Here is a 72089-nt window from a genome sequence, read left to right as displayed (position 1 = left end):
ATTATTTTTGTTAATTTTTCTTTCTGTTGTATTTTGTATTGCTATTTGGTGCCACCGATTTAAAGATGTAAATACAACTAAATAAACGTATAATAATGAACGGATATTAATTTATAAAATTAATATTCAGCATTAATAATAATAATAATAACGTACTTAATTTTATGAACGAGTAGTATTGTATTTTTTGTTTTATAATAAATAGTTATTTTTCTATACTGTTTATAATAGTGCCTCTTTTACTTTAAATTTGTATATTGATTGTAAACAAACGTTATCCGCCAATGGCTGCTGTTTTGTATATATGTTTTATACCTGAATAAATAAATAAATAAATAAATAAATAAATTACTATAATATGTAGTTGCTTCATTGTGTTTTCAAATTAAAGTTGAAATGGTTACCTACAGACAAACATTAACTTTGAAGATCTGAAATAAATACCAATACCAATCGATCAATAAATATTAATACGATTTTTTTTAAAGATTTGTTAAGCGCTTAAGACACTAATCCGTGAACTTAAAAGCTACAAAATCCGGTACGTTAACGCATTACGTTTACGTACCGTATCTAGGCCTATTTACTTTACTTTAAGAATGGAACTATATATTCATAGGTATATGGTGTTTGTAATTTACAAACTTGAGATGGATAACTAGTAGGCAAAACATTGAAGATAGTTTATTTAAATGAATACCAAAAATCCATTAAATCAATCAATAATAATAAGATTTTTTGTATTTTAAGCGTTTAGGCAACTATTCCGTGATCCTAAAAGCTACCAAAACCAGAAAAAATCGACATACATTAATTACGTCTTTTTTACTTTAAGACAAAGACATTTCCGTTAGAGATTCTAGTTAGCAGTGAGTGTGAAAACTTCAATATAATATGAATTACAAATCGCTTAACTATAAAAATCAATTGTGATTGGCCCAATCAGACGAAATTGTCCACAAGGAATTGAAAGAATACCGAAGCTTATATCGCTCAATTAGAGAGGTAATTAACGTTTTATTGTGCACAGCGTTGATAATGACATTATGTGGCGGATTAGGCGTCAAACAAACAAACCTAACGCCTTTGGAGATAGAATCAATGAAATGAGGATGATAATTATTTTCTCAAATCAGTCAAAGGTTAACATCTATTGAAATGAATACTTATCAAATTATTATAATCAATAATTTTATTCACAAAATTATAATTGTCATCAATCAAGTAATTCGTCAGTGAATTATAGAAGGTGTGCATGATTGGATGATGCACGATCACTTTATAGCTTTGAAAGGAATCCTCATCATCATCATTATCATTATTATTATCATGATCATCATCATCATCATCGTCGTCATCATTATCATCATCATCACCATCATCATCATCAACAACATCATCATCATCATATTCTCCATCAATGTATATCAAGTATGAGCATGGACGGTGGTCCTCAAACACAATATGACATATGAAATGTGACGCACATCATAATTATATCAAAAAGATCATTAAAATAAACTACTAATACAATGAAGATGTCATCACAAGAGACATAATAGTAAAACTTAAGAGTAAGACATGAATTGAAAACGGAATTGAATTCGTGTCATGCTAATGATTGTTTAGAGTTCTTCAAATATTCGAATATTTTCAGTTCTGAATAATTTATGGTTGTAATTTTATTAATTGTAAAAATGGTAGTAAAAGTCACCGTAATGCACGTCACGTGAGATGTCGACAGGAAATTGCTTGAATGAACATATTTTAAATTTTATAAGTAAACAGTTGTCCTGTTTCAATTGTGAAAATTGTTTTTTATAACATGACTGATTGAGCAGGCGCGGGAAACAGGAAAAGCATTGGCATTTTTACTGTTTAATAAATTAAATCTGTTAAATCAATCTATCAAAAAAGTCAAATGAATATTGTATCATTAAAAACAGTTAAAATTAATATCTAATGAAAACATACATGTGGTAGTATACTGGAATTTAGTACATTTCGTAGTTTAGTTACATTGTCTGCATATAAATAATTCAGGAATTTTGACCAGAGTTGATTGGTGACAGAAAATATTTCATTTGGTGGCAAACATTGTTAAAACATGGAAGTAATAGCGCAGTATCATGACTCACTTTACGTAATTTATCTGTTTTAAAAAAGAGACTTTTAAAACACTTACTTTTCATTTTAGGCCTCTATTAAATGATGGATCTCTTTCATAACATTTGTTGTTAAATGTTTATACTGATTATTTGTTCTTATTGTTATTTTGTTTTTCTTTGTTGTCATTGCTTCATTGCTCATTATAAAGGCAAATTACTGAATAATGACAATGCTATGTATCTGGATCTCAATGGAGATACAAAATATATTATCAAAACCTAAATTAAAACTATATAGAATAAAAGTGAGAGTGCTTATAGACCTGCAAACTGGAATTTAACGTATGCATACCTACACTTGCATTTGTTTTAAATACAATCAAATACTCAGTGCAGTGGTAATTCCTTAAACGTGTAACACGAAAAGCGAAAGAAAGAGTGTGCACAATTAATTTCAATCTATACCATTGCCTTTTTTCCAAAAATATCTGATTAAAATGTGAATTGAAAAAAAAATGAAAATATGTATTACAAAAAATCCTTATGCCTATAGTATTTGAAGGCACAAAGAACCCTTAGACAGGTTAGACCAGGTTAAGATCAATGATATTCAATCAAAATGTTGAAATCGTTATTAAAGAGTATAAAAGTCATCTAGTTCGTACACGTACACCACCTGCTTGCAATCAAATGTTTGTTTTATATTGATATTCATAGATTAGCATAACTTCTTTTAAATAATTCTACACGCTTTATATTTTCATTTTTTTGTAATGATGTACATTGTTAATAGGTGTTTATACATGCCTTTCGTCAAAATATAACTATTCGAATCCTGTTTTTATAATGGTAACTTTGATACCCTTAGGCCTACCTATGACTGGAAACTTTGTCTACAAGATCGAGTCGTGCAAGACAGAACACATTAGGTCGACGTTCATTTTCTGTTAACTTTTATAATATTAATTTAATATTCACGATAAAACTATTGATTGAAATGAACAAAAATAAATTAAACTATACAAATGGCACAATTTCACATATTTATTTTAGTGATTCTGTTTGTTTGTTTCTTTCTTTATTTCCACTCACAACAAAAAATAAACATATACAAATATTCATTACAAAAATGAAAGAATGGAAAGGAGGAATCTGTGAAGCAGAGCTGTATAAATGAGAAAACTAGAGATATAGATTGCAAATCGTTATTTGAGCAACTGGGACAGTGAGTAAGAGGTACTGTGCATGCATAATATATCGAAAAGGCCGGAAGTGTAAACATGGAAAAAAATAAACAAAAACATTAAGCCTATTATATGCCTACTGAGTCGCTCATGATCGGCATAGTGCTTCCGGGGGACAAACAGGCTTCATCTTGTCTTTTTGTCCTTTTATACCTCACCTGTGGTGGTCACCTTGAATGGTGATGGTCAATCTTAAAGTAGAAGGAAATTTTTTTCCCATTATCCCCAGAGGTGCTAACCGGTCGTGGGCGACATATGTTTTTAAATTTTTTTAGTACATAATATTTGTTGTATGTTATATGTATGTACATGTAGATGCATTTAAATAATAGTTACCGAACTGACAAGCACTCGCTTCTTGTTGGTGTACTGCTGGGTGTTGAAATTGTAAATTGTAATTGTGAATTGAATTGTGAATAAATGTAAGCGGGCCTAGAACTAGAGAGATATGCGGGTGTAACCAGTTCATTATTGATCAATTAGCTCTCGGTAACACGTCTACTATTAAATCATCATGATATCAATAGTTATTCATAACATTTTTAGTTTCAATTTATATGCAAGCCTGTCTATGCAGCAACATTTTAGGATGTTATGTGTGCATCCATTATTCATTGAATCGCTGAAGCATGACGAACATGGTTTTGAATGGAGAGGACCGTCTCTAATCTCCTTTATTATTACTGTTAACGCCTTTTTTTCATAATTGTTGATATGCTGATGATAAAATTCTGTGTTTGTCCTGATGTTTAATCAATCAAGAAATATATAGTTTTGTATAGATGACGATGATAATCTACACATCTGTTTAGAAAGGTGAGCACACATCCCAAGGCGAATTCACTGATATATCTAGATCACAACTGATCACACAATTTCCCTCAGTTCATTGTAATGGAGAAGAAGAAAAGATCAATATAGATTTTTTTTTCTATTTTGTCGTAATAATCTTAATTGTAAAATGAATTTGACTCTTTATTTCACACATTTTAACTTAAAAAAAAATACAACAATGTATTTTGTTGGTTCATCCCACTGCTATTTCCAATTAAGACGTATTTTGAAAACATTACATTTTAATAATATTGAAAAGTTAGAACAGATATCTAGCTGCACTATGGCATAACTCGACAATACATCATACTTTACTATATACTACGGTACTTTCCTTTAGGTTTATTTTTGAATAGAAATAGTGTATAATTGTTATGCCTGCGATTAGAATAGAAACATTTAAAACGTAGGTATAATATTTATACACATCAATATAATAAATATATAGAGGGAAAACATTTTTTGTATAAAATATGTGCATTCTGAATTATTCGTTAAGATATCACTATAAAATATTCTGAATAGTAGTTTGTATTTACATAAATTATTTCGATTGTAGTAATCGAGTTGAGTATCCACATTAAGGCAGGGGCGCCGCAAACCATCATTATTATAAGAACTTAAATCTGGAGGTTTAGTGTACACATCAGACTCGAGTGTATTTTAAAGAACCGAGTTCTTTTTTCAGAAGATTACATGTATTGCATGCACAAACGTGGCTGTTTACAAAGGTAATGTTACCATGTACGGTAATTTACTCTCAAACTCCCATTACACAGACAATGTATATATTATTTTTCTACCGTCAAACTATTGATTGAGTATCATTTCGACTTTTTTGAAGTTTGCAAATAGTGTCAGTGTCCCATTCGTGTTTTCATTTTCAATTAGGGTTTGGTACCAAACGATTATAATCAATAATAACTAAAAGCAAAATTATAATTAATGTAATGAAATCAACATTATAATAATTTCCAATGCATAAAACACGTTTTGTTTCGTATTGGTATTTTGTAACTGCTTTAAACAAATGGCAGAAAAATTGCAAAGAATGCTATAATAGGTTCTACAAGCATGTACGAGTAGAGAAAACACTCTCATTAGGACAACTGTTACCTAAATACCTAAATACATCCTAAAATATTAAATGTACTTTAAGCATTTGGTTTTGTTTGTCGATACATGCGACACAGTTATCATGCTATGTCAAATATAGAGCTCGTTACTTGCCACTTGTTTCTGTCAAAGGAAATTCGGTAATACATTAACATTATAATTTAAAAATTAACATTTTGGATGAAAAATCTTGCTAAAAGGTACAAAAAGCTTTTTTTACAGACTTACATTGTATGTTCAGTCATTATTGAGGCCTACTTGAAATGTCCTCAATATTTGCCATGCATTTTGTCTGAGTTTTGATCGTACTATGTTTCTACTTCTTCTTTTTTGTTACGTCCATTAATAATTTTGAAATAAGTGGAAGTGGAATTTCGACTTACATCTGTATTTTAATAAATATTTTGTATTTATTTTTCTGTCTCGACTATGACCTTTTAATATATTCATGATGAATACAAAGAGTGTTATTTTAGAATGTATTACTGTCATTAATTATCTATTTTGATGTGTATATATAGAATGTATTAATGATGTTGTTGTTTTGCAACTTAACCAAAAGGGCCTAATTAAACACGTGCACATGATGATTCTTTTTCTCTACACAGCTTTTCAACAATGTGTATTTTATACAGAAAGACTGGAAATAAATATAACATAAATAAGTTAAAAAAACGAAATTCAACAAGTCCTCGATAAAACGTAAATTACTATAAAATTGATCACATGCGATGCACTATAAGCTGAACACATACTGGTTAATACTCAAATCACCAATGTCCAGCCAACATTTCTAAAGATTGTAGATTGGTTTGTGCAACTAATGCCGGGTTTAAAGAGGAGGTATGTTTGCCATACTTTAATGGGAAAGAATCTCTAACTACAGCATATTGGATCAGTTAGTGACCATAATGACAACAATTATTGCTATTATAATGATACTTTTGTTTTGAAAGAATGCATGTCAATATTTTGCCTGAAAGGGATAATTGTTTATAATAGTAGTATTCATGGTCAGGATTAGGAATAATAGTACACGCTAAGAGTTTTGGGTAATTATAGATAAAAGGTCGAAATATTTACAGGAATTACAGATTTCAACATGTCCACGAGGCATGAATAAAATCAACAACTAAAGCCCCAAAAAGTTCATACACAAGATTTGTTTTTATTTTTATACGTTTGTTGTTAGTGTATCCTTTGTATACATGTTCGACTTGAATGATCAAGGGAGTAATTTATTTGCATAATACATCACGATCAAATGTATAAAAGTAATAACTACAAAATGATAACTAAGAAAGCAATTATAGAAACGATTCGATACAATTTGTTGTTCCGTGCCGTTTCTATCGGTTGAGATAAAGAAGATGTGCATTACCAGACAGAAGACGCCGTTAGTAGCTGTAATTTCTTTAAGAAAGTGAGTTATGTTAAAAGTCATACCTAAGGGGAGATTTCAGTTTGTTTCTAGAAAGTGGAAAATATATCCATATACGAATATATTTTCATATTTCAATAACAAAACAGTAATGCCTTATTTCCCATGGCCCATTTTGTTTATCGAGATCAATGCCTAAGGATAGATGTTACTTGGCATGATTAGTATTTTTTCGACATCGACATTTTGAAAGCGTCTGCTAGAAGTGTCCTTCTGGTAATTCCTTAACTGCTATAGGGGCTGTAATTAATTGTTCTAATGGATTTCAAAAATCCCATAGACGTTTGAGGCTGGCAATTTATTCTCTTTCTGTTAAGCTCACTTATGCAAAAAATTACATTATGTACATTAAGAAATACATCTTAAATGTTGTTACATAAATGAACTATACTTAGAATCTAAAGTATACATGCATTGTAGCAGTCTGTATGAATAATACCAAACCTAAACCAACCCTATAAAGTGGTACAAAATCACTTGATTCTGTAAAAGGAATGATACGCGTAACTGGAACACCAATATTATGGGAAGATAGAAAGTTTAGTGAGTGATCGAGCGGTTAAGAGGGTTCGAGGATCACTGGTCCATGGTAGAACAAGTTGGGATTCTCAGATAAACACGTGACTTTTATTACCGAGGTCCAGTGTACACGAAATGTTTGTATGCGTCTTTCGAACGCGTAGGAATGTGCTATAGTTCACATACTTTTAGGGGATCGTCTCCGGTGTGCTGATCATCCTATTCCTCACTCCAGGAGAACAGGTTCGACTGAGGAAATCACCCGTATAAAGAATAACAATAATAATAATAAAACATCGAGTGTATGTAACAACAGCATCATTATATTAGCAAGTTTCTTTAAACATTATAGGTTTTAAAGAAATGGATTTTAATTTTGAATTAAAATAATAACATTTCTAATTCATGTTAACAAATGAAACAAACATGAGCAGACGTTTGGGTTGAATCTTTTATAATGAAAGTTCATATTTTTCAAACCAGGCCTCCCATAATGATTTAGTTAATCTACGTGCTTATGTTACTAGAACACAATATGCATTGCATTTACTAAGCGTACTGCTTGCTTGGTGTGAATTGTTGAAAAATACTTTTAATTTCCTACTATATTAAACTACAGAATATCATACTTCTATTCTTGATTTATCGCTTCTGGAATTAGTAATATGATATTTGTAATTAACAATATTAGTATTTTATTGGCAATGCTTTTGGTTACAAACGTTTGTAAGAAACCTGTACTTTATTGCTAATTGGGTTTCTTTGTTGGTTAAAAAGAAACACAACCATTACTCTTTTCATTGTACGATTCCATTCTTCAACCTATTGACAGTTTATGAATACCTATCAACGTAATTAGAAAACAAGAAAAGTTATTGTTACACTACTACGTAGACAGATCTTGTTCATTTAGTTAATATAAGTGACACTAACAACATCTTTGTTCGAATTATATTACAGTTTAACTATTCTCATTTATCACTGTTCATCACAATTCCTTGTCCAATAAATTAAATACCATTGAAGAATAATTGCGTTTACTTCTCGACAGTTAGTTGTGTTCATCAGGCATCAATAAGTTGTATATTAACATACTTCCATAATATGAATAATATTGATATAAACTTCTTATTCTTATTCACAAAATATAGGCAGCAGTGACAGTGACGTAATTAAATTGGTACTGTTTTTTAGCTAACATAAAGCAACAGAAGCAAAACATATGTTCATGTATTGTATAAGTCTAGGCCTAACATTTTTTTTTTTCGATTTGAACGATTTTATAAAATGTTTTCCCAGGACGTTTACAACAAGTTGACGATTGAAAGATTCGATCTCACCTATTGATTGGTGTTTTGGCTGATTGACTCATCAATGATTATTTATTGATTGATCAAGTTTGGCGATGTGATCAAGTGATCGATTACTTTATTGTTTGGTTGGTTGTTCGATCACTTTTATTTTTCGGTGGCCCAGCCCGGATTTTAATTGTAATTGTTTTGTGATTTTATTTTCGTAATGTTTTAACATGGATTTGGCGAAATATGTCTTCTTTTGCAAATTGGTGAATGTAGTATACTTATAATTGTGTAACTGAATGACAGATAGGTTGTTTAATTTATTTATTGTATTTATGGTTACCAAAGTCGGTTTTCTTACGTAGTTTTGTAATCAATAATAAACGTCATAAAAAAATGAGTAAATATAGTTTAATTAACTTATTATAAATGTAGTTTAGTTAACTTATGTTAAATAATACTATTTCTATTTCCATTGATATTAATTGATACTAATTAGTAACCAATCGATGCTTCATTGCGCTCAGAAACAGAACAAAGAAAGAAAGAAAATATTTTATCTTCAATATTCATTAATTACACAGAGAAAACATATTATACTTTATTCATTCATGATTTCCTGATATGTTAGGAAGCTTGTACTTAGCTACAAATAATAAGATACAAAGATGGTATTATCAATGGAACTAGGTGGGCGGGGGGGGGGGGGGGATATGGAGATAAGGAGGCCTATAATTGTTTACGAGTTGTAGACCTAACATACGATGTAATCTTGTTGAGTTCTAATTATGCATTGTAACATTCCCAAGCCTTGCATGGCGATGACGTATGTATTTTGGATCCCGTTTTGGATTGAATGAAACTTGTAAATTTGCAATTATTTCTTTAACAGGATCAGGTGCACACTGGTGAATTCATTGCAATTTTATCAGCGATTTAATAACATATTGATTATTATAACTAATACACAGGAATCTTAATTTGTTATATCTTTGAATTTGAATTTTGATTCACTACCACTCCTTGGCTGTAAAACGTGTCTCAGAGGGAAAAACTGAATTAATAACTGTTTACAATTAGGAACACACTGCTTTATTAACTTTCAATACAAAGAAGACATAGCAAGAAAACCATTGTCTTGCATAATGATATATTTAATATAAATATAAACCAGGTTTTTTTGTATTGATAACTGTAGGTATATTAAACAATATGTCTGCTACTGTATGCAATAAGAATCATAATGTCAACTTCTGAATTTGCTTTACAGACTCTATATTGAATGTTCATACTTATCACTAAACATATAAGCCTACATTTTGGTTAAAGATGTATTGTCCCAAAAACATGAACAATAAAGATTAATAAAATCAGACTTTAAATAGGCCATTTTTCAGATAATCACTTCTGTAGAAAAAAAAATTGTCACTTTAAAAAATAACATAATAAATGATTAAATTTAACCAAAAATCCATTGACTGACAGCCAATTTGACCATTTTTTGCTTTCAATTACCGTACAAATTTTTCAGGTGAATAAATTTTGTTTAGATCCAATTTTTAGTCAAAGTGGATAACTATTATGTGACATTCAAATGGCATATTCAACAAAAAATATTTTTTTTCAGGGGGATAATACATCGTTGTATTGTAACAGCGTTTAATATTGTACTCGTATTTGACTAAGTATGTATCTGTTTGTTTTTAAAATTCTAGATGTACAAACCAACACCAAAGTGGCAACATAGTGTTTAAATACAATAATTTGCTAATTTAAGTTAAAGATAATGATATAAGTATGGTTAGAAAACATGAACCAATACAATGCATAAAAATTAGATTATTATATAAAATACATTCATAGAAAACTTACCAAAATGAATGATGATTGAGCTGTAGTAAAATTCCAATCGGATATCTCAGAAATTATAAGTATTGTGTTTCCTATAACATGTTGCCAGTCACAAACACGTGCTCGCTTCCTATTAACTACAGAGTGTATGACATCCTCACACTTCGTACATTTCAACTCAATGTCTAAAATTAGTTATCGTGCTCTAGAATTAAGATCTCTCTCGGCAAGTCGCGTATAGTTGGCTATTTGTATTTACTACTTACTTGTTTTGCATGTCCTCGATTTGCCTTTAATGTATAGAAAACCGCGGAGTAAACCATATATCTGACTACTTTGGCCGCTGGTTTGATGACTCTCATGGGCGTCCTTACATACTCGCAATCAATACTCAGTAATCCCTAGTGCGGATGGCAGCCTGAAAATCCCAAATGTCATTTAGCGTACTGATGAATTTTTCCCTTATATTATTTTCAAATGTCTTGATTGATTATCTTGGTTCTCCTTAACTGAACACACGAGTCAAATTACTGGCTAAAACAATACTTATATTCATTTACATAATTATCACGCCGTAAACACGTCACAATAACCGTCTGTCGTGCACTCGTCATATTCAAATGCTATTGCGTGTAGAATTCTTCAAGAAGAATATTAATTTACTAAATTATTCTAAACGTTTTCTGATTGGTCGCGCTGTCGATCAATGGTATACACTTTTAAATTCAACGGATTCACATATTCTGTATATTCAAGATTCCATATATTTGGATTGGGTTATGGTTTTTTACTACTAAAAAAGCATATAATTCATTTTTTTAATTATTAAGTGTACAACGCAGCGATTATTATTATTATTCATTACAAGTCAATATTTACTTATATATTTATTGATTTGACGTGCGTACTATCTATATTTTATTGCTAATAAAGTAACACCAGCTGCACGGTAACATTAATATATAAAGTACAAGAATACATAAAACAAGTAGATAAAGGAATCAAAGGTGAATGCATACAACAGTAGGCCTAGGATATATGTTATGGAGGAGCGCTAAAGTGCATCTGTATACTAGCGCAAGTCATCTGGACACAACTTGAAGTAACTTATATGCACACAAGGTATAGCCGGAAAGTATTCTTACTATTCCATCGATACTCAATGTACCAGTGGCGGTATACGCCATTCACTCTGTATTAATTTGGTAAGTACGACCACTGGAGAGTGGCATATTACTGTATCGTACAGTACGACATATCGTACATTACAGTCGTGTCGAATACAACCCGAGGGCGCTGGCTCCCTTGCTCTCAGTGACCACGTTGTGCCATATATTCTGTTTTTAAAGATTTCACAGTAGGCCTACCATACTCAGTTATAACTAAACATAATATTATTTTTACATAAACAAATAATGATAACACACAGAAATGCATATACAGCAATATTTTCCGTCGTTTCTGCTATTATTCAAACATATGCAAACTGTACTTCGAGACGCTTAATAAACATCAAATTAATATATACAAAAAAGTGTCGTTAAAGAAGGCAATAAGAGAAATTGCTGCAACGTATAATTATGAATTTAACTCATACTATCTGGTCCAGTTAATAGTATCTAGTTATAATATAGCATTCACGTTATCATGGCAATGCTAGGTTTCTGTGTTGCAGAGCAGGCCTGTATTTCTTTTGAACTGTAATTGCAATAAAACAGAAAACAAGCATAGTTATTTTTATTTTACGATTGCTTTCATTATCCCTCAGCCTTAAACCGTCTTGTGAATATAGTGTGTAATGTACACACGACTTTTATTACCAGTACATATATCAAAACCAATTATCTTTATAGTATATGGAGGAAACTTTAATGTCAGTATTTCAATATTTTCATTTTTTCCAATCATGTAAAAATCACTATAAATAAATATCACATTGTATTCATATTGTAAGTAAATGAGGAGTTAGCAGATCGAGAAGATATAATAATTACAAACATTATGTAACAATTGAATCTTTTGTAGATTTTAACAAATTTTCATATATACTAAACATCTTTGCTAATCATATTGTCAATGTATACGCTTAGCCTACTACTCCGAGTAAGATTGTTAAATAATTTTGAAGAAACAATATTATTTTTACTATTTTTCTTCGATTATATTCGATACATTTTAATTTCCGTTCAGATTTTGAATGTGGAGAAATGTAACTATAGATATCACTCTAAGTTGTTTTTTGTTTTATTGTTTTCGGCCTTTCGGTCACGTGGCACAAACTATTTACAAGCTGGCTGTTACTAAACTTGATGTTTCACAATTTAAGGTAATAATAACCAATTATATCCATAAGGATATACTAGGTGAATTATAAAAACGAAAGTATAATTTTACATAATACGGTACACATTTGGCAGTTAAATTTGACCTTTGAATCATTATGAGTATAACTGTTCTTAATACAGATAGACGGCCTACTATCACGGTTTTGCATTATTTGTTAGCCTTAAACCAGAGGCACGTTTCTGGTGTTGGTCAGACGTTTTTCACCGTGGTAGCCTATTTATTATGTTTTTTTAATCATGGATATAGGCCTACTGTACATACATTGTAAAATAAGAGTTTAAAAATGACAAAAAAAAAAGAAAAATAAAAAACTCACAAAAGTAAAATTGTTATTTCTGTGTAAAATATTTTAAAATGAGATATAATGATAATGATCATGTATAAGGAAATTATATATATAATTATATATGTTTTAACTTTGTTTGGAAACAAAAAAAGTTAATGATGAGTTATTTAAGCATATTGTCTTTGTGTTAACTTTTTAAACTCCTTTTGTAATTGGGGTATAGACAAATAAAAGAAAATTATTGAAAAATGGACGTGATATGAAATACAAAAGTGACATTAGAAATTCACAAACATGTGATAATAATGAAAATAAACTGTGAATAAAAGTGGTGTTTACGCAAGAAGAATTGAAAAAAAAAGTATTTTTTTTTCCACAAAAGTCACTGATACAAATAAAAAAAATACGAAGAAAATCTTTAAAAAACAATGCTAACAACACTTGATTTCAAAATTCTGAAAACATGGTAGCTCGGCAATCGGTTGATAACTGTATAGTTTAGGCAACAATTGCTGAAACGCTAACAAAAATCACCGACTTTTGTAAAAAATATGTAGGTTTATATTCCTTTTCCCAATTACAATAACATTTTAATGTTTATAATCTTAATGTAAGAAATTAAAAATATGTATCAAATAGCAATATTATTATTAGATATGCGATCGTCCTACTTTTACCTTTCATATCTAGGCCTATAAACTGATTCAACATTATCAACTCTTGACATGCGTTTTTTTCTTATTTCACGGCAGTATATAATAATGAATACTATTACTGCCTTGGTAAATAGGCCGATCTACATAACGGTGTTGATATTCTAATTTAATTTGTTCAGTTGATAGTGGGTGCGTAGGAAGGGAATTAGCAATAGTATGCGATTCAAAACTATATATACTATTACAAATTAAACGCGGAAAAAATGGCACACTTCACGAAAATATTAAACATTTTGGCCTCTTTACCAATACAAATAGACATTAGTTCACATATGTAACCAATGATGAATAATACAAAAATATTTATAATAGAAAGATAAAGATCATTTTTTTTTGTTACAAGAATCAAAAGAAATTAGAAAATTTTTCATTCTATAACTAGGACAGACATTTATGCTGCATTATAAATTTAAATATGCATTGTCCCTCAAAATCATGAAAATTTAAGATTTATAAAATCATAGAAAAAAAAAAATGAGTTCAATTATAAAAAGAAAAAATGAACAGTTACATTTAACCAACAACCCATTGACTTCCATTATTTTTCGCTTTAAATTAAAGTTTTTTGCAGGTAAATAATTTTTGTTTCGATCCATTTTTTTGTGACAAAAAACAATATATTTTTCAAGGGCAATAGCTTTAAAAGCATCAAAGTCAAAATCGAATCCTGCTGTCTACAACAGTCTACCTGAGAATCATACTTCCTCCCTAAACTCTGAGTCTACCACAGAATCACAGAAAAATAACTGATTCTCAGACATGATGACGTCAACATTGGAGAGAAGCCAAGATAATGACTGGTTTTCCAAAATGGTAACAATTGAATTTGGTTTTAAAATATTAAATGCATAATAATTTTCACTCTTCCCAAATAATTTGAAATTAATTTATGTGATCCTACAGCTGTAATAACATAAGCTGAATAATTCTAAAACATAAATTCTAACATAAAGAAAATAACACCTTTACATAACAGTGTAAATAAATGGATATAATGAGATTGGTTCGTTTAATTTATTTTAAAATATTAAATAAATAATAAAATAGTATTATACATATGATTATATTATAACAATAAGGCAACGAAACATTCACTAGTCGTTCGGTTAGTCAAGATTTGTCAATTCAAATTCAGATTTCTGTGTGTTGTGAGAATATGGTGTAGAAATAATGATTGAGTAGATACGGCATTAAGCTTGGAATTAGTTTAGATGATTAAGACAAAACAAATTGAAAGCTGAGTAAAAATCAATAACTACGGTACGATTCATGAATACGTGCCTTAAGATTTAGATTATGTTTATGCATGGAATGGACAAGGGTGAGTGTAGTGTCCTTATTATTGTCAATTCGTGGCCTGTATGTAAACTACAATATTATGTCGAGAATATGTTCCAACTACTAGTTTAATCAAACGCAAGTTGTACTGTCTAGATCAATTTTACCAATTACCCTCAGTTAACACGGCTAATAAATCAGAAAGGATTAGACAAAATTCGCTGTGGATGAAATTAATTGAGATACAAAGCCAAACACAAACATACATTCGTGTACAGTATGTTTGTTTTCAAATTAAACATGAAGAAACGAGAATATTTAATGTATTGTTATTTGCATAAAAAGGGAATTATATATATATATATATATATATACTTTTCTGGCTGTTTTACTTCTCGTTTTGATTTAGCTTTTCGATTTTATTTTGTATCTCCATTGAGATCCAGCCACTGATACCCACAGCATTGTAATTTTTTTCAGTAATTTGCCTTTGGATTTATATATATATATATATATAAATCCAAAGGCAAATTACTGAAAAAATTCCTTCACTTGCACTGATGAAGGGCTAGAGTGTTGCCCGAAAGCTCTGCTAACTTTTCTGGCTGTTTACTTTATCGTTTTGATTTAGCTTTTCGCTTTTTATTTTTGTATCTCCATTGAGATCCAGCCACTGATACCCACAGCATTGTCATTTTTTTCAGTAATTTGCCTTTGGATTATATATATATATATATATATATATATATATATATATATATATATATATATATATATATATATATATATATATATATATATATATAAAGTCAAATTACTGAAAAAAATGACAATGCTGTGGGTATCAGTGGCTGGATCTCAATGGAGATACAAAAATAAAAAGCGAAAGGCTAAATCAAAACGATAAAGTAAACAGCCAGAAAAGTTAGCTAAAGTTAAATTTATATATATATATATATATATATATATATATAAATCCAAAGGCAAGGCAAATGGAGATACAAAAAAAAAGCGAAAAGCTAAATTAAAACGATAAAGTAAACAGTATATATATATATATAAGTAGAACACGTCAACTGTTGAAAAACCTACTGTGTTTTCAATGATGGCATATGAATGTTGGTTTATAGGACCGGAAATTTGGCTATTGGCTAAATTGAACTGATAACGACACTGCATCTGTAAATCAGGTATATTATAAATCACTATATAAAAACATTTTAAAAACAGTAAAACGCAGTTTTAGGCTGAATTGCAGCTTATACAAATTACATTTGCTATCTATAATTAGAATAAACAGCATAAATAACGCCAAAACAGGACATTTTAATGCTAATTATCTGCAATTTATTTTGATTTTTTATTAAGAAGCATGATTTTGTTATCCATAATACAAATACATGAACAGTAGTAAGAAGAAAAAACATTCAAAGAAAGGTCTATTAGTTATTAAATCAACACCTGAATTGTTTAACAATACTGTTGTCTTATAAATGAAAAATGTATCCAACTCTCATTCTTTCCAAACTCTTATTTATCAGCATGTTGCCTCCTTTGATTCCAATCCAATGATGCAACTCATGAACTTATGTTTTTACTTGTCTCTATCTCTTGCACTGGGATTGTTGTTACCCACATTCTTTGCAATTTATATCTGGCTGTTTTTCTTGATTTTAGATTATTTTATTTTTTTTATATCTTCATTGAGATCTAGCCACTTTTCACCTTTTCATACATAATTTATAATGTACCATGTTTCTTTTGTTTACTCTTCTTCTTATCAAATTCAGATTTAAATATTTCGTTTCCTTAGGTTCTTTTCTGTCATTTATATTCTGTCTTGTATGACCGTGGTGAAGTAAAGTGAACCAATATCTACAAACTAATGATATTATAATTAGTAAAGTCAAGAAGTATCAACAAAATGAACAGCATATTGAGCTTGATCTAATCGAAATTAAATTGGCTATAATTAGATAAGTCGATCGATATTCATCTTTGTGACAGATTAGTTTAAATATGTTGTTATCTTGTGGGAAAAATGGGAAAAAATAGAATAATAGGCTAAAGACTAATCTCAATGGATATACTAATTATGGTTAAATTATAGTATGAAGTTATGAGAGTGAAGTCATGATTCAACGTTTCAAATATTATATACTATACTTTCATTGTTGTTATAAAAACCATTCCTGATGATGATCACATGTGTTAGGTCTATTATGGTTCTTGAAGTGTAAAGGTAGACCCATTGCACAGCCATCAATTATACTAAAATTACTGTTATAATATACCTACATTTTACTTTAGATTATTAGTTTTTCTTTTCTAAAATTGCAAATAAAAATATGTTGATTACTGTTGATCATTTAAACTATTACGCATCTGCATAGTCTATTGTTTACCATTACACAGACCGTAACTGTTATTGCAACTAGAAAGCCACCCCGAGATTGCATACCTCCGCCTACTGTAACATTCTCCTACATAAAATTATATTATTATATTATATATTTGTGTGGGTGTCTTAATAATGTGTGTGATGTAGGCTAATTTCACTACAACCATGTGTATGCGAGTTTGGTGTAAATGTTATGTAACCAACTAACAATAGTTTTAGTTGACTAACAATAGAACAGAAACGCCAAAAACAAACGGTTGAATTTGAAACGAAATAGGTTTTTAAAACTACTCGTATCAATTAAATCAAATGTTGTAAAATTACAAATCACACATTATAACGCTAGCCTCTTGATGTACAAAAATGAAGTTTTTTTGACAATCGCAATTTCAGTTTTAACACTAGCAGGTCTGAAAATTAAATTGAGACAATGGTCCGGGATTGCCTCCGAAATTTAATGAAGTGGTAAAGATCTTGCAATAATAACTTTTTTTAGAGTAATCCTTCTAAGAAACAAACAGACAAACAGACTTGGTGGAGGTAAATAACAATTCACAATGCGTTTATATTGACATATTAATAGACAGGTAAGGAGAGGAAGAGGGCAGCATAACTGTTGAATGTTGAACATGAATAAAGAAATCTACGGTTAGAGGGCGCAGTTGTTATATAATTCGGTATCAGAATATAGCCAACAAAAGAAAAACAAGTTTCATAGACATTATTGTAACAAGTACGCTTAAGCAACAGTTATGATCAGTGACTTTTTAGAGTATGCCTACTCCGGCATGATGTGACAGAGTTACAAGTGGTTAAAATTTTACTTGACCGTACATCTACAATGTTCTGTACTTTTTAAAAATCTCAACACTGTACAGTACTTTTAATCCGATATAACTGAAAATATTAATGTTAATATTGTTAGGTCATTGAAATTATATAGAAAGAGTACCATACGGCTGTAGATAGGCTGCACTTTACCGATGCTAAAATTGAATTGAATTTGTTTTTTTTTTCTTCACCTTGTTTTCTTTCAAAGTCAATCGTTGAAATGTGGTATTAAAAGGTAAATGAATTCTTTTTAAAAATAAAATATGTTCCTGTCCTCTCTTGAAAATTATTTGTATCTTAATTTTTGGGTTGCTTGTAGATATTCATACAGTTCCAAACACATCATATACTGAATAATACATATGTTCTCAGTTCACATAAGGAAAAAGTAATTTTACTCTTTTCTTGGTAGTCCATGCATGTCATATTTGTAAGGCTGTTTCGATTCCAATAGATTTTGTTTTGTATGTTTACCATGTCATCAAGAGAAAATATGTAAAATCTAAAACAATATTTTTCATAGGCACGATGAAAGATAAATGTATGCATGTTGGAATAGCGAGGGGCATCAAATTAGGTTACTCCCTTTGCATTTAGGGATAGCTTAGAGGCATCAACTTATGTTACTCCCTTTGCATGTTGGAATAGCGATGAGCATCACATCATGTTATTCCCTTTGCATGTTGGGATAGCGAGAGGCATCACATCATGATACTCCCTTTGCATGTTGGGATAGCGAGAGACATCAACTTATGTTACTCCCTTTGCATGTTGGGATAGCGAGAGGCATCACATTAGGTTACTCTCCCTTTGCATGTTTGGATAGCGAGGGGCATCAAATTAGGTTTCTCCCTTTGCATGTTGGGATAGCGAGGGTCATCATGTTATTCCCTTTGCATGTTGGGATAGCGGGGGGCATCAAATTAGGTTACTCTTTTTGCATGTTGGGATAGCGAGGGGCATCAAATTAGGTTACTCCCTTTACATGTTGGGATAGCGAGGGGCATTAAATTAGGTTACTCCCTTTGCATGTTGGGATAGCGAGGGGCATCAACTTAGGTTACTCCTTTTGCATGTTGGGATAGTGAGGGGCATCACATCATGATACTCCCTTTGCATGTTGGGATAGCGAGGGGCATACAGTTACTCCCTTTACATGTTTGGATAGCGAGGGGCATCAACTTAGGTTACTCATTTTACATGTTGGGATAGTGAGGGGCATCACATCATGATACTCCCTTTGCATGTTTGGCTAGCGAGGGGCATCAAATTAGGTTACTCTCCCTTTGCATGTTTGGATAGCGAGGAGCATCAAATTAGGTTACTCCCTTTGCATGTTAGGATAGCGAGGTGTATCACATCATGTTGTTCCCTTTACATGTTGGGATAGCAAGGAGCATCAAATTAGGTTACTCCGTTTGCATGTTGGGATAGCGAGGAGCATCAACTTAGGTTACTCCCATTGCGCGCTTTGATAGCAAGGGGCATCAATTTCAGTTTCAGATTTCCAATTCTGTCTTCTCCGGTCCGGAGTAGTCGGATTATTTTCATCCTACCTCCACCCCTACTATACATTTTTGGTTTTTCTGTCTGCGCGTTTTTTACTTTCTTATTCATTAAGATTCTAACTGTTTCGATTATATAGTTATGTGTTTTGGGCAGCCCAATTTAGCTTGTAATACAAATACTGTGTCTCAATTTGTAATGTGAATATGATGTTGCTGCCCCATTCGTTTTTATTCATAACCTTTTGCGTCATTCAATAAATTACATATTCCATCTAGTTTAGAGTTGTGTATTTTAATTCCATCCAGTTCAGCTTTTGGCGCTGCCCTCCAGTGACTTCTTTTGTCTTACGTTGGTTTGTCCCACTTTTTTCTTTACATATGTGCTATATATTTTCTCTAAACATCTCATTAATAACACATTTTTTCTATTAACATTGTCGTATCATACAGAATGAATTGATTTTGTTGTACCAATCAACATATTTCTACATTATACATTTCTTAATGCTATTTTCATCACCACCGATAGTCATCTCTCGGGAAACATTTAAAATCATATTCTTCTCAACATTACTAATAATGATAGATAATGGGTAACTGGTAAGGTCAAAGAATAATTACGCTGTTTACTATCTGCATTATCGGAGTATGTTGCCATACGTGTTTCATAAAAAACAAGGCCATATACATGGTAACATACGCATGCTCAAATTTGGGGTAATGTTTACCGACCAACAAACCGACCAACAAACCAACCAACCGACCGAAATATTGAGCTGTAGTGTCGCGTTTGCACGATTTTTGATCATCAATGTTCTTATTATTATAATTATAATATCTTTAACGCAAACATTAGATAGATTTCAAATCGAGGTGGTAAACAATATGGTATGTTTAGACTGTGAAATCACTTTGATTTTTCTAGTTCATAAAAAAATAAGCATCCTCGTAAGACTCTTTTGATATAGTCTATCCTTTTGAACGTTGCTAACCATAGCCTGGCTAACTCAGAAACCTCCAACCAAGCCTACGTGTACAGGGTATGTGATCTCTATGTTACTGAACATAATGCATTTCTGCAATTACATAACATTGTTGTTGTTAATTTGAAAACCTTTTTAATAAATGTCTAGTCACAGAACGAATTGATTTTGTTGTACGCCCTCTACGTTGCTGGTTAATAAAAACGCACAAATAAATATGAATCATTTATACTTTAACTAATATTTCAATTGTGTATTCTGTAACATTATGTTGCTCTCTGTATATGTACATTTTATTTTTGTCATCCTTTTAGGATTTTTGTGTTAAATTTCATATATGTATTAGTTAATAAATTATGTATTATGTGCATGATGGAGAACCTAAATGTACCTTGATGAAGACAAAGAACAAGTGTTTTGGCTGCATTTCGATAATCATTCATACTATTTCGAGGTAATAGTTTCAAGATTCAATTCGAGTTTGTTTGCATGAGAAATGTTCCATCTAAAGATGTAAAAATATAAATAAACAGTTTGACACATGTGAACCCGATAAAAAAACAGTAAATAATAAATACACCGATATTGGTAATAAACCTTTTTAATATGAATGGCAAGCCATCGTTGCCACATGCACGTAAACAGAGAACATAAAAAATGGAATGGGATGCTCTGTAAAGGGCCAGCAAAGTTGGCAACGAAGAGGCTAATGAACGTTTCACAAATTAGTAATCTGCTGACCAAGTAACAACGATCAAACTAAGCGGAGAAATAGATTCAAGACAACATAAAAAGAGAACATAACAAATGGAATGGGATGCTCTGTAAAGGGGGCCAGCAAAGTTGGCAACGAAGAGGCCAATGAACTTTTCACAAATTAGTAATCTTCTGACCAAGTAACAACGATCAAACTAAGCGGAGAAATAGATTCAAGACAACATAAAAAGAGAACATAACAAATGGAATGGGATGCTCTGTAAAGGGCCAGCAAAGTTGGCAACGAAGAGGCCAATGAACGTTTCACAAATTAGTAATCTGCTGATCAAGTAACAACGATCAAACTAAGCGGAGAAATCGAAGATTCAAGACAATGGGAGCAAAATTAGAATCTTTATAAAGTGAAGTTGTTCTGCAATGTGTCCTTCTTTGCATTCTTTTTTATTCCCTCGATTAGTTGGCACCAAGATTAGTATTGAATGAAATATTTTACTGTTGTGTATGAATCATCCAGAATAATGATATCATTCGATTGTCTACAAATATGCAGTACAGAATACTAATTACACGATAAGAAACAATTATTTTATTATTTGCTCATCTTTTTCTTTATTATTAAAAAAAGAATGTTGGCGCCATCTTTGACATACTTGTTTGATTTATTTTCGCATGTACATGCTAATTTACAAACATTGTCTCTAAAATAGAAATATATATACTCTTATAATATAAATCCTTCTTTAAACCATAAAGGAGACATAACTAGAATAAAATAAATTGTTACGGTTTAACAGCCTTTTGTTGTTTTTGATGTCTATACAAATCTACCCACGTGACTTATAGGCCTACCTGATTATGCTGAAATGAATGATGGTGGATAAAATGTTTGGTGAAAGTAAGGTAGCAAATAATAGCAAGCTTTCGATTTGCACGGACCGATGACCAACCTTGGTTAGATCAATCGCTGTATCGTCGGTCAATTGGACCTAGAAACAAACAAAATTGTGTCAAGGAGTATCGAGGACAAACGTCCCAATTTCCCCGCATGCGTAGAATGAACTAGCATGACGTATTTTGTCATCGGTCGTCGCAAATCGAAAACTCCCAATGGAAAATGTTCACAAATGAAATGCATTACTGAAATTTGTCAACCGTTGGCGGCGAACAACTCCTTCATTTTGTGTCAAACGGCTTCTAATCTTACAATGTCGTAATACTTATGTATGGCGCTGTCAAAACTATTGTATGTAGCTCGCCCTCTCTCGGAATTATAGTCTATTATTAGTGGCAAATTGTCAACTACAAATATCTTCTATTTAAATCTTTATCAAAAGGTTATAAAGTTTCGAGTTGCATAGTATAAAAACAATGTTTAATGCGATGATACGGTGACATGCAGAATGTCTCATTACAGACAGCACTTCTGTTGATAACATTATCATAATATAAGATAAACATGGTAGGCTAGTTAGACGATAGTTATATTTGGGGTTCCATTATGGAACTATAAAACTCAGATATCAATATCAAATCATCAGATGATTGGTTGGTAGGTCATTTGGATCATTTCATTATTAATCAGAAGGTAGGTCATTTGAAATATTAGAGTATTATAAAACTGATTACTGTGTACGTTTGCTTACTAATATTATTTTAACATGTAGAAGCAGCCTAGGTCTTAAATCATAAAGAAAAAAACAGTGCACGTTACAGTTATATGTAGGCTTAAAATTAGGTATGTATGAATTAGTGTGGGTACGAGTTGGTTGAGGTACGAGTTAGCCAAGTTGGAAATAGGTACGAGTTATATTTGGTACGAGTCAAGTTCTAGCCTAGTAGGGCCACGCCTACTCTTCGCAATACATCGCCATAACGTTGTTGAGCCTTGAATTGAGTCTGCTTAGCTAAGCTAGGCCTAAATGTTAAGCCTACATTTTAAAAGGTTTATATACTGTATTTCTTTATGATTTAAGTCGTAGACTGCTACTGCAAGTTACAATAATTACTATTAGTAAGAAAACATATAATAACTGTAGTAGGCCTATTTCAAACAAGCTACCCTTTGATAAATAGTGGAACGATCCAATTGACAGATGATCTCGGTTTTCTAGTTCCATTCTGGAACTAGAAAAGTCAGATCTTGATATTTGAGTTTTCTAGATCTAGAAAAGTCAGATATCTGAGTTTTCTAGATCTAGAAAAGTCAGATATCTGAGTTTTCTAGACACCCGTATATTTGTTGTTATTTTTAGAAAGCTGTTACTACATAAATAATTTTTTCAGAAATAGCGCGAGACAAATACGCATTTTGCCAAGTTATAGTCATTATATTTACGTGTCATGATACAGTCATTTTGCAACAATAGCAGTATTATTTAATAATATAATATAAACAAACCCAATAGATTATGCTGTCAGTGATGTAAATCGTAAGAATTTGCGTTCTTTGCACCCGAAAAATGATCATATTACTGTATACCTAATTAATTTCATATTGCTAGCTTGCAGGTAATCCAGTATAATAACGAACAGAATAGGAATGCAATACATCAATGCTCCGGGGTTCTTAACTGGAAAGTAAAACACTGAATAATGAATATTTGCAATCTGTCGACACCATTATTACAATTCGGTAATTTTGGCATTATTTCAATTTCAAAGCAAAATAACCTCACATTTTATTTTAATGTTTAAAACATTTTGGCATTATGCCATTTTTATTTTAACTTACAAAATGGTGATTACTATGGGTAGCATTTTGAATGGGTGTCATATTGATAGAATGTTATTCGTTAAAAAACGTTATTTCAAATTCATAACATAGCATAGAAAATATAATTCAGAATGTTATCTTAAATGTGTAGCACGTTATTTCAAATGGACAGTACGTTATTTAAATGTGTAGCACGTAATATCAAATATTTAGCACGTAATATAAAATGTGTAGAACGATATTTAAATGTGTAGCACGTAATATCAAATGTTTAGCACGTAATATCAAATGTGTAGAACGTTATTTAAATGTGTAGCACGTAATATCAAATGTGTAGAACGTTATTTAAATGTGTAGCACGTAATATCAAATGTGTAGCACGTAATATCAAATGTGTAGAACGTTATTTCAAACTAATAGCACGTTGTTTTAAATGTTCAGAACGTTATTTAAAATTGATTGTACGTTATTCGAAATGGATAGGAGGTTGATTAAATTAGATAGCAATTATTCAAATATGCAGAACGTTATTTAAAACGAATAGCACGCTATTAAGATATAGGCCTATGCATAACGTTATTTAATACGGTATGGATAGCCTGTTATTCAAATATATGTAGAACGTTATTTAATATGGATAGCCTGTTATTCAAATATATGTAGAACGTTACTTAATATGGATAGCCTGTTATTTAAATATATGTAGAACTGTAATAAATTACCATTCCTTAATGATATACAGTATCATATAATAGTGTCTACATGAACATTCTAGAATAAGAGTATGTTTATATTTATAAAAAAACCATGTTTAATTATTATAAGAACAATCAAGAATATTCCAGAAGTGCTATTAATAGAAACTGTAATCCAATATTATAAGAAGTATAAGGAATGATCTAGAAGGTTTTATGAACATATTGTATATAAGGGGAAGTATGACAATTGTAAGGAGGGAGAAGGATTTTTTCTATTGAGGCATTTATTTTGAAGAAGGTTGGATATTAGAGGTTGGATATTCGATTGTAAAAGTTATTGTGAAGCTGTTGTTTGAAGTGCTTACTGGATTGTTGAAAGTGCTTACTGGATTGTTGAAAGTTAAAGTTGATTGAAATTAAAGCTTTGTTTAGAGTTAATTTTACAACTTTGTGAATTTTTTGTGTACATTTTTATGTCACAAGGAAGTTCCTAAAGTATTTTCAACCGCTCGGAAACATACGTAAAGGGAGTTCGTGACAAAATATAGTATTATATAATATTTTTATTCTAGTTTATTTTAAAAACGACATTGCAGTACAACATTTAATTGCGTCCAATAACATCAATACAACAATCATAAACATAGAAAAACAAGGCCAACAGCCATAAGTCGCGTGGTCTCAGAAAAAAAAAGAACTTTCAAAAAGTAATGTACTTTAAAACTTTTCTGTACATCAAAACAGTTCAAAAAGTACAGAAAAGCGATAAAACGCATAGTGATACCTAGTCTGGGCTCCAGACGGAGTTTTGTAAAAATATAAATATTTTTGCACATATGGCGTTTCATACGTGTATTACTTGAGTTTGGATACTCCGTCTGGGGAAACACGCATAAGTCACGTGGTTTGACACCAAGAATTCTTGGTGCATAAATTATCCAGTTGACTAGTTTCAGCCGCATGCCATTGGCTACTCACTCGTACGTCGTTTTAATATTCATATTTCAGAATTTCAAAGACTCAACGTCTAAGACGATGCGCATGCGCTATGTTACGTTTAGACAATGTGTACTTGTTGGTGGGTACATTGATGAAAGTTTCTGAAGGCTAAAAATGATTTTATATGCCTAGTATAAGTCTGGTAAACATTTGATGAGATTTTTCCCAAGAACATGAAAACTCGTCGTGATATGACAGGCTAGCTTCTCCGCCAAATCAAACATTGAATGGATCATTTATTATGCGGAGAAAATTTGATTTAATTCCCACCCAGACCCTGTCCTGTTCTGTGTGGTGGTGTAGCCCTGTTGTGTGCCGGTCGGTTCGGTTGTGGTATGTACCTTATTGGCGTTTTATTTGGACGTACGAGTTGAGTAGCCCTACGAACCCGCCTACGAAGGAGGCCTAGGCCAGAACAATTAATAAACAAAACAACTTGGCAACACGATTTTATATTTCAACAGTTGTTCAGTCTCGATCGTACATTCAGCACACTGTACGTACGTACTCGATCTTTTTCATTTTGAAACAAAATGATCATTGGTTGATTCGAAATCCATATTTACATACCGCCCGCCCCATATAGCCAAATACGGTATGATAACCTACGTCATTCTTATCGGATGTTTGCGGTTTGCAAATCGATTTCTATACGTGTTTCACAAGTCTGTATTTTCAGACAAAAATCGCGGTCGAAATAAAAACAAATAAATAAAAAAAAGACAATAAATACAGATTTGGAGCAAGTCTAAGTGATACCGGACCGACAGACAGACCGACAGACCGACAGACCGACAGACCGACATAGTGAACTATTGAGTCGCGTCCACGCGACTAAAAACGTATACATATAATAGAATCAATGTGTAGCACGTTATTTCAAATGTGTAAGAGTATTATTTTAAATGGACAGTATGCTATTCAAATGAGTGAAACGTTATATAAAATGGCCAATTGACATTCTTTAAAATGTGTAGAATTTCAGTATGGTAAATGTTACGATGAATAGAATGTCGACTCTCTGTCAAAACTCGCTATTTTCTTCTCAATAACAGCAAACTAGTCGAAAATATATCACTGTGTGACACATAATATTATATTTTATGTTATTTATAAATATATATATATATAAATATTCACAAAATGTTGAAACGTTCATTCGAGAAACTACGATGGAAGCCATGCTTTTTCATCGTAAACAAAAACCATCCAAATTCGCCAATCAGAAAGCGTAATTTATCTCTATAGCCAATCACAGTCAAGGATTCACAAATTCTTGTTAAAATTGTCAGCAACCTAACACCTTAATACAACTAATTTCCATTGGCTAGATTAAAAAAAAACCTTAGGTTGGTAAAAAATAGGGTAGCTAATATACTTTTTGAACAGATAGGTACCAAACATGACGTGTTTGGGTTAGTGGTTTGTTTACAAAAGCGCCGTAAAGAAAGTTGATTTTTGAGTGAACAAAAATACAATTTCCTAATGATTTTCAATGGAAACGACTTAAATAATTGCAAAATACACATACTTGTAATATTTTTAGTCGCGTGGAAGCGACTCTATAGTTCACTATGTCGGTCGGTCTGTCGGTCTGTCGGTCCGGTATCACTATGCGTTTTATCGCTTTCTGACCTTATCTTGATATCAGTTTAATCTAGCTAAGTCAATTTTTCACAGTATATTCCTTATGGCCAGGAATCGATGTGGTTATGTTTTCACGGTGCGCAATAAAAATGTACGCGGTCTACGCACGATTTAACGAAATCACGTTTGTAATCATATCTTCACAACCATGAATCACAATTAAATAAAATTTGGTACTCATAAATTTCAGGGCATAAATCATATGGCAATAAAATTACGTGCGTAGCGCATGTAACGCATGCGTACGTTCGCTTACAATTTTCAAAATTTATTTTCGACGAAATAAGAGTACGTTTCAGGCAATTTTAAGCGTTTACAAAACTGCCATGAGTGCGCAGATTTTTGCGCGCGCACTGCGCGTTAAATGTTGCTGCGCACTCTTTTTGCCCGATTTCTGTTTTCTTGACTTACTTTTCAACTCGAAATTACGTTATACGAGCACGTCAAAAGTGACAGGTTACGCACGTGTAAATTAAAAAAATATAACTGTTTTTAAACATTTCAACATTTTTAAACATGTTCAGTAATTTCGGTCAGTTGGTAGGTTGGTCGGTCGGTCGGTAAACACTAAGCACGCGACTGCAGCCATTTTTTTGGCCTTGTTTTTTATGAAACAGATTTTGATATGTTAAATATAAGTGTTTATAATATCGTTTTTTATTGACATTTTAAAAAGGATAGGTTAGGCCGTTTTCACATTCTGAACTTCAAGGCTAACTATCTCAAAAGTTCGGGTTGCGACTCTGCGCCCCTTTTGTGATGCCAGCCTCAATTATTTTATAATAATTGTATTGAATTCATTTATTAATTGATTAACCATAAATCAGTAATGAATTGTTTTTAACATCATCGGGAAATGAAGATGTTAAAACAAAAGTACAAAGTGGAATAAACACAGAAATATTGTACACAAAAAGCCAAAAAAATAGTACTAATTATTTATGAGCTACTAATAATGATAATTAAAAAACAGACTTAATTTCTATAAAATAAAAATAATAATGAAACTGCGTTGTTTTCAATATAATGGCTAATTATGGCCTTTTTTGAATGATACATTATGACTAATTTTGCGCAGTATGTATTTGTAAGAAGACCAGACCATGTTTGGCAGCCAAAAACAGTGTTACTGCCCGGACCGATTTTATCCAGGCCGGACCAATTTTATCCAGGCCGGCTAAAAAATGTCCGGCCGGACAGGTTTTGGCAGCCATAAATAGTCCCTCGGACCAATTTTGACAACAAAAACTCCTACAATGGACCTATAAATTAGGTCCACATTACGTAGTTTAGTTTCTGATTATTTTGTTGTTCTGTACAGTAGGCCAGACTATATTTAAACGAAATGTTGACTACTGATTGTTAAACAAAAATAATTGATATAGTAAACCATTATATCTGAAGAAAGAACAATGATTAAAATTGTTAGTCAAAAAGTCAAGCGACGTTTTTTGTAAGAAATATTTCTTGTTTAAATTTATTATCGATGTCAATAAGTTTCTGCTACTGTATTTAGATCAATCAGAACTTCTCACAATGGTACTTTTGGATTATATAACTTATGATTTAAGGACCTACATTAAATTATGAAGTCATTTTTCATTACAATATACCATAACGAAATGATACGCTAATTGAAGCATACGTCAATCCTGTAATTGTATTCATGACACTTTACATTTCTATGGGGTGCTTCAACAACGTGTACAGCTGAATCTTAGTCGAGCGGAAGCATCACTGATCGATATTGGTCTTATTGCAGCTGGTCTTCTTGTGCCAGATCTGAAATAAGATTAAACTCAGACAACGACGATCAATCACTGAGATTATCAATACGACAGGCGACTCTGGCTAACACAGTATGACACTCTTAAGTATACATCAGTGAATAGCTCACATTTACTCATTAGCGCCTGTTTTGTTCTAAAGTATCAAACCCGAGGCTTATTATAACTACGCGGAGCAAACATTGTATATTCGTCTGCATTCTGGTAATGAACTATATCAAACTCAATATTGAATGGAAACTTAGTTATTCATTGTATACTGTGGTATTAGTTACACCCTTTAAGGCAGAAGGATGGACGAAGTGATACAATCTTCCTATAGGCAGTCAAATCATTCATTAACACAGTTCATTATTCCAACGTTGATAATGGTATCTCCTAAATTATAATGCATTGCATAGTAGTTGAACAATAATTATACATTAAAAAAAATAACTGAAACATTTTTAACCGCCGAGTAGCCTAATTTGAAAAAAACAAGGCCATATACATGGCTGCAGTCGCGTGCTTTAGTTAGTGTCTACCGACCCACTGGCCGACAGACCAACCGACCGGGCTGTAGAATCGCGTTGCACGCGACTGAAAATAACAACCTATAGAGGTTAGGGATATCTTCTAGCGAGAGTACAGTGCAAAACTGAGCTGCTTGATATGCGGACATCTTGTAAATAATACTTATTAATAATAGCATGGTAGATTTACAATTATACAGTTCCACTTATAATTTGTTTTAAGCCAAGGTTGTAAGCTACGTGTGAGCCATACGTATCTATATGGTAGTTGAAGGTACTGTATTTCAGGTGATTCAATATTGTATTAAACTACATTTAAAAAAACAAACAAGCAAACGAAAACAATAGGTTCAATTAATTGAGAAATTATTGTGTATACAAAAGTAATGCAATCTGAACAATTACGATATCGAAAAAAGAATACATTTTAAACATTTTATTCCTCTTGTTTTCTTGAATTATATGAAATTTGAGAATATTGCGCCCTCTATGATTGTATGACGGATCGGATAAAAGTGTGCTATTGATAATATTTCCTACCATGGTAATGTGTTAAATATTTGCAGTACTATCTGAATTGAAGTATTACAGCCCATATGGTCTAAGATGTCTGCGTATAATTCTGACGATTCCAAATTTGAATCTCAGTTGGAGTGATATTTTTTCAATAAATATGAAATGTTACAGTCACAAAATATCACTTGACTTTACCTATAACATTAGTAGATAACAAAAAAGCGCAGATCACAAACACCACACTCGTTCACCTATTCTTTAAAACAAGCGAATAAACCATAATAGTATCTAACAATATATTACGATTCAGAATCAATTGAAATGTTAATAACTATTATAATTAATGCACAACATACTGAATCAAAATTCATCAAAATAATCTGTTTTGATAATTTATTGGTTTTTTTTTCTTTACAATTTGCATATGACACACCATTATTAGGCATACATAAATTTTATAAAAAAAGAAAACAATGCGATACAAGTATATCATTATTGTTTATTCATTCAAAACAAAAATTAAATAAGTTAATACTTTTATTTCAAAATACATTGTAAATACAATTTCAAGGTTTATAGTTTATAGGCATATAAAATATACTATTTGCGTAAAAGGATTTCACAGCATTGTTAGATTTAAATCGGAATAATCATAATGATATATTTATACGGGTTAAACCATCAAATTGTACAGCTTTCTCGATCACACATACTAACTCAAATTAATCAGTATTGTTACACCCTACGGTGTAATGCAGCAGAATAGACAAATGGTGGCAAATCAGAATGAAACAACACAAACCAGAATGCAATCACATATTATATACGATTTATTAACAGAAATTGTTTCTGATCTAGCTGTGAATGAATCACACGTGTAACGGTTTACCATTGTTAACCTGTTTTCATCAAAGAGATTCAGTAATAAAATTAAATTATAACTTCGTGGATATTTGTGCGATAATCTAGATACTTGTCCCACTTAATTCAGATTACTATCACGGCCACAAAGCTCGAGCTAAGCCGCAAACGAAATTTAGCATCGATTAAAACACATTTTCGAAAGTTAATTTCCTGATAGCTGGACCAAATACTTCTCGTTTATTATAATTACCTTACACACCGTAGAGATCGAAAATTCAGGTAAAACACGACATGATAGGTTAAATTTAATTACATGATACATCTTTATCTTTTATTTCGAATTCATACGCCTACGGGAGGGAAGCGTACGATTTAGCGAGGAATAACAATTTGGCAAATTGTTGGCTTTGATTGAAATATTTGATTTATCGATAAACGAACGTCAGCGAATGTTATTTATTTTGATTATTATCATTATTATCTACTACATAAGTCTATATATAAGAATTAATCTACATCTTCTGAAATTTCAATATTATCGTACTAAGAATTTTTCAAATTTTGCTATTCTTAAACAAACTATCCAAATCGGGTAATAAAATTCACTACTTTAATTTAACATTTTTGAAAAATATGCCTAATGTACACAGTGTACTTTTTAGTCGGGTGTAACGCGACTCTAATAGCTTACAATGTCGCACGGTCGGTCGGTAAACACTAACTCAAATTTGCGCACGCGACTGCAGTTGTGTATATGGCCTTGTTTAAGCACAAAAAACGTCTTCAGTGACAAAGTATACAGTAATTTTTATTAATATTAATATATATATATAATTATATAAGTATTATATTTACTATTATAATAATAACTGAGATGGTACGAGTTATAAATTAACAGCCGATACTTAAATATAGGCTAAGACGCTATTGTTACATTTTATAACATTAATATATTCTTAATTTATTACGACAATACAAACAATTGCATGTAAATAAACTTGATCATTTTGTGTTTAGAAGAATGAAACCAACATTAGAGAGTTGTTATTAAAATACAATAGTAGGTAGCTATTTTAATATAAAATACATTACAGTATTTCGAATGACAAAGCGACTTCAATACAATTTATGCTAGAATGAAAAGTATGATATGGTTGCTTTGTATCTTGTATAACGAATGTTTGTTACAAAACTACTGTTTTAAAACCATCACTTTCATCTCTTAGGCTACTGCGTTTCTTTTTTTTTTAATTAATCGATGATATATTCAACTAGCTTAACCCGGTGGTCACCAAGAAAGTAGCATAATAAAAAAAACAACAGATGAGGATTAAATTTCCTCTGGCTTGGCAACATTTCGTGCCGTATCATGTCCAAATAATCAACTTTAGTGATGCCTTTCTTTGAGAGCCGGACAATCTATGCAGGTAGACTGGGGTTCATTGATTTATTTTGTAATTATTTCATTTGCACTATTTGTCTATAGTCTGCTTCCTTTATCGAATACTTTCCAGCATAGAATAAATACTACATTACTTTAAATCTGCTTCTATAAAAACAATTATTATTACCCAACGAACCAAACACTGTAAATGTTGTTGTTTTCATAATTGTTTTAAGAATAAAAAATACCCATTCTATCCATATATGGGTATAGGTTTAATATTGTTTTCTTTCAATTTTTTTTAGAATACGTTTTGTTAATATTTGAAATTGTTCACCAATAATTTTGAATTAAGTTTCAATTTTTTTTAAACGAAATAGTTAAATCAGGGTGATTAAACTTCTTGAAATATTACATTCTTATACTCGGTTATAGTTCAATGGTTAATATTAATTAGTACTCGTGGTATAATTATTATTTTTGCATTTACGGCGTCAACTTTGTGTTTTATTAGACCTCCCCATGGCATTAAGCTACGTTGTCTTATTCAACAACTCATACCTACCCTTTTGTTAAGTTATTTTAATTTTATTAGATTGCCACCTGTAACTTTTCCATCTTCAATTCTCAGTTGTATTTTGAAACTTGTTTATATTGGTGATTCACTGTACCATATAACTTAGGCATATCAATTAATATCTAAGGTTTGGAGTTTGTTAGTACTCTGCATCTGTCGTAAAACGTGTTGTTTGTTCACTGTAAGTATGCACTTTAAAACCGCAATTATGTACTCGTCACTCAATCCTTTCTGGTTTTTTACCAAATACAAAGTAAACATACATCTTCAGAAACCTTGTCTTTTTTAAATATACGGAATTATGCACTCAATACCAAATTATCATACAGAAACCTACTCTTACTAGCATACATTACAATATAGCAAGGCTAACCATAATTTAATATTTTCCTATTTAGTTTTTTAATTGTGCATTAAATGAAACAGTTTTTTTAATACATATCTGTAACCCAAATCTATAGTATAATATATATAATGGTCATATCATTCCTTCATGCTCAGACCAGGTCATACATCATGGTGAAACAATATATTGGTCATAATATAGCTCGATAGGGCTTAAAATGGACAATAAACACAGTTTAAATTTATTTGTTTTTACGCTGCTCCTCTAGCCCGCTACGTTCCATGAGGACTACTCATTCAGAAGCTAAAGCAAGCAGCAGTTATAGTATCTAAGACCGACAGTTTTGCGAATTTGTAAACTCGACTATAATTTATAGATCCCAGCTGCAGACCCAAAAAACGTCTGGGAGGTATGTTCTTACTTGTACCGCCGTGAAGTCACGTTGTCTCTAGAGGGTATTCAGTTGCATGCCTACAGGCTGAGGTCACACACACACAGAACATTAAAGTTAAAAATTGACCATTTTTAAATGGCCATGTGATTCATAATTAAAGAAATATCTTTGATTTGTATGTAATTTTGCGATTAAAGGACATCTTTTTAATAATTAATCATAAATATATCTGAAGAAAGAACAATGATTCATTTTAAAATGTCAAGCAGCGTTTTTTGTAAGAAATATTTCATGTTAATTTATTAGTTATATATAACTATAAATGCAACTTTACTTTTCGAATCTGGTAATCCATTTGAATTTTCTCTTTTATTCGCATTAAATACATAAGAAGTATACATTTCAGATAAACGAACCATTTTGATGATAATACTTTATTCCGGTACTGTATTTCATATATAAATATATATAAATATAAATAGGGTGTTTGTTATTTCAATTAAATTCCAATTCAATTTATATTTTTCAGCAATATATAGTTACATTGTTTCATAAAATACTACAGGGATCGTGCAGAGAAAAGTTTATTTTCTGGAACTCAACTCAAATTTTACCAACTAAGTGTAAGCTAATATGAAATTTGTCCAACTGCAATTATTATGAATATTGTAATTATGAGGTTGAACATGAAAAGCATATGTTATTTAGAAGAAAAGAAGTAAAAAATTGCTGGGTAAAATGTTGCGCTATGCTGAAAACATGTTTTGCATTAAATGCAATTTTCTCCCATGTAACTTCCTGAGTAAATTTTACTCAGGAAGTTACATGGAGAAAATTGTACTTGGAAAATATGATGTAAAAATAAATGAAATATTTTCCATTTTAAGTTTCTATGTTTATAAAAGTAAAGTCAGTCATAGACTTGGTCTTGTTAAAAATGTCCATGGTTAATGTTTACTGCTGAGTTAGAAGTTATAATCAATAGTGAGTTTTTAATAAATAAATAAAAGGCAAATAATGTGTGGTCAGATATGGACCGTAACAATTTAGCAAGGTATAAAATTAACGTTTATAAAATTGATATTTAGGTAAAGTAAAATATAACTATTTTCTATTGCCTGAAAGAGATAAGAGTTATAAAACAAAAGAATGTTGTGCTAAATTATACGTAGGTTGTTAAGTATTATAACACTGGACATCAGGTTAACTTAGTTGATGCACTAACTGTAATGTAAAAGTGTATAAAATAGAGGAAACATTTTTCTTCTTTCCTTACTATTATAATATATGGTAGAAGTGAGATATAAGATGTATTGAAAGTTATTTAATGTCAGTTGTATTGTATTACAATAATCAAGTGCAATTCAATGTAAACGAACATTTTATTGATGAAGAAATAAAAGTGGGTCGAACCTACATAAGAAAAAAACCCATTTCAATTCAATTCACATTTTTCAGCAATATTTAGTTACATTGTTTCATAAAATACTACAGGGATCGTGCAGAGAAAAGTCTATATTCTGGAACTCAACTCAATTTAACTGAAATGAACTAGTTGCGCGAGAGCGCTTATGTCGACAGTTTGAGCAACTGGACGGAACTAAACGGAATTGAACAGAACTGAAATGAACCAGTGTGCGAGCGATCAACATGGAACTGAACGCGCTTGCGTCGTAAAAATCTTAGTTGCATTCAGTTGCATTCAGTTTCAGAAAAATAGAACATGAAACAACTGAAAGGATCTTAGAGGATCTGAAATGAACTAAGCTTATGTCGACATTTTTTGTGTGCATATCAGTTGCTGTCAGTTGCGTTCAGTTGCTCGGAGCGCGTATGTCAATTCAGTTGAGTTGAGAATTCAGTTCTATGTCGACATAAGGGCACTTTATTGACACTACACATGGCATGTAGAATAGCGTCTCCACACATTCCAACATTGCCAGATTAAACAAAGTTTGGAAAACGACAATATCATAGAACCACTCACATGCATGTGTCTTCCTTTACTTCAAAGTACATTTCTATTAATATAACTGATCAGCTGTATCAATAAATAATATAAAATAAGAATTTGAAAGACAAACGCGCCAATAAAATAATATATTCATGACAGTTTTAATGGCGTTGGACGAATTCGCTTAATAGATAAAATGATCCTCAGAGCATAGTTCTAAATTAATGTAGAAAGTGGTTGATAAGAAAAATGTATCAAATTACTCGATTAGGAATACTCGGTGCAGAGAAGCAATCGCAAAAATGGAGAGAATCAAAGATACTCATGCAAATTTTCTACTAATGTAGAAATCGACTTAGTGTAATGCATATTGTTTTAAGTACAGTGCACGTTGAAGACGTTGACTAACAGATTATAAAGAAGAACATGAATTGAATAAGACGAACTGCAATAATGATCAATTTTATTTATATTTGTTTGTCTTCATTGAAGGTGTGGTGAAATAAAACGTTCGCTTATCTTTTAATGATTACAAACTTAAGTAAAAATAGCTTGTTCGAATTACGTCAAATAGTGTAATTGAGAATGTTATTGTGTAATAGTATCGTGTGATCACGAAAATCTTGTCCAAATATCAATCGTTGAATGTTCTTGTTTTTAAGGTTCATGATTGACATCAGTAATAACATATTAACATAATGTAGTTCACAAGGTAAAATGTTGAAAATGGTCACAATAATGGTGATACTGACAATGAGGCAATAGTCGTGATAATGAAGATGTGTGACATGCTATTTGTTGTTTATTGTGATGATTACGATGATGTAATCAATTATAAAATAAATCGTGATGCAAAAGAATGTTTTTTTTGTTGATGAATGAATACAGAGAATAATCGACTAAAAAGGCTAAACGTACGTTTAATTCTCCAGCTTTCACTACTTAATCAACATGGCTTAATCACGAATGAGTCCATGATTCAATTAAATGCTGATTTTCGTGACACTACGTATTAGTAACATTCTCTTGGAGCTATTAAACAATACATATTGATTTACTGTTTATCATTACCACAATATATAATAGAAACAAAAATGTAGAACCCCCCCCCCCCCCACAAATCAAAAATAATAACAATAATACACATTAGCGTTTTTCTTAAAGCGATACTTGCATTGTGTGATAATATTAATTTTTCTTAGATATAGTTATATATATATATATATAATCGCAAAAGATAATTCCAAAACAAATGCTTAGATTGAAAACCATTATAAACACCATTCAATTATTTCTAGGTATCCAATGAGGCAGAGATGTGTGTGTATTGATAAGTTGTCTTTGGGGGAGTGTTATCTATAGCTCAGGGGAGTTAAGTCGTTTTCATTATAGAGAAGACATTAAGAAGTAAACTGGCCCGAAGACAAGAACGCGTTAAATTTGGTAATTCCACAGAACGTATGTATTATGGAATCACTGAATTATTTCTTTTTCGCATAAAACACAATCATCATAACTCAGTGTTTTCTCCGAGATATACATCTATGTATGTAATTGACGGTTTAAAAAGATTGCTGCATAAGATACTATAAACTTAATAATTTGTGAATTATCATCACCAACAACATCTTCAATTATTTTGGTCTTACATGGGTTTGTTCTACTTGTTCCCTATTTGTTACACAAAGTCGTTATAAGACATTGCACATCGTAATTATGAATTGAAAATTGTATAGTGCCATACAACCGACGCAAATTTCGAATTATTTTTTAAATATCTATTATGCCCTTATCTTAGACTTTGAGAAGATATTTGTTCACCCCGTAACTTTGTTGTTTTAAATCATCTGTATTTTGTATCTTTTAACATTAATGTTGTTTTTTGTTTGCAAACATAATATGTCTATCTGTTAATTTGTCATTCATCAACATTCATCGTCATCGTCATCAATATAATCATTACCATCATTGTCGTATCAAAATCTTTATCAATAACAGCATCATCATTAATATTGTATAATTATTTCTGTAATGATGTTATCATTCTGAACATGATTTTGATCATCATTTTCATAATTAAAAGAACATATCTATATTCACTTATTGTAATTATCAGCCGTCTTGAAACTTTATCATAATTACCATGATTTAATAATAAGGTGAAATCATCATTTTCATGTCCAGGCCTACTATGAACATATTACCCTAACTGAATAAAATATACAGTTACATTTAACAAAGAGCAGTTAATGAATTTAAGATCAGACTTGTCTTGTCTATAGCAGAAGATATCGTTACACAATACACGTTTCAGTTACACATTCTGACGTAATTGGGACAAGTCATTTTCGGACTATAATGTTCATTATTTTACTATAAAAAAACCGTTTAATTTACACTTAGGCCTAAATAATGTATAATTATCAATCACGGATATTGCAATACAAGTTTATCAGATTCACTACTTAAATAGCAATTTGATCTAAAAATCGTCAGCATACACATGCAATAAGCAAATCATGTTAAATAGTGTTTTGGCACAGTTTTCAATGTTCTCAGTTCTGACAATGCTGTTATTGTGGTGTTTCTTTCTAGTTCTTGCTAGTATACAGGTGGTGACGATGGCGGTGTTTCTATTGGTAATAATATACTTCTGGTGCTGCTGCTGATGAAATTGTGTTTTCGCGCCGCGGCTTTAGCCAGCAATGAGGACATAATCATTAAGAAGCTTTATCATCGCGGTAGCTATAGTTCTGAGGCTGACAGTTTTGGGAAATTGTGAACTCGACTATAATTTATAGGTCCCAGCTGCTGGACCCAAAACACGTCTGGGAAAAGAGAGTCTATGAGGGCTTTTCCCTTTGATTGGTTGACGCGAATCAACAGACTGCAGAAGAATTTTCTCACTTGTACCACCGTGAAGTCACGTCGTCTCTAGAGGGTATTCAGTTGCATGCCTACAGGTCACACACACACAGCACATTCAAGTTTAAAATTGACCATTTTTAAATGTCGTTTTTTAATTAGTAGATTAATATTTGTTTGAAAATAATACATTGTTGGAAAGGTACACATGTCTTCTTTCAAATGCTGAAATATCAATTATTTAATGAAATACAACCAGATTACTAACACACACAAAAATGGGCATGATGTGATTTATAATTAAATAGCTACGTTAGATTGTGTGTATTTTTTGCGATTAACCAATATATTTTTATTTTATTACACGTTGCCATGGTAACAAAAACATATTTTCTATAAATTATTTATATATCTGAAGAAGGAACAATTATTAATTCTAAAATGTCGAGAGGCGTTTTTTTGTAAAAAATATTTCTTGTTTATTGTTTTTTTTTTTGCTGCTACTGCAATTTTTTTACTAAATTTTTGTTTGTACTGAATCGCTGCTCGATAGATTGTTGATGCTTACATTTTGTTTTTGCAATTGCAATTGTTGATACTGACATTGTATTTGTACTGTTTCGCTGTTTGATAATAGTGTTGCTGATGATATTCTATTTTGTATAGCTATACAGTGATGTTGCTGATAAATTGTAAACTTGTACTGTTTTTGCTGCTACTGCTAGTGCTGTTGCTGATGACCTTACAGTATGTTTGTACTTTTTTACTGATGGTGTTGTATTGCTATTGATGGTGATGTTGAAATTGTATTTGTAATATTTGTGCTGCTACTGCTGTTTATGATGATGTTGGCAGTGTTGTTGCTTATCATAATAATGCTGTTTTACTCTTGACGGTGTTTTTTATTTTGTGAATTTTCTCGTTTGTCAGTTGTTAGTGGTGTTGCTGGTGATGGCTGACTATTTGCAAATAGTTAATGATGCTGCTGTAGCTAAAACTGATGTTTTACTGGTGATCTTATTTTTACATTCATAACCTAAGTGTCACTTATATAATACGGGTATATATAATATAATTCGTGAAATCAAGTTTAAAGATAATTATTGATGTATTTAAATATGACAAAGATCAGATGGATATAAATATTAAGAACTTCGTATGAATTCCGTTTAGCTACCGGATGGTTTAATTTAACTGAGAAAATATCATGTCTGTTAAAGCGAGTACTTAAACTCTCAAAGTTTACCACTATCTTGAAATTGTATAAGTGTTTATCTTTGAAAATTGATACATCGTTCCTGTGATACAAATAATATATGCAGGATGGTGAAATTGGCTGTACGTGTGTAATTCCAGATACAAGTATATTGCCTGACCAAAATAAAGTACAAATTGATATTTTATAAATAACAGGGGTTGATATTCTTTCATTCCATATGTTTGTTATGCGTGTTAGCCATCTTGCGTCGCTTTGACGGTAGTATTACCAATGCATTGTTAATATTTAATGAATTAACGTAGACGATTCTTTCAATGGAACGTGCTCAATATTTTATTCATTGTCAATACAATATTTTATTAATAATGTCTAAGATACAATTGTGAATAGTTTATGAAACACTTCATTTATAATTATGAAAACTGTACATGGCATTAAATTAACGCAACCATGGGAAACGAAATCAATATCTTATAATATGTCAGAATAAATAACACACACACTTTAATACCTTTGTTTTATGTACGATGTATACACCATTTTATATAATAACAGCAAATGATCTAAGACAGAAATACACTATTTCTGCTTTGAAATTGTAAGTCTGAGCAGCATAGACAAGAACAGCATATATCTCCATTGAGATCCAGCCACTGATACAAACAGAATTGTCATTTTTTTAGTTATTTGCGTTTGCACAGCAAAATTCTGATTCTTGTTTTAAGAAAAAAAAAACTTGTTTCAAGCAAAATATTTCTTGAAACAAGTAAATTTTGACTTGTCCGTATTTCAATACTTTTTGGCTTACCAAGAATCGTAAAATTCTTAACAAGAATCACACAAATTCTTATCAAGAAAATTATTCTTGCCAAGAAATAATACTTTAAGAACAATATTCTTACCAAGAATTTAATTGCTTTTTCCATTCTTGTTTTAAGCAGTATCTGCCTTAAAATAAGTAACAATTTATCGATTTTTTAAAATAGAATTCTTGTTTCAAGCAATATTTTTCTTAAAATAAGTAAGAATATTCCGATTTGTATTTTTTTGAATTCTTGTTTCAAGCAATATATTTCTTAAAATAAGTAAGAATATTCCGATTTGTATTTTATAGAATTCTTGTTTCAAGCAATATATTTCTTAAAATAAGTAAGAATATTCCGATTTGTATTTTTTTGAATTCTTGTTTCAAGCAAGATATTTCTTAAAATAAGTAAGAATATTCCGATTTGTATTTTATAGAATTCTTGTTTCAAGCAATATATTTCTTAAAATAAGTAAGAATATTCCGATTTGTATTTTTTTGAATTCTTGTTTCAAGCAAGATATTTCTTAAAATAAGTAAGAATATTCCGATTTTTATTTTTTGAATTCTTGTTTCAAGCAATATTTTTCTTAAAATAAGTAAGAATATTCCGATTTGTATTTTTTGAATTCTTGTTTCAAGCAATATTTTTCTTAAAATAAGTAAGAATATTCCGATTTGTATTTTTTGAATTCTTGTTTCAAGCAATTTTTTTCTTAAAATAAGTAAGAATATTCCGATTTGTATTTTTTGAATTCTTGTTTCAAGCAAAATATTTCTTAAAATAAGTAAGAATATTCCGATTTTTATTTGTAGAATTCTTGTTTCAAGCAATATTTTTCTTAAAATAAGTAAGAATATTCCGATTTGTATTTTTTAGAATTCTTGTTTTAAGCAATATTTTTCTTAAAATAAGTAAGAATATTCCGATTTTTAATTTTAATATTCTTGTTTCAAGCAATATATTTCTTAAAATAAGTAAGAATATTCCGATTTGTATTTCTTGAATTCTTGTTTCAAGCAATATTTTTCTTAAAATAAGTAAGAATATTCCGATTTGTATTTTATAGAATTCTTGTTTCAAGCAATATATTTCTTAAAATAAGTAAGAATATTCCGATTTGTATTTTTTTGAATTCTTGTTTCAAGCAAGATATTTCTTAAAATAAGTAAGAATATTCCGATTTTTATTTTTTGAATTCTTGTTTCAAGCAATATTTTTCTTAAAATAAGTAAGAATATTCCGATTTGTATTTTTTGAATTCTTGTTTCAAGCAATATTTTTCTTAAAATAAGTAAGAATATTCCGATTTGTATTTTTTGAATTCTTGTTTCAAGCAAAATATTTCTTAAAATAAGTAAGAATATTCCGATTTTTATTTGTAGAATTCTTGTTTCAAGCAATATTTTTCTTAAAATAAGTAAGAATATTCCGATTTGTATTTTTTAGAATTCTTGTTTTAAGCAATATTTTTCTTAAAATAAGTAAGAATATTCCGATTTTTAATTTTAATATTCTTGTTTCAAGCAATATATTTCTTAAAATAAGTAAGAATATCCGATTTGTATTTTTTGAATTCTTGTTTCAAGCAATATTTTTCTTAAAATAAGTAAGAATATTCCGATTTGTATTTTTTGAATTCTTGTTTCAAGCAATATTTTTCTTAAAATAAGTAAGAATATTCCGATTTGTATTTTTTGAATTCTTGTTTCAAGCAATATATTTCTTAAAATAAGTAAGAATATTCCGATTTTTATTTGTAGAATTCTTGTTTCAAGCAATATTTTTTTTAAAATAAGTAAGAATATTCCGGTTTGTATTTTTTAGAATTCTTGTTTTAAGCAATATTTTTCTTAAAATAAGTAAGAATATTCCGATTTATATTTTTAGTTTTCTTGTTTCAAGCAATATATTTCTTAAAATAAGTAAGATCCGATTTTTATTTGTAGAATTCTTGTTTCAAGCAAAACTTTTTTTAAAATAAGTAAACAAGAAGTCTATCAAATAAAAACCAGTAAATGTTTACTTATTTTAAGAAAAGTATTGCTTGAAACAAGAATTCTATCAAATTAAAATTCGTAAATTCTTACTTATATTGGGAAAAAAATTGCTTGAAACAAGAATTCTATAAAATATAAATCATTAAAAATTTATTTTAAGAACGATAAATGAATACTCATTTTAAGTAATATTTTACTTAAACAAATAAATTCAAGAATGTTATAAAACATAATGTTAACAATACTGTTATTTTCATTAAGAACTACAATTTACATGACATTAGGTACAATAATATATACAACTTCTTTAAAACAAACTTGTTTTTATTAATAATAAAATGCCATCAAAAGAAAACTTAAAAACATTAAAATGGTAAAATACAAATTTCGTAAAATTCTTCTCCCGCACCTGGGCTTTAAACTATTAGGTGTCTTTAAATTTATTAATGTATACTAATGATGATTCAACAGCCTTTGTCAAGTGTACAGGTGTGTTTTCATCACAAATCACTAACTGTTAAAGAATAGTGAGGCCTACTTCTTTTCATTTTGGATAATCGAAATCTAGAAGGTAAAAAGTGGAGAGGAGAGTAACTAGAGCCTCATCTAATTTTGCTTTCTTTGTAGTTAGAATTGTTTGCTAAACTTTAATGTAGGCCATTTCTGTGTCCAAAAGCAATACCGGCATATTACCTGATCGGCGTGAAGACCAGGATTCTGGATCTTTATTCATGTTCCTAAAAATGAAAAGAGATTAATATAGTTTTAGTTATTACTGTATTTAAAATATGTGTAACATCATCAACTAATTGGGTACGGTGTGGTTTTAGAGTCCTATATCTGGGGCGGTAAACACAAAAACATGACGCAATATTAGAACGGTGGTAAGAATAATTTTACATTATAAGACATAAGGGTGGGTGGAATATGCATTTGAACTTTTTAATCACAAACTTTGCCCTGTTTATACCAATCCCAAAGACAGGCCTGGCTGTATCTATTATTTTTAGTTAAATTATTAGGGTCTAAATTTATTTTTAATATTACTATTTAGGAAGACAATACGCAAAACGGTGCTCAATCCTGATTGATGTTTTTATTCCGTATCAATGTTTATAATAACAATCATACAATTAAATGTAAATTTTGTTTAATTGTTTGATTTTAATAAATTATTGTAAACATAGTATATACCTCGAATTTTAAGCTATTTTAAAAAAACACTTTAAGATATTTTTTTTAATGTACATAATGTTACTTGTATTTTAAATTTTAAAAAACACTCAATACCTTCAAGGTCGGCAGACTTTTTTTGATGAGTTTTTCCCAACAAATATGTTTGACAACATATGGGTTATCTTTGAACCTAACCAAAAATAACAAATTGAAAACATTATATTATATAAATTTATTTAAATGAGTGGAATAATGTATGGACATAAACTTGATATACTGTAGCTCAAATTTTTAATAATGTAGCCTACAGTTTTGTAGGTGGTCAATGTAAAAGGAAGGGGAAAGGGTGGGCTGGCCAGGAGAGCATTAATATGTCAAAAATTAATATTCATAAGTCATTTATTTAATTTTAGTTGTCAAAGGGAGGAGTGCATGACACTAGCTTGAGTCGAACCAAGCTGTTAAAAATACGTACACAATATGTAAACGTATTTTCCTCACTACCATTGGTCCATTATAAAACTATTTATGAATAGATAAAAGTACAAAAACATACACTGTACTTACCAGATGGAGGACTGGTGTTTCTCTTTAAAATACCAAAATAAACTATATTATTCTCTTCTTTGGAAAAATTTGCTAAGCACTTTTTTAAAAAGCTTTCTTTTGTATTTCATTCCTCTTTGCCTAGTAATAATTAGTATCCTTCGAACTTCTTCAATTACCTAACAAATAATTTAAGATATTGTAAATAACACAGTTTTTTAAAAAGAAATTTAATATAACAATTTTAGTTATGCAGTACGTATGTTTTTTGTTTGTTTTTTTAGTATGTTTTTTTTAAATTTAGAGTTAAAAACATAAAGTTTCAATATCGATGTGATCACTTCGGGGATTACTTAGTGTGTACAATTAATTAAATATAAAGAAGTGTTTTTAAATGTCATATTTCTCATTGGAATATGTGTATATAATACAGTATAATCCTTCGTAGATATTTCATGGCTACATTACAAAATAACTGTTACATTATATAAATTGTATTATCTATTATTAGGCCTTCCTTATACCTAGCTGAAATAGGTCCGACAATATTTGTCCCCTCTGTCAATGTCTGAACTAAAATGCTAAGCTAAACCTATACACCTGTCCGTCAGTACAGGCATAGTAGGCTAGCCTAGACCTACTAGTTCCAGGCCTACAGTATTACTAACTAGGAAGGAGCCTAGGCTAGGGCCAGGCTAGGCCTAGACTGCTGGCAGATTAAAATATAATTATTAGGCCTACGAACCTGTTAAAATGTTGGCCATTTCTTCATCTATTTCTCGGATCTTCAACAAAGCGTCTTCCTTCGACATTATATTAGACTAATCTTACTAGGCCTATTGAAGCATTTAATATATAAATTGCGATGAAAGGTGTCTTTTACTTACAAACTCTAGATTTTGAATGATTACTTTAAAAAACCGTTGGCCATGATCCCGCCGGGAGCTAGGTCATCGACCACACACAGTGTTGTTTTTCAACTATAACCAAAAATTTATCGCTGGCCTTTTACCCAGAATGTATAAGGTCATTATACTGCTCAACGTTAAAGCATGGAGGTATAAACCTCCATGGTGGTTAAAGCAAATCTGTAAAACGTCTGGACCAACAGTAATACGACAGACAATAATAATGACACATGTTTGTTGCAGTCCGAAAAAAAGCGATAAGTTGGTGCCAGTAAACTGAAGTAGGTACAGTATTTGCTACCCTATTTGCTAAGGCATTATAATTCAATTCATGGAAATACTCCGAATTTTCGAGTAACATGTGGAATTGGTGGTTCGCTGCCCGGCAAGCTTTGGAATTTACAATTCGTTTTACAAGCATGTCATAAGACGCCATTTTAAGGACGAGTATAACAATCGGCAACCTCCTGCAGTTGACGATGGAAACATCAGTAATAAGTATGCCTGGAGAAAACGAGGATGCCAATTGAGGATGAAGTAGAACTAGGCCTAGACTAGGAGACTGACGAAGTTAATGAAGAAAAAAACTATTATAACGGGGATGATTTATCAACTGACGATAGTAGTAGTGATAATTCTAGTATTGTTATACTGTTAATGATTGTTTAATATTAATTATCTTGCTGATGCTCAGCAAGAAGGCCTACTAACTAGAGGATGAACAAGCAGATAATAGTATAAAAAATGCTGATTTCTTTCTACTAAAATTAAAGGAGAGAAACAAGATTCCACAGGTAAGCCATTTTGCTTTAAAATTACAACAATTATGCATTTTAAACTATTTTTTATTAGAGAAATACGTCTATTTCCTAGGCCTTGCTGGTACTGTTATATACAGGACTATTAGCTATAGTAACTATAGGACTTGGGTACTAGGCCTAGGCCTAGGCATTATACACTCTAAGTTTATGTTGCATCTTTTTTGTGACCAATTTCATTGTATACAAATAACATTTTTTTTGTTAGGCTGCATAGCTCCCCAACTAAAGCACAACTTAGTTTTTAAACATATTAAAACTTGAATATAAAAAATATTAAATCAATATTATTTTCTTTAGGTGGTTGCAGTGCAATCGATTATTCAAAGCACAAACAGTTTGATTACCCAGATTCTTTCATCAGTTGAAACTGAAGTGCTAACTGCTCTACCGTTGTGTGAATATAAGGATATTGACAATCTATTTTAAGTAAAACATTTCTCAAAATAAGTATTTTTAAGAATATTAAAATAGAATTGACTTCAATTCAAGCAAAAATAGTCTTGATAGGATATAGTATGATATTGACTTCTTATCTTAAGTAAAACATTTCTCAAAATAAGTATTTTTAAAAATATTGCGAATCTCAATTTAAGCAAAAATAGTCTTGATAAGATAGTATGATATTGACTTCTTATTTTAAGTAAAACATTTCTCAAAATAAGTATTTTAAAGAATATTGCGAATCTTGATTCAAGTAAAAATAGTCTTGATAAGATAGTATGATATTGACTTCTTATTTTAAGTAAAACATTTCTCAAAATCAGAATATTGCGAATCTGAATTCAAGCAAAAATAGTCTTGATAGGATAGTATGATATTGACTTCTTATTTTAAGTAAAACATTTTTCAAAATAAGTATTTTTTTAAATATTGCGAATCTCAATTTAAGCAAAAATAGTCTTGATAAGATAGTATGATATTGACTTCTTATTTTAAGTAAAACATTTCTCGAAATAAGTATTTTTAAGAATATTGCGAATCTTGATTCAAGTAAAAATAGTCTTGATAAGATAGTATGATATTGACTTCTTATTTTAAGTAAAACATTTCTCAAAATAAGTATTTTTTAAAATATTGCGAATCTCAATTTAAGCAAAAATAGTCTTGATAAGATAGTATGATATTGACTTCTTATTTTAAGTAAAACATTTCTCAAAATAAGTATTTTAAAGAATATTGCGAATCTTGATTCAAGTAAAAATAGTCTTGATAAGATAGTATGATATTGACTTCTTATTTTAAGTAAAACATTTCTCAAAATCAGAATATTGCGAATCTGAATTCAAGCAAAAATAGTCTTGATAGGATAGTATGATATTGACTTCTTATTTTAAGTAAAACATTTTTCAAAATAAGTATTTTTTAAAATATTGCGAATCTCAATTTAAGCAAAAATAGTCTTGATAAGATAGTATGATATTGACTTCTTATTTTAAGTAAAACATTTCTCGAAATAAGTATTTTTAAGAATATTGCGAATCTTGATTCAAGTAAAAATAGTCTTGATAAGATAGTATGATATTGACTTCTTATTTTAAGTAAAACATTTCTCAAAATAAGTATTTTTAAAAATATTGCGAATCTCAATTTAAGCAAAAATAGTCTTGATAAGATAGTATGATATTGACTTCTTATTTTAAGTAAAACATTTCTCAAAATAAGTATTTTTAAGAATATTGCGAAACCTAATTTAAGAAACTTTGTCTTACCTAGAAAAATATTTATTGTTTTAAGTAATTTTTAGAATTCATCAATCTTGATTTAAGAAAAATTATTCTTGATAGGGATAAATATAATATTGATTTCTTATTTTAAGTAAAATACTTTTCAAATTATGTATTTTCAAATCTTGTTTTAAGCAAAACTATTCTTAATAAGAAGAGAATGATATTGACTTCTTATTTTAAGTAAAATATTTCTTGTAATAAGCATTTTCAAGAATATTGCGAATCTTGATTCAAGTAAAAATAATCTTGATAAGGGTAGTGTGAAATTGACTTCTTATTTTAAGTAAAATATTTCTCAAAACAAGTATTTTCAAGACTATTGCAAAACCTAATTTAAGAAACTTTGTCTTACCTAGAAAAATATTGATTGTTTTAAGTAATTTTTATAATTCATCAATCTTGATTTAAGAAAAATTATTCTTGATAGGGATAAATATAATATAGATTTCTTATTTTAAGTAAAATACTTTTCAAATTAAGTATTTTCAAATCTTGTTTTAAGCAAAACTATTCTTAATAAGAAGAGAATGATATTGACTTCTTATTTTAAGTAAAATATTTCTTGTAATAAGCATTTTCAAGAATATTGCAAAACTTAATTTAAGAAAATGTGTCTTTTCTAGAAAATTATTTCTTGTTTTAAGTAATTTTAAATCTTGACAAGAAAAAAAATACTTATTTTAAGAATTTTTTCTTAAAACAAGATTTTTTTTTCTTGCTTAGAATTTCAAATTTTGCTGTGTGGATTTATATATATTTTCTACCGATCGTATAGTGGTGAGTATCTCCGCCTGTCACGCGGAAGACCGGGGTTCAATTCCTCGTCAGGGAGCTTAATCTTTATTTATATACGGCCATACTGCGTTGAAACACCGGTTCTCGTCAGATCACCGAAGTTAAGCAACGTTGAATACCTTTACCTTAACCTTTACCTTTACTGTTTGTATCCATTTTGATCCGGTTTTGCTGTAATCCTGGAGGGTACTTTGGATAACTTTACCAAATAACGTCGCCTGTCCGAGAAACCTGTCAGGTATCGTCACCATTTATACTATGACGTTATCCAATTCCTTCACTTGCACTGATGAAGGGCTAGTGGTGCCCGAAAGCTCTGCTAACTTTTCTGACTGGTTTACTTTATCGTTTTGATTTAGCCTTTCGCTTTTTTTGGTATATCCATTGAGATCCAGCGACTGATACCCACAGCATTGTCATTTTTTAGTAATTTGCCTTTGGATTTATATAAATACGCACCTAACGTAAGTATTTCATGGAAATATATGAGAAAGCTTACCTTATCCATAGGTTTCATCTCTCTTGCAAGATTATGCCAAAAATATGACCATCCGTCCTTTCTATAGCTAGTTGCCGCTGATAACGCTTATATATAATACATTACCCGAGTCTATACCAATCACCACCTAACCGTTTGACATCCGGACCCACTCAACAGACCAGGAGGAAACAGGCCGAATTTTTTTAAAAATTTTCTAATTCTGTCTAATTTTGTCGACACGGAAAAAAATATGTGTACACAACATTAATTCTGTCCATACAGTATGCATTCTGTTCATACAGAATAAATTATGTCAAGACAGAATGAATTCTGTCCACAACTGACTGACAACGGCTGCATAGAACCGACCACGTCCGCAATTATGCGTCATACAACTGAACTATGATAACACACTCAGAAATGTCTCAAACGGCGCCCCGTGATATCAGGATTTTTTTTTGCTGAACACCCTTAAAAAGATAAACTACCAAACCTCTTCAATTTTCGGCTTTTGATATTCAAATATATTCAAAGTTACACCTTAATACGTAATTGTATATCTAAATATCAATACTGAATCTACAGTAGACCTGGCTAAATATAATCTTGAATTTATAAATTCAAGGTTTAAAAATAAAACAGGAAAGATTGTAACAGACAATGACGTAAAAATCACAACGTAAGTAATTTGACCAATCATAAGCGATGGATCATCCGAACTGTCGCTTGTGATTGGTCAATTCGTTTGTGTTGTATTTATACATACTTGCGTTGCGTCTTTAGTGGGAACCAAGCTTTAGGTGGCAACATGCCAGGTGGCATACTGTATGAGGCAAAAGGCACATGATTGAAAAGGTTTTGTGGTACCATGCCAGCAGTGGTGAAAGGAATTCACATGACTTCAGCCCTATGACACAATCAAGAGTTAGCTACCTTTTTTTATGATTTTCTGTGCAGTATATACACCGCATTACTCAATCAAAATTCATTCAATGGTTAATTGTTGAACAATATTTTATATAAGTGGTAAACGTCCTTGGAAGGTGTTGTATGGCTTTTACTATAGTCGTTTAATCTTTCCAACTCGATGTTAAAATTAATTAATTTAGACACCCTTATGATCGGATTACAATGCGATGTCATTACTTGGTCTGAATCAAATTTTGGATTCAAAAAATATAAATGTAGTATTACGTGTGTGTTTTTATATCACAAATTATTTAAAACTGTATAGCTGTTGAAGTTGTAACTGGTAAAAGAATGAATTCTGGTAATGCAGAAATTAGCCGTATACAGTCTTTGCTACAACAGAAGCAGCAATGTCATTTTGGTTTAAAGTTGACATGCAAAATATAGTATATTTTTCTTCTTCAGAAAAAGAGTATTACAGATCTAACTAAAAAACGACCATACGCTATCATTTATTCTATGCAGGCAAATCTATCGTTTTTTTAATCCAAATTAGAAAAATTATGTAACCTCATGATTGTAATTTTTATGTTAAAATGTTTTACGAGTAATCTTCGGATCGTTTTTTTTTTCAATAAACAATCACAAACAAACTGTAAATTAAATTAGTGCAAAAGTGTTATTGATGATAATTGCGATCTATAGATGCTATTGTTATCAATGCTGCCATTCATTGTTATCGTTGCTACTCATGTTTCAAGAAAAAAAAACCTAAAAAGGTGAATATGTCAGTATCAATAGTAAATGCTGTCTTGGTATGTAAACACATTAACAAATTCATTCACTGCCTAATATAAATTAGTAAATACATACTCTGCGAGACAGGACATTAATAATATTTGTTCTAACTTTCAGTTTAAACTATGTTTTCTTTATATGTGAAATGTGAGTTATTTACAATACCGAATTTTGAAAAACGTAATGTATCCGATTTAATAACGGATAAAAATAACATAAAAATAATGTTTTTATAAATTTGACCAAGTAAAGTGCACCGACTACGTAATCATTCGATGTGTTTTAATTCAAATATCTAAGTCAAATGCAGAATATTTTCAATCACTTACAGGAATGAGAACAATATAATCAGAAATCGCGGCAGTTAAAATAATTTAACCCATAAATTTGGAAAATTTAAGGTAATTTATTCAATATAATATAAGTATTACTTTATTAAAAGATCAACGTATGGTTTAGTATGGTATAATTAATTAAATGTAACAATATAAAAGCGTGACTCAAGGCATAAAATATTTACATTTATTATCAATATCTTGTTTTTTGTACAGTCATTTTTTAAAATTTATATATCAATGTTTCATAAGATCTTTCAATTTTTTGGTCATTAATTCTATAAAATGTTTCTAAATGATACACATTATTTAGAAAACACAACATTCTATTAAATTGTTGTTGTAAATAAAAACTTTCGGAACAAATGGCAAATTAAAGGAATATTCTCCATATAGCATTAGTAGAACAGGAATATGAATAGTGTTACCAGAATATTTTAAGTTGTTTAGAAAAAAGTGTTTTCAAACGTGCGTTGATTTAGCAACATAAATAGACCCATTACTTAGGTTTTTAGTATAAATTTCTGTTTCCACTTCAGCATACATTGATTCTGATCCACATTCAAGATCTACCGGTACCTGGATACCCACATTACGCCGCCATGTTACAGTATCATGTAATGTAGGTTCATTGGTTAGGATCGTGTCTTTTGGTTCAAAATAAACATCAGGCTGAGCGATAATTCTACCTGAAGCATCCATTGTAACTTTTTGCGAAAATAAACGTACCATGCAAAGGGGTATAAGCATAAGAAGAACGATAATAAAAGAGCAACTACCAGTAATAGCTAGTATCATTGCGATAGTCATTTCATCAGGATTCGAAGATTGAGAAAAATTGTCCGTTGAAACAATTTTTCGTGTAAGATTTTGAGTTGGAAGTAACGTGTCTGTTTTCTTTTTTACATTAATTAGAAAATGTGCCGTTACTTTACCCTCCGAATTTGAAACAGAACACCGAATAAACGTGTTATTGAATTTTTCTGGGTTATAAATTCGAAGTACAAATCCGGAGCTTTCTACTCGATACTCATCGTTCGTTGATGGTCGGTCAAGTGTCCATTCATATGCCTTAGATCGTGGTTTTGAAATAGCAGAACATATAAAGACAGCCTCTCTTCCAACCAAAACTTCGTTTGGAGCCTGAATAGATACTCTAGGTGGGAACTGTACGTTTATTGGTCCGACAGAACAGTTTCGTTGAATATCAAGTTCTAATGAATACAGACTACACCTTAAGAACTGCCCATCATGTTCGGGTTTGGCCTTGAAGGTGTAACGAAGTACCAATTGATTTTGTTCCTCTTGTGCTGGTCGGCTGGTAAGTCTTCTAGAACCACTCCACCACTCAAGTTTAACCCTTGGTTCAGTCAACTCAGATATACATTTCAAAGTTACCTCATTTGGGCTTTTATAAACTTCTGTTTTTGGTGAACACTCAGGGTATTGATTTGCAGGAACTTGGTTAATGTTTAAATTAGCCTCACGAGAACAAACCAGGTCTTCTTCATTTTCTACAACACAGCACATAAATTTTGAGTTATCAAAACTTCTTTTAGTGCGCCTAATTACTAAAGTGTATTGATGAATATTTCGATCTATGCGAATAGTAAATTCGTCATCCATTGATTTCTCATCGTTAGTAATAATGCGATCATTTTGTTTCCAAACTACAACCTGTGTTTCTGGAAGTGTCATTGGTGCGCAGACAAAAAGTGCCTGTTCTCCTTCTTTAACCCTCTGGTCATTTGGTACTATGGTAAAATCAGCTTCACCTCCATTTATAGTAAATAGTACGAAACATAGTTTTGCAATTGATATAATGTTAACGTTTTTGTACAGTATTAGTAGCTGTTCCATATTGCCAGTTCTATTACTTGCTGAATAAATAACGAACAATTTAGATTCTTCTACCTCCGATCAAAATATCAGATCGAATTCTTTACAATAAGTAAGCTGCAACAAAATAAAGAACCCTCTAAACAGACCATTACAAATTATCTTCAAATTCGAAAAGTATACTGACTGAGATCCAGTTTCAAAATTTAAATTATCCAACTTTATACTACATATTTGTGATAGACGTAAAACATAGCTGTTGTCTGGTTAACGTGGACTTACTTGAACAGAATCTTCAAATTGTCCCGCTTATAATATTCCATTAGAACAAGTTTTGCGTGCCCGTCGCTAGGTTAGCGGCGTGCAATTTAAACAACTCTTGCAGATATTGACTGATATCGTCAGCGTTTCTACTGTAATAACTAATATCAATGGCCATCTCAAAGTAATATTATGTTTACCGTCGCATAACCTGAATTCGATACACGGGTTGTTTCTGTTTGTTGTCACTGGGCTGTATCATACGAAAAGGCAAATAAACTGGGTGTACATATATATTAATTACATTGATGAGTTTCATAGCGTATTAGTATACATATTTCACCATATGGCATTACTTTATGCAACGAATTAAAACAAGAATAATACTTGATAAATACTATATTCACTAAATGATATTCTCTATAGCCATCGCATTGTTTCGAGTAACAAAATTGATGACTGAATTATTTAGCATTATGCGCTGACATTTGCAATAAGTTTTAATTAATAATGACATCAGCACGATGAGACTGCATACGTATGCTCATCTATTATCATTTACCCAAGAGAAGGATTATGATTCAAAACAATGGGTTCTTACTTGTTCAGAAACTAACGAATAGTTAAAATAATAATAATGCAACTAATCTATTTACATCTCTATAGCATTATTTTATAGCACAAAAAAAAAAGTGTAGGCAACAAAATAACTATGTTATTAAATCATTTTTGATAAATATACTTATTATGATTTGATTTTTAGAAATTACGTACGTTTCCTGTTTGCTATTACGTTAAAGATTTATCAGAAAATGTCATAAAGAATATGAATAATTAATTTCATGTGATTGTTTTTTTGTAAAAATAACTAAATATGATTATAAAAATTATATTATTCACTTACACTTTCATATTGTACCAGTCATTTTCGAATATACTACGGCAAGTGGGCTTCGATTTTCAAGATGGTGTTAAGTTACTAGCCCGAAGATTTAAAGTGCTACAACAATGCATTCTAGTTTCCACACGGCTCGTTCAAACTATCATGTTCTTAGAGCGTAATATCAAACTTTGCTTTTAACGATATTATGAAGTTTCAGCAATAAAGGCACGTGCTCTGAAGATAATTTAAGTCTGATAAACAAAAATACTCACGCGCAAAACAGCTTTCTGAAAGACCAACTTGAAATGATAATCAGGTTATTAAGTTAAACATAATTATTGAATCTAGACTTGATTCTAATTATAATAAATGTTAAATAAAACTTTTGTTAAATGTCTTTATTGTAAATGCCTGCTTCGAAATACAACTAGAAAGATTACGTTTAACGGCAAGTATATGAAATGTGTACATTAATATAACAATGTATGCCTAACTCAAGTGAAAATAGAAAAAATAGAGAATTACTAATTTAATAAATGATACAATATTTCATCTCTTTAAAGTGGCAATGACTATTCAATAATACTTAAATTTCTAATAGACGTTTAATATAAAATATTAGTTACTAAAATATATTACATTATTGATAATTACTTCAAGACTAAAGCATTTTCGTTACTTATTTATAATTTGTGAGATAGTGAATGAGATGTCATTGCATTCCAATTCTCATTAATCAAGCATTGTCACAGATCTAAACCATGTGATCATATCTGCTTTAATTATTATCCGAGAAAAGTATCAAGCAGCAGGTGCGAGCTCATCGAGGGTCCACATTGCGCATAAATGCATAATCACCCGCAGACAATGCTTTGTTGTGTAGATTTGTTTTTCAGTTAGATCTCGCTTCTCCCATTATTCACCTCACTAACCTGTCCCGATAAGTCGTACATCAGTATTCATCATTTTACATACTTAAGTTCGTCTGCTATTTAGAGTGCCTGTGTAACGGTTAATATAGAAACGTATCAATTGTTATAAAGATGCGTCATTGGTCATGTGATCATCATCCAGGGACACTCACATACCTGGATCTACCTGAGTAGATCACTAAGAGTGTATCTCATTAAAAATGAAATCATTCTTGAAGGTATTATTTTATAGTGGTAGTTTTGTGTTTTTTTCATGTTATTATAGCTGACATATATTCTCTCTTTAAAACATTAATCATTCACAAATAGTCTTCTTCACTTACGAATAAACCAGGTTACTATTTCAAAACAAAAACATGTATAATTATTATTATCACTATGGAAATATTTTTCATTTTATTTTAAATTTGCATTTAGTTAAAGATAAATTTTTCGACTGAAATATTTTTTTTTGAATATACCATTTTATGTCACATAAATAATCACATTGATTACGAATTGGATTAAATGAAATTAGTTATCTAAAACTCTGAAACTTTTTCAAATGCTTATATCAATGCTATAATAGACCTAATTCGATAGTTTTACATCACCAAAACAGACAGTAGAGCAGTGATTGCTTGTCATGCCAAAGTTGTTACTGAATATACAAATGAACTACAAGAAAATGCCAACTTTCTTAACTCAGTAACACAATATATTAAAGTCTTTTAAACTGATTGCTTGCAGCAATGAGCTACGTCAATGATGTAAAGATATCACCACTTTTATTCTACCTTCCCACAAATCATCATCACCATAAATCGTTAGGAACATTATTACTTGCGATAAATATTCAATGCGAACGACATGGGATAAAATAAAACAAAACTCACTTTGCTTAGTGTTAATAAATTTATGTTAAATCTATTCTACAAAGCTTTCTATTTAAGATACGTATTTTTTTATACAATCAACTGAGACAAATACAACATTTAAGTTTGTTACTGTTACTCAGAGCTCTTATAGAAATTTGCTTTTTGCGTATGTGATTCGACTTTGGCTGATAATAATAACTGTAATATTACACTCTATGAAATAATAAATAATTAGTAGATTTATTAGTATCATATTTTAATTCACTCTCACATAATATTATCAGTTACTTTAGAAAAATTCAAAAAACTATTTATAAAAAACTTCAGTTTCGACCTATATTGTTAATGTAACAAAGCATTATAAGAAATATTCTATTAATATTCTAATAATTTCTATAAAAATAATGTAGTGTACTGTAGGCCTATATTTTTAGCTTGTTGAATTACACACTTCGAACGTATTCATGAAGGTATGATAGTGTAATACCGATGACAATTGTATAGAATGACATTTAAGATTTAAGATTAAACATTTTTTTATTGTCCCCATCAACCGTGCCAATTACTATTAACCGCCAACCTGACATTAGCAATGAATAGAGTAATAAATCACAAACTACAATAACGTAAACAAATTGAACCTAAATAGTGGATTTTAGATGTTCTTGATTAGGGTTGGTGGCTGCAGTACGAATCTAATTTATTTGCTCTAGAATTACAGTAAAAAGTGGTATTAATTGATATTACATTATTCTAAGTTAAATTGTTTTCAATTTGTGATATTTACACACGTTACCGGTACTGTAAACAACTATGGAAAATTAATTATTATAATATTCACTTTCATTTCATCTTTTGTGGGTCGTCCCATTTTTATTTCATTACAATAGCATAGGTCCTACACATATAATTTCATTTAATTTTAATTTGTAATAACTTTCTAACAATATACCTATCTTTTTTAAACAGAAATTATCATCATCACCATAAGCTCATTCAAAATTTAATTATTTTATTATTATGTTGAAGACGTTTTATTTTAAATTCTTATATACATATATTGGTCTACTACTTCTAGTTATTATTGCCTTTCCTTAACTTTTACTTTTGTTATTTTTATTTCGTTGTCATGTAACAAGGTCCTAACGAAGATTCATGTTTGCTATGTTTTGGACAAAGAAATAATGTTCTGTTTGGATGCAGCCTGTGACTCTTTGCCAGAGTATCATCAGGTAATGTCCTCTAACACCGATCACACGTTCTAGAACTAACCATTATCATCATCTTACTCCATTTATGGAGCTGGGTTTCCTCATTTTTTGTTGTTGTTACACACGTTTCATATTTTTATTTCAGATTTTAATTTTGTCAACATACGGGATACAATTTTTGAATCCTCTAGTGATGTTAACTATCTCTTTGGGTAGTTTGTTCCAAGACGAATGGTGTCTGAAAACGTACATATTTCTTTGTACAGTACAGTAATACAGTATGTTGATTTACAGGTTGGAGGCGTTTTATTAGAAGGAAGACCTTACTGGGTTATCATCATCCACTTTGTTCCACTCTTGGCAGTTCAGATCTACCTGTAACTGGTCGGCATCTGCTAGTGTGTTTATCCTGGATTGTAGTATCATCAGCGAAGTTGTGATCCAGCTGAGACAGAGACAGGTGTATACCAGGAATAATAATGGTCCGTTTCTTGAGGCACACCTGATGTCACAGGAGAATGTTGAGAAGACTCTCCTCCAACAGTTACCTTCCATGCAAAAAATTCTTGATCAAAGTCAGTATATTCCTCTAATTCCATAGGCTTAAATACAGAAATATCGCCATTTTGATACTGAATGTGTCGACACGAACAAACGAACAGATATGGAACGCCAAGAGTGCATCATTAAAACTGCATTCGACATATTAAAAATAAATTAAAAAGAAATAAATATTATTTATTACATGGTTAAACCATGGACGTATAATTACATCTCGTCTTCTTATAACAAACACTATATGCCTATCAAGCAGCGTGTTGCGAACATGTGCATGGGGAGGGCCATAAGAAAGCTTTACATTTCACACATGCATTGAATACGGTCAAACCTTACCCGCCGCTGAAAAAGGGACCGTTTTGACCTATTTCGAGCTATATCACATATACCACCATAGCTATATTTCGTGTGCTAATCGAGTCGAATGCAGTTTTATTGATGCACTCTTGGCGTTCCATATCTGTTCGTTTGTTCGTGTCGACACATTCAGTATCAAATGGCGATATTTCTGTATTTTTTCAATCAATTGCCTGCTTGCGAGTATTATATAAGGTATGGTTTAAAGATATTTGGCTATGTTCGGCTTCGGGATGTTATACCACACTTAGGCCTAGGCTAGGCTAGGCTATAGGGGTCGTCGGTTTCGTGTTATGGGTCGTCCAATTCTAGGTCGTCCAATTCGAGGTCGCCCGGGTCGTTGGGGTCGTCCAATTCGAGGTCGTCGCTTTCTACACACCCTATCAGTCGAGCAGCAAAGTGCTCATTTAACCGTTAAAACGCTGTTTTTTAACTGCGCAGGTCACTGAGCATCGCCAAGTTATAGTGACTTCCGGTTCGCTTTTCACTTCGCGGCAAGCATTTTGCATGGGAATACCCTTACAAATCTGCTGCAATTTCCACCATCCGGGTTAAATTATATCTTTCTATATTTGGAAATTGTTATTCCTAATATGGAAGATTATTCCCGCCACAAAATTTTGGTATAAATAGCCCAGGAAATGACGACAGAGCTTATTGAAGAAAAAAGTGCAGATGGAGGTGTTCGTTGAGGTAGGCTACATGATTTATTTGTTTGGTTTCGTAGGGAATCCGGCACTTTTCTCATCAGCACGGAACCTTTATAAAAACTTAGTGGTTGGTTATTAGGTTATTAATCTATCTTTTCTGAAAGTTTAAGCTTGGTTCAGCTTGTGGGACGGATTCAATATCCGTTCAAAGCTGGGGATATATTCTAAGCAGACTCCATCTTGGATTCGTATGTTTAGTACAGGCCGTGTGGTTGAGTAATTTCAATCCTTCAAAATCACTATGTGCAATCCGTTTTTAAACCAGTTAATATACCAAAATATGTTATTAGTAGCTTTATTATTTTGGATTTGGTGCTAATTTGGTAAATATTGCAATATAATTGTAGATTTGGTTGTAAAAAAATGTACCCAACTTGTATTATCTAGGCCTAGGCTAGCCCATTTGACGGAAACCCAGTGCTATTTGTAGAGGGATAGAGAGGACCGCAGGCTAGTTTTTAGTGGCATATCGCCGGCTTATTATAATCAATGTGAAGCCATATTATGTTTAAAATGTTGAATCTATATCCACTGAATTATGGATATATGTCGTCGGATATTTAAAGAAAGTCCTAGGCCTAGACCTTTTAATTTATTTAATTAATTTAGGACTATATTACGGGAAATTCTTTGCCAAAGAAAAGAAAATATGTTGTGGCTGTTGGAGGTTTGTAATGACAATAATGTAGCCTAGGCTAGGAAGGACTGTAGGTAGGATGAGGTAATTTGGATGGTCGTACATAGTATGATATTTATATATACAGTATAGTAGTAGTGATCATGGCGACACAATTTAGGATGACTAAAGTTGACATTAAAATTATTTAACTATGAATAGCTCATTATTGGTGTTTTTTTTCTTTCAGGTTTCTAAGAATAAACTATCCGACTTGTGATTCATCTTGTGCTGCAAAAACAATCCTATTTTGATATTTGTAAATTGACGTAACAGATGTCTTTAAAAATAAAAAAATAAATAAAAATGTTTATTATCGCGATGATTTAACTCAAATATTGACATATATAACTTGATATTTTAGCCTGAGCAAGATAGTTTGATAGGCATATTTTACTTCGATGTAAACAAGATATTACAATTACATGTTATACTGTATGTAAAATACTTTTGTGTAAATAAAATTATTTAATGGTGGTTAATTTATTAACTTGTTAATTTGTTTGTTAGTTATATGATGTTATACTACTGTATTAATTATTTAGTTAGTAACCAAAGTGGAGTGGATTCGTGCCAGTTGCAACTTGACTGTAATATGCATATATATAATAATATGTACTTCTTGGATAAAGTTAAAGGAAAATAAGCAATAATAAAAATTAAATATTTATTTTGCCATAAAGAAAGAAAAACTAAACATACAGTACTATATGTACAGTCCATGGTAATACATACTGTAGTATTGAGCACCAGTAGCAGAGACGTCTGGACAATCGAATATAATCGTTATCAGCTGTCTGGGTACCCAAGGCTAGTGCTAGAAAATGGCGAAAATTTGTGTATTCATTCGCCGTCAGCGAAATGAATCCGGCACTTTTCTCATCAGAAGCAAATCAACAAATCCTTTTATCAGTTTGTTTTGATATATAATCTGGATAATATATATTAAAATGGCCTTGGTTCAAGCATGTTTAACGGGTAAAATCAGATTTTTTCCTACCTAGGCCCCTTAGCACTGCGGTACCCTACGCCGTGTGGGGGAACCGATCTCGGCAGTATTTCTTAAGTAGCCTATCTTTCGTAAACTCCTTAGTTGAATTTTATTAATATAAATTTAATTGTATGAATATGCTATTTAAATGTTATTGAACATTTTTTTGCTGCATTTTGTAATTCCGCACTACTTGCTTTATCGCGATTCCAAGATGGCGGCAATTCAAATTTTGATTTGGTAATAATTCGCGAGGTCAACCACTTTGCTGCCCGACTGTATCGGAAAAGTCTAGTAGGACCAAAGTCTGTTTGTCTGTTGTCTATGTCTGACGACAAGTCATTGCCTGTAGTGATGAACTGTGATTCGCATGATCGTTTTCTGCGAAAGCCATGTTGCAGGTCAGACAGCACATTATAATATGTACTATCCAAGTGTTCCATGATTGAACTATGAATTGTGTGTTCTAGCAGCTTACAACATAGCCTACTACTGTCAGATAATATTGGCAGGTAGTTGGATGCTCTTGATTTATCACATTTCGTGACTGGTACAATAGTGGTTGCTTTCCAAATTAGTGGTAATTGTCCACTATCCAAGGAAGATTGAAATTGTGATATGGCCGAGTTCATCTGCTAACTATTTTAGTTGACGGGTGAGATTTTTCTCGGACCATTTCCTTTGTGTGGGTTTATTTTCTTAAAGAGCTTGATTACAACATTGCTATTTACTTTAAATTGAAGCCCCCTACAATTTTTGACATTTTGTAAAATTAATGCATATATTACTTTAAAAACATTAAATCAGGTCATTTCTTGTATCAAATGAATGAATGTATGGTAAATTATGATACACACAGAGAGAAACAATGTACTATAAGTAGCTCGCGTCGAATGTCCTAGCTAGGTTTAGTGTTGCAATATCTGTTATTTTTGGGAGAATATTTGGACCAAGATCTGGAATCGTGGACGCACTTTCATTGATTTCAGTAATTCAACACAGAGCACAATTTTTCGTTTAGGATTGTTTTTATTTCTTTACTACCGGTGTATGTGGAAGCTGTGGGTCCTTGTAATGGAGTTACACCAGTGTTATCTTATCGTTTGCTAGATATCAATTTAGCATGTATAACCTCTAGTATAGTCAACTCTCTCGGACTGGACTATGAACGCCCATGGCCTAATATATGGATTTCCAGAAATCTGTTATTTGTAAATGTGTTAGTAATGGTAAAAGATAATTTAAACTGAATATAGATTGGATATTAAAATATTAAGTCTGATTTCTCAGAGAGATTATGGTATTGGGAGAGTTTCACTTTCACCTTCTGAATACTAGTACCTAGTCCTGACATTCATGACATTTTAAGTTGTTTGATTCTGATACCCTTGTTTGTATTTTAATTTATATGATATAAATCGGTACATTTCTACATGTATTCCGACTTCGATGTCTCCCTTATCCCTGGAAAATGCAGCCAATTTTAATCGTGTATCTGCATATGTCCGTACAGTAATGCAGTGAAAATAGTATGACAATGATGGTAATAAAGATATGCTTAACCTTAAGAAACAAAGAACATATGAAATGTTATCCTTATGGAATCACATAATGCATTATTCACGATGTTTATGGGTTATTCATGTTAATATTTTATAAATAGCGAGTTATATGTATGCTAATATTCAATAAAAAGCCAGTTATTTAGGTTATTATAAAAGAGTGTATACAAAATGAGTACAAAGTGCACGTCAATCACTGCAGTATAAATCATTTTTATATCTATTCTTTTCAACTACTTTGTTAATAGCTTAACATCATGAATCAATTTCGCAGTCTTCGAATCAATTACGTATTGACGGACAACCATGCGAATGTATGCTTCAATATAAAGGTCAAGAATAATTCTATAATAATAATAACATTTGCATTAACAGTATTAATGTATTTTTGTAACAATATCCAATGTCGACAGCCTGTGTTTTTACTACATGGTATCATTCTCGATTCGTTTAATAGTTTAAATTTGTATTCTTAATTAATGTTTAAAATTTAACAGAAACTGTAAATACATTGACGCATCATACTATAGGCACACGTTACTTTGTTTTGCATGTCATTAGGTCACCTGTTATTTAATTCACAGTGTCCTATTTACCCTTAACTACTATTTAGTGCCTCTTGCTCGAATTCTAAAAAATAAAATATCAACATCATGATGATATACATAAAAACAAAGAACTGAAACGTATACAATTATGGATAATTTCTACGGATAATATCTACAGATTATTTACATAGACATTGTATTGTCTAATGCTGCCATCCATCAAGCCAATCCGATAATGAGGACAGCCATGTATGATGTTTAATGTGTGGACAGCCTCACAGATATCTGTGTATAAGAAGCTTATGCATTTTTCCTGAGCTTCGTGCGTATTTTTGAAGTAGTTAATGGCCTCTTCAATAGAGAACGAATATTGCATTCAGGGAATGATAAATGATAACGAAGGCGTTTTTAATGGGCATAAGATTGCATAAAACTATCCAGCAGAAGTCACATTAAGATGAGATTAGAAACCGAATGTATATATTGAGTCCCATTGCTTCGACATAAACAATACACCTATACATCAAACTTTAATTGAGCTTCGGGAATTTCACGATGTTTAGTGTCATTTGATAGTTTTAATCATATTCACATAGGATGTAATATAAGAAAAGAATATCATAACTGGAATATATACACGACATAGTTTTTAAACTGTCATCTTTATGTTCTTATCATGAACTTGTACCTATATTATGAAAATGTGAAAAATTGTGTATGCATGAAATAAAATTATTATTCATTCACTAGAAGAAAATATTGTTTTGTATAAATATCATTATTAACAGCTGATGCAGATACAGCCAATTATTGATATTTAAAAATATACATTGAAGGTTAACTGTTACTTTTTAGCTGTGAAATTTGACTCGATGAAATTATAATTTGCATTTTTTATATTATTGAATAGATAGGTTATAAACGTTTAATAAAACAAGATAATTGCAAAATGAAAATACAAGAGTCGCAATGAAATTGTATTGCAATCATTGATATCAAATATAGTAATAATTTTGGTATTTTAATGCCATTAAATCAGTCATAATATAGTGTGTCCTCTGATTTAGTTGATAATTATGTTGATAACTTACATTTTGTTCTAATTAGTAATAAAATTAGTATAATATACTGTAGGTATAATAAGAGAAATTTAGTAGGCCCAGATTAATTTATATAAGTTATAAAAGTTCAAATAAATATGACAATAAGAATTTAAAAACAAACTGTTTATCTAATTTTACTATGATATTATTTAAAACCAGTAAGTATAGCCTACGTAAATATTATTAAACGTCTGATAACGCCTACTCTACAGCTTGTTGGCCTTGCACTTCAAGAATACAATGCAGTCCTTGACTGCTATTTGTAACCATGTAGGAATTTGATTGTCTATTTCAGCCGACCTTAAAGCAAATATTAAACAAAATTGATTGCTACGGTGCATGTTGATGTCTACGGTAGATTTGATTACAATCCACTTGTGCATTATATTCCAGCAGGAAATTGTTAAAAAATAACAATACCATTAATAATAAGTCTTCGTTTAACCCTACCTTGTAACAATTGTTACAAAGAGTATCAATACACTAGCAATAAAGAATCAAATTTTCTACAAGGCTGCGTATGTATTGAAATAGCCTCTTAATAATAACTTATCAAAAAGGGCTGATGAAATGAATATACAATACTCGTAATTTTAACCCATGTAACGTTAGAGAAAAATAATAACAAATTAATTTTACACTCGACTGCATAAAAATCCAATTCGCATGCTTGAAAGTGGGTAACACTTTTTCATTTGGTTTATAACACAATCTCGACACTGCTTGTGGCCGGCGCGTGCAAAGTTTAATTATTTTTCTCAATAGTCTTGTTGGATACAATAGATTGAAGTGCGCCTATTGTATTGTTAATTGGAAGTGGTCGATAGAATTCATATCCTAGACGAATTTCAGAAAGCCTTTACTGTCAATAGACCGCGGTACGTATCGATTGATGAACACAAACGACACTTGAAAATATGGCCACAGGGATTTAAATTTGTGGAAATCTAAGATTGAATATACTCATTGCTGGTCTTCGGTATTATTAATTTTCGGTACAGTAGGCATGGCATGTTATTCTTTGAAATGGAAATTGGATTACACAGGCCCATTTGATAATAAATAATGATATATAAATCAAGTGAAAATATATAGGTTAAGCTTCATTTTCACTAGGTGAATAACGTCGTACAAATAAAACATTGGTGAGCTCTGATTGGTTGCGCATCCACCATTAAATAGAAAGATGAATACGCATACATAACACTGCTTAGAAATAAAAATTAAGCTTTAAAATACCCGGCATGAGGCATCGTGTGGTATCAAAGAAGAGCGAATACCATCTCTCATCCATTCCGGGTGGTAGGCCTATAAACATGTTTAACTCAATATGTACATCAACAATAAACGTGCGCTATAATATTTATAAAATGCGTACTTGCGGGAGATTGTGAATAAATCCGTAATGCAAATTCAAAATATTCAAAAGTGACATTTTTTATCTAGAAATTCAAATTTGACCCACAACCTTGTATAGGTCTAGTAGACCATAACTTCTGAATTATTCAGTTGAAGCAAATTGAAATTTATTTCGATTTAGTTAATGCAGTTAAGTAAAGATTGGTGAATTCCAGATATAGTAATATAGCATGCTCCTACTGAACAAATATTGTCGTGTATGAGATACAGCGCTGAGAGAATCGGCTACTTCTGATGTATTTAAAGGAATTGACATTTAGTCTTGATTTCATGTTTATTTGGTTACCAATGTATAGATAGCATTAGTAGGCCTAAATGAACGAAAGACAAACACTTATCTAGAAAACTAAATGTCTAATTCAACTTTTATAGGCCTATGAAGCGATTTTTTAGTCGTTTAGTAAGAATTGCAAATTGTCAGACTATAATGAATCACTCATTTCAATAAAGTTTTCGTATGTATATATTATAGTATAATCCTCATTCACGTTTCGTAAATTAATTGAAATAAACATAGATATTGGTATCAAATGTTGGAAACCCATGGAACATTGAGTTTCATTTCACATTCTCTATCTACTATCCACATTAAAGTTTAATTTTCATATTAAGTATAATTTTGTATTTTAATTAAAAGCATTGATTGATGTTCTATTTTTTCAATGTTTATGTTTGTAGGCCTATATGAATTCTTGGACAATGAAAGTTATTGAATTTGAACAAGAGGTTATAATTGATTTATTCTAAAAAAATAATGTAATGATAAATGTCAATCTTCAGCTTAATCATTGTACTATGGTAATTTATAAAGTAATTGATTCAGATCACTTAGTAATTTTGTCGTTCTTAATTAAAAGAGAGAAAATTAAATTCCAAGATCATTCAACCATAGTATCTTAAAAGCAGGAATTCTATTAAACTGCGTTGACGTGGGACTTTAGATGGACACAAAGTGCAACGGCAAGACAAGTACCTTCAAACGATTCCCTTAAGAAAGCTCATCAATAATATTGAGATAGATTATCATAGTATCTAAGCAAAGTGCATCGTGATTGATACAAGTTGGACGTGCTCTACGAATGGCACAACTTACAACCTCCGCAATTTTCTCCACAGTAAATCATTTTGATAACGAGGAGTAAAATAGAATTCGACTGACCGACCAACAGACGATACTTTTGTTTTTATTAGCCTAAACAAATTGTTATTATAAAACACATGTTTTTTTTAAATAAATAATCTTTACATTGCAGTTCTTTGTATGCTAAGATGCAATAGGCTAATAAGTTACTTTTATTATTTATGTACTTTCTTTATCATTACATAGGTGGGTGCCAGAGAGATTTGAGTGAGATGCAGCAATTATCCCGCAAACATTAATGGCTCATGAGAACATAAGCTGTTTTCCCCAAGCATAATGACTGGGGTAATCATGCAAAGCCTTCCAAGGCCTTAGCAAAAAGCATTATAAAACATGACATGTCAGAATGCTGTTGTTCCTAATGCCACTGATAAATATAAATTACACTGAAATATGTCTAAAAAACAATGGTTTCCACTTCGTCGACGCTGAATTGACTATCTATACAATTTCACGGATTATTGGTTACTAAAACTGGCTAATTGATAAATCCGTCTTTCAAAATTCAAGGGAACACCCGCAGGTTAAGCCTGGTCCATTAGAACAATTCAAGCAGAGTTGACATCTTGAGTTATTTTAGTATAAATTTGTTGAACGTTGATTGCTTATGTGCTGTTCATTTATTTGTATTCCAATAGTTGGCTAAAAATCCATGGGATAAATGCTTAACAACAACAAATATTTAATGTATAAAAAACAAAATAAAAACATTAGTGTCGTTATGGATGACAAATGCATTGCCTGTCAAGATAAATGCAACCACCACAATGTCGAAGTGTATACTGCCCTTCAACATAGAAAGCAACATCACTGTCACGACGTGTCTAATGATGTTTCAAATTTGAAACCCAAAATGTCTAAATGTTTTGTTTTTTTAACATCAACAATAAACATAGGTATCTTTACTAACCTAATCAGTAGCAAATGTCTAAATATGTTTCTCATCAACACTGAAAGCATAAAAGTATCACGGTACGTGTCTAAATGTATTGTTAATCAACATTGAAAGCAACATATGTATCACCAATGCCTAAATGGGTTGATCAACACCTAAAGCATCATAGTATCATTACGTGCCTACATGTATTGTCATCATCATTGAAAGCAACATCAGTATCACCAAAAATACCTAAATGTGTTGCTCATCGATATTGAAAGAAAAATCTGTATCACCAAATGCCTAAATGTGTTACTCAACACTGAAAGCTAGCTAGCTTAAGTTAGTGCATGCTTCATTTACTCTCTATTCTTAATTCTGGCCCCGAAACCTTGACTCAGAAATACCGGGATGGTGTCCGGCGGGGGATAGTTTTACCTTAGTTAAGCATAGTTAAGCTTAGTTACATTTTTTTTCACATTATTGATTGTCTCTATCCCCGAAACCTCGACTAAGAAATACCGGAATAGTGTCCGGCGGGGGATAGTTTATTACCATTAGTTAAGGTCTAATGTAAAGCACCTAGAGGGGTCAGTGATCCATTAGGCGCTATATAAATACTGTTTATTATTAGTGTTATTATTATTATTATTATTATTATTATTATTATTTAAAGCATCATAGTATCATTACGTGCCTAAATGTATTGTGCATCATCATTGAAAGCAACATCAGTATCACAAAATACCTAAATGTATTGCTCAACACATAAAACAACATCGTCACACTACGTGCCTAAATGTATTGTTCATCAACATTGAAATCAACATCTGTATCACCAAATTCCTAAATGTATTGCTCAACACATCAAACAACATCGTATCACTACGTGCCTAAACGTATTGTTCATCAACATTGAAATCAACATCTGTATCACCAAATTCCTAAATGTGTTGCTCAACACATAAAACAACATCGTATCACTACGTGCCTAAATGTATTGTTCATCAACATTGAAATCAACATCTGTATCACCAAATTCCTAAATGTGTTGCTCAACACATAAAACAACATCGTATCACTACGTGCCTAAATGTATTGTTCATCAACATTGAAATCAACATCTGTATCACCAAATTCCTAAATGTATTGCTCAACACATAAAACAACATCGTATCACTACGTGCCTAAATGTATTGTTCATCAACATTGAAATCAACATCTGTATCACCAAATTCCTAAATGTGTTGCTCAACACCTAAAACAACATCGTATCACTAAATGCCTAAATGTATTGTTTATCATCATTGAAAGCAACATCAGTATCACCAAATACCTAAATGTGTTGCTTATCGATATTGAAAGAAAAATCTGTATCACCAAATGCCTAAATGTGTTGCTCAATACTCAAAGCATCATAGTATCACTACGGTGCGTGCCTAAATGTATTATGCATCATCATTGAAAGCAACATCAGTATCACAAAATACCTAAATGTATTGCTCAACACATAAAACAACATCGTATCACTACGTGCCTAAATGTATTGTTCATCAACATTGAAATCAACATCTGTATCACCAAATTCCTAAATGTATTGCTCAACACATAAAACAACATCGTATCACTACGTGCCTAAATGTATTGTTCATCAACATTGAAATCAACATCTGTATCACCAAATTCCTAAATGTATTGCTCAACACACAAAACAACATCGTATCACTACGTGCCTAAATGTATTGTTCATCAACATTGAAATCAACATCTGTATCACCAAATTCCTAAATGTGTTGTTCAACACCTAAAACAACATCGTATCACTACGTGTATTGTTCATCAACATTGAAATCAACATCAGAATCACAAAATAGCTAAATGTGTTGCTCAACACCTAAAACAACATTGTATCACTACGTGTCTAAATGTATTTTTCATCAACATTGAAATCAACATCTGTATCACCAATTGCCTAAATGTATTGCTCAACACATAAAACAACATCGTATAATTACGTGTCTAAATGTATTGTTCATCAACAGTGAAATCAACATCTGTATCACCAAATTCCTAAATGTGTTGCTCAACACATAAAACAACATCGTATCACTACGTGCCTAAGTGTATTGTTCATCAACAGTGGAATCAACATCTGTATCACCAAATTCCTAAATGTATTGCTCAACACCTAAAGAAACATAGTATCACTACGTGCCTAAATGTATTGTTCATCAACATTGAAAGCAACATCAGTATCACCAAATGCCTAATTGTGTTGATCAACACCTAAAGCATCATAGTATCATTACATGCCTAAATGTTTTGTTCATCATCATTGAAATCAACATCTGTATAACCAAATTCCTAAATGTGTTGATAATTGATATTGAAAGAAACATCTGTATCACCAAATTCCTAAATGTGTTGCTCAAGACCTAAAGAAACATAGTATCACTACGTGCCTAAATGTAATGTTCATCATCAGTGAAAGCAACATCAGTATCACTAAATGTATTGCTCAACACCTAAAACAACATAGTGCCCAAATGTATTTTTCATCGATAGTGAAAGAAACATCAGAGTCACCAAATGCCTAAAGGTATCCATTAACATTGAAAAGCATCAGAATCGCAATACCCAAAAATATTACTCGTCGACATCAAAAACAGGGTATCACCACATTCCTAAATGTATTGCTATGTACGTTTAAAAGTAACAAAAGTATCTTAAACAGTAAATAGAACTTATTAACTCAAACACAATTGGAAAACAATAACAAAAAACCAACTGATAGTTTTCTTTTTTTTTATTGTAATGAATTATAATCAATGTTAAACCAAGAGGTACTCTTTAAACACACACTGTTAAACAAAATGTGGGTTGGTTATTGATTGAATACATTCATTCATTAATATATTAATTTAATCAATTCGATCGATTGATAAAGCAAAGAAACCATATTCATTACACTGTAATTTTATGATTCAATTATGACTAAATTATGCATACAATAACACTAAATGTGTCTTTGTCGTAAGCGTAGAAGGTGGTCGATTTGAGTGGCGTATGGAGTGTCCAATTATCCGTTCACTGACGTATCTTCCCTGTTGAATCCTGAATAAGCAAAACAAATTTATCACTTTCATGTTCTTTGTCTTTTTAATGGCCCTTTTTTCTTGATTAGAAATTCATTTTAATAGAAATAGTTCGTTCGTAGCGAGTCTGTTTGATAGGTTGTCCATTTAAAATTCAAATCTGGAAATACTGTTTCTTAAAATCGCTGTTTGTCTCTAAATGAATATAATGTCCCATGTAGATTATCTACCATATTGTTTCATAATGTTACGTATTAATTATATCTTAAACTTAAATACCAACATATATATTTCACAAGACCAGTTAAGATCGGATCAAATGGTTTAAATATAAATTTTTTTGCTTTGTTTTCTTTTATTTTTTATTATTTTATGTATTTTTTTTTCGTATTCGTAATTAATGTTATATCTTGGGGTGGGTCAAACTTTCTTTCTGACTTATATGACCCCTCCCACCACATGATTACTTCATTGTATTTATTATCCAGTATGTTATTGTGTATTGTGGAAATAAATTCAATTTAATTGAAATGAATTGCTATAAAAACATAGTCTTGAATTGAACAGAATACCTGGTATTAAAGTGATTACTATAAGTATTTTGGAAGGACTATGTTAATTTAAAAACATTACATCTGGTCCTACCATATAACCCTAAAACTTTTAATAGGACAGTGAGATTTTATTAATTATATTTTTATTAATAGGCCCTCTATTTGGCTTCTCAAGCATACAATTAAGGGTTTTAAATTATTGAGATGTCCTTCTTGAGGTTCTTGCATCTCAAAGAACAACCTGACCCGACAATGTTATCGGTTTCAGGCATACCATATTCTGATATCCAAACATTCTCTAACTATATCGATTCAGATTAGATGGTTTATTCCACATATTCCATACATACCGGTATGTATTATTAGTTGCATTAACTAGTTTGAATAAAAGCTCTATTACTATCAGTGTCATCATCATTCACCTATTATGCCCACACTAGCTGACGCAGTGATTCACAATACCCCACAACCGTGCCTAGCCGTAAAGTTACACACTAATTTAACAATTTCCTTGTTTGTTTCTAAACTTTAATCATGTATTACTATTAAATCAGATAACATTAAAAACATTTTTTTAATGTTGTATTTATTCAATAAATCGTAACTCTAACAGTATGTATTATGTTCAAGATGGTGTCTCACTAGAGGGGGTTGTTGCTACTTTCTCGGTTTGTAGAGCAACGACATGACGGGTTTGGGTCACAAGATAACATGAACGCCCTCAATCTCGCAAATTAAGACCAAAACTGTTGATATTTATAATCTTAAAAGACAGTGAGCTTTTATAAATAAACAATAAATACAGTCTGACGGCTCTAGGATCACAAGTGTTACCATGTTGCTGTAAAGCCTACTGGTTTAATGAATGAATTATATTAAAACTATAAACTATACATATTTCCAGTTGAAAGTGTTATTAAATAGCAAGAAATGTATGTGGGGGTCCCCTAGTCTTTCAATTAAAAACGACTGTGACAGTTTAAACGAAGTAATAAAGCGCAAATGTTACATTTTTAGCCAATTTATTATTACCGAGTCAATAGGATTGTGTTCATGAAACAAAAAATCAATTTTGAAGCTATAGAGAGAGGGCGTTGTTTCTACTTCTAGAATTTGGAATCAACGAGGCTAACACTTCAACGTAAGATTGTTTTCTACCCTCTCACCTACACTCATAAACCTAACCGTAATTACATTTCATAGGACTATTTTCTCGTAGCATCTATGAGATATTCAGAATCATTTTAGCCCTATCTTAATC

The 72089-nt window shown here is 31.0% G+C and overlaps 1 protein-coding gene and 1 long non-coding RNA gene across 2 annotated transcripts in view; both read right to left on the bottom strand.

The window, feature by feature from the left end:
* LOC140043604 (uncharacterized) overlaps window positions 1-10946 on the bottom strand; it is a 13865-nt gene extending 2919 nt beyond the window's left edge. Inside the window, exon 1 of the mRNA XM_072088126.1 lies at window positions 10433-10946. The gene's annotated coding sequence lies outside the window, so the exon portion shown is untranslated. The remainder of the gene's footprint in view (window positions 1-10432) is intronic.
* Window positions 10947-44096: 33150 nt separating this feature from the next.
* LOC140043602 (uncharacterized) lies at window positions 44097-45581 on the bottom strand. Its single transcript, XR_011844318.1, has 3 exons — window positions 45226-45581; window positions 44502-44659; window positions 44097-44124 (listed from the first exon to the last, which is right to left on the bottom strand). It is a non-coding gene; the product is annotated as an uncharacterized lncRNA (long non-coding RNA).
* Between the last annotated feature and the right edge of the window lie 26508 nt (window positions 45582-72089).

This window comes from Antedon mediterranea, chromosome 3, assembly GCF_964355755.1.
Source record: "Antedon mediterranea chromosome 3, ecAntMedi1.1, whole genome shotgun sequence".
NCBI classification, from domain to species: Eukaryota; Metazoa; Echinodermata; class Crinoidea; order Comatulida; family Antedonidae; genus Antedon; species Antedon mediterranea.
This window is presented reverse-complemented; position numbering and strand designations above follow the sequence as displayed.